The following is a 72,089-nucleotide window of genomic DNA, read 5'->3' as shown; positions in this document are numbered from 1 at the left end:
AGTATAAAAGATTCAAAACCTCTACGTCGTCTCACGACTATCAATAGTCAGTAAGATTGTTCATACCCAATACCTGGGGATGTGAAAATTCTATAAATCCTCGTGAGTGAAAATCAAAAAGAAGAGTTTATGTTGGCAACCTTGATGGACTACATATCTGCTGACAAAGATCATAATAAAAACTAAAGTGCTCCATCTTCGATGATACATTTAAATATTTAAAATAATGATAAATAATTATTAAGAACACTAATATCTTGCAATATTATCAGTATATACTTTAGTCTAAATGTATGCTCTAGACAATTTTCACATCCTTACCTATTACAAGCCTACTGAACTAGCTGTTAGTGGTCCTAATCTAGATCTCTAGAGTTTTGTTATTATTAAACATCAGGAAGAGAAACAGAGCTAAATAACATGAATTACCCGTCGCACCTACAAAAGGTGGCTGGAGGGGCTGTAGCCCTACTCAAATTAAGGAATTTTCGCTTTTTATTAGAAAATTTAATATTTTAATTTTTGTTGAGAAAAGCTGTCGATTTTTGAAAAAAATTCCAAAAAAATTTAAAACTTTAGAACTTAATTTTTGAAATTTTTTTCGAAGAAATTAAATATTTCGAATTTAATTTTCGATATATTTTTAGAAAAATTTAATATTATAATTTTTTTCCCCAACAATTAAATTTTTCTGTGAATAGCTTTTTTGATTTTTGATGATTTTTGAAATAAAATTTCATAAATGAAATTTAATTTTTAAAACTTTTTTCCAAAAAAATGAATATTTAAAATTTAATTTTCGATATTTTCCACAAAAATCTAATATTAGAATTTTTTTCCCAACAATTAAATTTTTCTGGTAATAGCTGTTGTTTTTGAATTTTTTTGAAATAAATTTCATATATATATTTTATATATGAATTCAATTTGTGAATTTTTTTTCCCAAAAGAATTAATTTCACAATATTTTTGCCAAAAAGTTTAAATTTTTAAATTTGTTTCCAAAAAAATATTAATTTTTAAATTTCTTTGCAAAAAAGTTAAATTTTTGGATTTAAAAAAAATCAAAAAAACAATCTCCCCCCCCCTAAAAAAACAACGTAATCCTGCGGATGCCCTAACAACCTGGTCAGGGAAAATTTGTGCACAAGGTATATTTTCAAAAGAAAAGGAAGTAGTAATGACCTTTTTTTTCTAAAAAAACAAAAAACAAGGTCATTTATAAGAAAGGTTTACTCTCATAAAAATAATGTAAATATTATTTCTCCTAAAAAAAGGTCATTTTAAAAAAGAATGTCCTCTTAAAAGTATAAATGGGCCCTACATTTGAAAAAAAAATGTTTATTCCAAAGTATTTTCCTACAAAAACATTTTAACCCGTACATATATCTTGCCCAAAACGGAACAGGTGACATACTGTTCTACATCCATTCTACAATGGTACTTGTCTACCAGGCCATTGGTTTAAAATTGTGTATTAGCTTTGTCCTTTTTTATCAGTTATGAACCTCTCATCAACTAAGTTATATTTTTTAATACATACTGCCAAGTCTGGTCCATAGAGAGACATGAAACTCTACAAAGAGGCCAACAAGTACTTTGGAAGTGCGGCCATTTGAGGGGAAGGACATTGTACAAAGTTATAAGTCTGGATTAAATATATTGAAATATAATTTCAATCCCAGCAGAGAAGCGAAAAAGGACTCTTATAATTATGAGAGGGGATTTTTGTCTGAGAGAAAGAAGAGAAAGTAGAATAGTTAGAGTTGCATAAAATATGACGTAAACGCTTTTGATTTTTTTTATTAGTTTGTAATCTGAAGATTTGTTTTATATTTTCTAAAACTTTTATGATTATTCCTAAGCTCTTGAAGAGAGAACATCTGAATATTAAGTAATCGCTAGTGCTTGTGATCATGCAATACAGGGATCAACACTGATGATTTGTTAGGGAGTTATTAACGTAAGTATTTGTTGGACTCAGAGTGGAATTGAGAATCATTATTGAAATAAGTCCAGGGGCGTCTGCATGATTATATTGGAGGGGGAGGGGCCATGGTTTTTGGAATAAATAAAAAATCCTGAAATTACAATTTCTTTAGAAATAAAATTTGAATTTCCCTGAAAAAAAATGATAAATTTAATTTTTTGGAAACAAATTTCAAAAATTTAGAGCTATTCACAAAAAATTTAATTTTTTGGATAAAAAATTCAAAAATACATAGCTATTCCCAAAAAAAAGAATTTATTGGGGAAAAAATTTTAAAATTAAATTTTGAATTTTTGAAAAATTCATAGCTGTTCATAAAAAATTACATTTTTTGGAGATAAATTTCATAAATCTAGAGCTGGTCGTTCTTTTTGGGTTTCTTTTATTTTTACATACCGGCTGGTCATTTTTTATACAACTCTAACAAAAATACTATATTATATATAAGGCCCTCAGATAAATTATATTTGTCAGTAAGGGGTTCTGTTTTGGACTGTTTTTTTTAATTTATTGAATCCATTTTTTGTACTGATTTCTATGTGCTTTGGGTCCGTTGATTGACACAAATGTATTCATCTAAGAGAAAGGACATAGGGCAAGATGTACAGATACGTTTGTCCCATCGATAAATTATATTTGACTCTAAAAGGACTCTGTTGTAGCCGTTTATTTTTATATTTTTTTGGTTGCCAGTATATTTGAAATCAATTTCTGAGTGCTTTGGACCGGGTCAAAAACACAAATGTATATAATTTAATAGAAGAAACATAGTACAGAATGTCTTGTTTATGTTGGGCTCTAAGATAAATTATATTAATAAGAAAAGGACTTCTGTTGTCGCCTGTTTTTTTTTGTGGTTGCTTACATATTTGGAATCAATTTCTGTACGTTTTAAGCTTAGGGTAAGGCACAAAGTTATTTTGTCTTAGGTAAAAGACAAACTACAATATGTACTGCTAGGGTTGAACCCTACAATAAATTATATTTGTCAGTAAGGGCTCTCTGTTGGTGGGGCTGTGTATATTTTGTCGATTCCATTTTTTCTACCAATTTCTGTGTGTTTTGGGCCTTATGGAAGACAACAGTATATTTTGCTTAAAAGGAGGGACAGAGGTCAATATGTTTTGTATCCTTTGATATAAATCAATAAAGGGTACCCGTGGTGGGCTTATATGCATCAGGTTGAATCTATTTTTATATACATTTCCGTGCGTTAGGCTGGTTTGAAGATTTATTTTGTTAAAGGGAAGGGACAATATGGTCTGCAAGTATATTATTAGTGTCAGTATAGGGCCCCTATATTAGTAGTTGAGTCTATCTTTTGTATATATACGTTGTGTATTTTGCTTCCCTTCAGCGAAACGTGTTTGAACAACCATGAAGCCGCCCGTGAAGAAGGGAAGTTGTGATGGAATGAAGGAAGGAGCAGCTGTTCGCTAGAGTAGACTACCTAGATTGAAACTAGAAACAGAAAGTACAATGATAATAAGTCTTCTTTGGTTACTCCTCGTCCCCTGGATGGAGTGAGGATGGCTTCAGGGGCGTAAAAGAAGTCAGTCATCATGAATATATGTATGATATCTACAAAGACAAAGATCCTTTGTCTTGGTAGGGAACGAAAACAAAGAAAAATGGAGTAGAGGAAGCCTCCTTCTTGTCCTCCCATGAGTCACTCTCGGTACAACAACCCCCCAACCCCCCTTTTACTGGACATATCCGAGATATATAATTGATATGAGACAAGTACCATGTTGACCAACGTGAGGGAAAAGAATAAATGTGTGTTATTTATTTATTACATGAAGCCTTCATTAAAAAAGAAAGAAAAAAATTTATCTAAGGCTTGCCGAATTATTATTGTACATTTATTTTATCTTATATATTATTTGAAATGTGTGTTGCCCGCTCAGTCTTCTTCTTTTTTCCCTTTCTCCCCCCTCTCCTACTTCGACTACATAACTATTAATAATTTAAAAAGAGAGCCCTTTTTTGCAAAACAAAAATATATATATTTCGTGAAAGGGAAAAATGAGGGTTTCTCCAGGACTCTCTTTTTTGTCACGAATGCAAAATGAGATTGGCTCATGGAGGAGAGAGAGGGGAAGAAGCATTAATTCCAGCAGGACTCCTTAAGCTTCAACGAAATACATATACATTCTTTATTTCGTACAACTATAACCTAGTACATACACGCATACAATAATAATATTGTATAGTTAGTTATTAGTTCACAGAAGGATAACAACGCACAAAGGTTTTATATATATATATATATGTCTATCTTTATATTTATAGAAGAGAGAGAAGCGTTATTCAAGTTAGGAAGCGACCTTTTATGGAATAAAACGCGCACGCCTTCTTCTTCTTTATAACAGCAAAATAATAAGGGAAGCAGGGAGAGAGAATGTGGGGTAATGAGTGAGTGAGTTTGTGAGGAGTAGAAGAAGCACTCTCTTGGAATACCCGGGAATGTCAAACGACGATAGTCGATAACTCACTCACTCACCCGACTACTTTTTTAGGATGAGAAGAACGTCCTCTATTGAGGATGATGGTTATTCGAATCACCCCTTTCTTTATTTTCTTCCTTCCTTTTCTTTTTTCCCTTCTTCTTCTTCTCCCTTCCTTTTTTCAATTTGAAGAAAAAAAAAATATATAAAAGCGCGATAATTTGAATGGAAATGCAAAATAAACAAATGTACATAAAAAGGAAGAAAGATAGTAAAACAGGTTTAAATCTCATTTAATTTAAAATCTTACGCGCCAAAGTATAGGATTTGTATATCCCTCATTTATTAAATAAGATCATATTTAATAGACATGATACTACTGGATACGGAGTCATCCGTGATGGATCTATGCTCTTATATATAAATAATATATATAAAGGAAGAATGATAGTAAAACAGGTCTCTTTTAATTTAAAATCTTACCGCCAAAGTGTAGAATTTGTGTCTCCCTCATATGTATGAAATAAGATCATATTTAATGGACATGATCCTACTGGAAATGGAGTCATCCGTGATGGATCATATGCTTTTTTTATAAATATAAATACAATACCCTAAGCAATAGTTGCTGTAATATTAAGTGCTAAATATTGCTATGAATGTGTACTAATATATGTATATTGAGACCGGAGAGATAAGGCTCCAGCTACCTGTAGGTCTTTTTAAAAAGACGGTGATTTTTGTCCGTCAGAATAATATATAAATACATAATTCTCGTACAACTAATAGCAATAATAATAAAAAAAAGAACATCCTTTTTTTTCCCGCGAGTAAGCAAGATGAAGTATATAATATGTAACTATGTAAGGAAAAGCCGTCATAATGGATGAAAAAGGAGTATGGGGGGGGAGTTTACCCCCTATGTGAATAAAAATAAAATAAAAGAAGGGAAAAATCATGCATTTTGAATGGGTCATCATCACCATAATAATCATGCAGTCGTAAGGAGAGGAAAAGAAGAATAAATAAATAAAATATATATTTCCCTTTTAGCAGATAAAAAATAGAATAAAATCTATATTATTTTTTTTTCTATAAAAGTACAGAAATGAACGAAGTAGTAGTAGTACATAGTATAAAAAATGTATGTAAAAGAAGTGAAGCAGCAGCGTGGCCGGTCGTGGAATTTTCCCCGGCAAGCCCCCGCTCCCGCGGAATAAAGAAAGAAAGAAAGACAGTAATAGAATAAAAATTTTTTGACAAGGTATTGCCAACTCTGCGCTCGAGAAGGGAACGTCACGTTTATTTTTCCTTAGCTTTTTTAACGAGTTTTTATAACATTTAATAATAATACAATATAATATAAGACGAATTCGAATCTATTCGACTATATATAAGAACGCCGAGGGCTTTTAATATCTATAGAAGAAGTCTTTAAAGTGACAACAACATACACGAACAAACACTCAACTTTCCACCGGAACAACGAAAACAATTAACTCATCTCCAGATTCAACTTTACTCCTCGTCGACCTGTGAAGGAAACTTATTGAACTATTAATTCAAGGCCGAGGATATACGATTCCGATCCTTTTGGAATGTTGAGAGAAGCATGACTGAAGATACACAGGTGAGAAGTGCTTGATAGTTGATTCAATACTCAATACTCTTATAAATCTCCAATCCCCGACTCCCGAGTTTGTGGTTCTATGTTTATTTGTAATTAGACTTAGTTTATATACATTTAATTCACAAGTTCATTTGTCAAAACAAAAAAAATATATGTACATAATTAATTCATCAACTCAACTCTTTTAAGATGGAGATGTCATTGCAATTGTGACGCAATGTCTGCTGATGCACTCCCCCTTTTTGCACCCCCTCTTTTTTCTTCGATTGCATCACTTTCTTTCCCATTATTTTTTGCGTATTCCTCCCCCTCCTTTTTCCCGTATTAATATTTATATTATTTTTATATATATATTTCTTCCACTCTTCTTTTCCCGAATTTACTTACACAATAAAAATATATCTCTACCACAAAAGAGAAATAAAATAATTATTGGGGTAGTTATTATTTTGTAATGGTGACGTCAATAGACACGACATTTAAAAAATATTCCTCTGTATTTTCGCAAATTAATTTACAAAATAATATAATACTATATATAAATCCCCATCATCATCTAAAGGGGTAGCAATGACGTCAATGAACGTTCACTATTATCTTGTATGTTCAAATACGTTACAAAACATGTTGCTAATATACATACATTCATTTATGTAGGCAATAATGTATGCGAGTCCAAATATCATCCCTTTACATAATTTCCCGCGAATTTTTTGAATGATTATTATTACAATCATTTTCTTCTTCTTTCTTCCTTTTTTTTACAATTAATAATAAAAATGATAGGCGAATATTTATTATTTTATAAGAAGAATTGTCTTCAATGTTGTGAGCTCAATGGAAGGGAAGGCCGGCCTGCGCCTCGCACGCTCCCTTCATTTCTTTCCCCCTCCCTCCTTCCTAAGTTATACAAAGTACTAATATTTTACATGGATAATAACAACTAAATACGCGCGCGCGATCTTTCCCTAAGGTCGAAAAAGAAGAAGAAGAAGGGAATAATAAGGTAGCAGGAGTACTACAATAACAACTACTAATAGTACAGTGTTGGTGGTGTAGACCTTCTTCTTTATGTCAGGAAGGTTGAAATTCCCTGCCGCTCTTGGTGCATCGTCACTACTAATACTCCCTTCTATGGAAGGGAAAAATATAGGAGCAGGGATTTTCAACCTTCTCGACACTTTCCTCCTTCTTTGATAGACATACAAACATGCTCTATACACACACACACATTGTGTATGTATTTTTTATCAAGCTTTAAAATATATTATATGTATTTGTAGAAGAAGAAGAAGAAGAGATGATGTCGGCTCAATGCACACACACATTGAAATATTTCTTTTTTTCTTCTTATTTATTTTCATAATGAAGTTTGTTTGCCGGATTCTTTTTTCTAATTTTTTATTTGGGCATGTTTTAACATAATTTCTTGTTAGTCATCATAACTTTAGAGACAACAACAACTACTGCTCTAGTAGGAGCAGGCAATTGCGCTCGAATTATGACCCAATCAAATATTTTTCCGTCAATCACGTGGTAATTTATGCATAGACGTAGTAACTTACTTACTAATAGTAAGAGGGAGGGAAAATTCAAAATAGAAAAAAAGGGATGATGGAATCAAAATCCCCCTCTCTGTTGCAATCTTCTATGAAATCAAACTATGAATGAAACTATTTTACCATCGGTAAAAGGAGGTTTTGAAATACATGTATGTATATATATTGAAATATTCTCTATCCTCTTTTATATATATATATATATTTTGAAGACCTTGTACAAAGTGTTGTAGATATTTTTGTGAGGCATCTGGCGAGCGCGCCCGGCCCTTGATGAAAAATAGAAATAGGTTTTTTTATCTTCTTTCTTTTCACAGTTGAATAGAACTGTTGGTTAGAACTCCTAGAACGTACTTTTGTAGTAGGTTAAAGAGGGGAAAGAGGACTAAGGTGCGTTCGTTGAATTTAGAGCAAGAACATACTACAAATTAGAGTCCATCCCATGAAATAGATTTTGTTCGTTATGTATAGAAGTAAAAATGTATGTTTGGAGATAATATTTATATTTAATTATGCAATGATTACTAATTAATCTTGTTTTTTTTTCTCTTACCTATAGTGCGAAACCATGGGTCTTCAAGCCACAATGTTAACTAATCCGCTGGAGCGATACATTCCTCCTAGCCCAAGCCTCAAACGAAAAACAACCGAAGAGATTCTTCCTACTGGAGGAGTGGGCCTAGTAGTAGACCCTCCTAAGAAATTATGCCTCGAAGTCCTCAAAGATGCCTCCTCCCGTGTGGTGGAAGAAGCCCTTCAAACCATCCTTGATGAAGACAACAAAGAAAACCAAAGTCGGACAAAAGTCCATCTTTCCCCAATGATGGCGAGTAATGGGGGATCAGCCGCTTCAGATGTGCCCAAAGTCATTGTACAACACTCGCCTCTTCCCTCTATTTATGAACTGGAACAAATGGCAGCTCTCCCGGCAACGGCGGCGCATCATCCTAATCCCCTCGGCCCAACTCTCCTTCATAATTCCACGACCTCTTCATCTTGTTCTTCATCCTCCTCGTCTTCGTCTAATTCCGAAGAGGAAGAAGAAGAAACTATTCCTACTCCACCTCTATCGGATGACTCTGGAAGTGATGAATCCGAAGAAGACGACTTTACGTCCGCCACGGCTGCATCCCCAGCAGCCACACGGACTTATCCCCAAACATTAGAGCAGCGATACTGGGGAGCTGGAGGAGGCTCCGCGCTTAAAAGATCTCCTCCTGCCTCAGTCCCACTTCAAAGCCACCCCTCTCCACCCCCATCCCCCTTTGGATTCTTGGAACAAAATGATCAAAGGATAGAGTGCGCAGAAAACGGAAAGTCATACCTACAGCTCGGCACCGTGAATCACCATCATCATCATCACCACCACCATCACGGATCCTCCTCTCCGCACCATAACCACATCCCGGTCACACCTGTGATACAGCCCAAGTCACCCTACTATCATCAACATCACCATCACCAAAACCAAAACAACCATCACTCAAGTCCTGCACGCCGAGCCCAATTGAGACATCATCATCACCACATGCTCCCTCGCCCACTCTGCGATCATTCCAACTGTCTACAACGGAGATCCTCTCTCTGCTACAGAAATCATCGCAACAGGATGCTCAATGTCTCTCTTCACAAACTTCATCTCGCTCGACAAAACCATGAGGGCTCTCTACGAAGATCTGTCCTTATATGCAATATGCTCAGACACATAGAAGAAGAAGCAGAGAAGGAACAGATCGAGCAGGCTCATTTCAATAACAATCACCTGCCTCCAAGCAGTAGTGGGATCAGCAATGGTAGTGAAGAACTCTACTCTTGGAGTACTAGCGGTAGCAATGATGCCCCTTCATACAATGGTAACGGAGTTGGAGTTCCACCATCACCTTTACCACCTCAGGCAACTCAATTGCAAGTCCTTCAGCCCCAACCACAGCAGCCACAACAACAAACCCCCTTCCCTGGTCAGACCTCTCCACCCTACGACACCTACGAAATGACACTTAAAGACTTTAATTCCGCGTTCCGTTCCACACCCTACGGAAGCCCGGCTCATCATCTTGGTAGTATCGATGGAGATTCCATGTTGGAGGAAAGTGGTGTTGGAGAAACTGCTGCTATCAATTGGAGCTCAGTCCTTAATCTATCCAGTGGCTCAGCCCTGGATCCCCTGAACAATAACTCTTCCTTTGGAGCAACACAAGGCTCCATGGATGGAAGTAGTAATAATGGGAATGGGGGTCATTCGTGGGGCACAACTAATGGTAATCCAAACTCCAACCCCACGTCCCCTATCCCCACCAATAATAGCACACAGCCCAACCACAATAATAATAACATTGTCATTAGTAATAGTAAATGTAACATCACAGCAGATGAGGGATTCGAGGAACTTGGATGGAAACTCAGTGCGGAAGATGTACTCAAGGCATTTCCCAATGATGAACATATATTTGTGGGCCCTTGATGAGTCTTCTTTCATCCTCCTTCCTTCCTAAGCCCTTGTTGTTTTGTGTCATTATGTATACAAAACAATAATATGAAAAGACAAGGAACGAGAAGAACTACAAAGCGTTAAATCATCGTGCAATTTTCTTTGAATTTGTCAGACTCAAGCAAATATTATTTGTACCAAACTCTTACTCTGTTACTACTCTCTGCAGTTTTTATTTCGTTTTTTTTTCATCATCATCAGAAGTTGTCAGTCTCCATAATTTAATATGATTACGCTACACTTCTATATATACTATTTTTTTTTCTTCATTTTTGAAAGAAAACTAAATTATTCAGCTGTGATATTTTTCTAAAAAAAACAACTTATGATTTTCTCTCATTATTATTTTAAATTATTATTAATCGTAGACGTTGATATATTATATTTATGTTGACATGTACCTGGGATCAGACGAAATAATGTTTCTTGATATTCAAAAAAGTATATACATAATAATTATAGTATAATATAATATATTTTATTTTTTTTTGAAAAAGAAAATAATACTAAGAATTTGACAAAAGATATTTTCATTAATCTGGCTATAATTTTTTTTAAATGTTTTTTTGAGGGGGTGAGGGGCTTACACTTCACACTAAAATCCTAAATATACTACTACAGAGGGGCGAAGGCTACCAATATTTCCTAGTGGCAAAATCATTACTATCAAAAAATTAATAGTCTTACTTGCAGCTAAATCAATAACTATTCAAAATACTCTTTTAAAACGTCAAACTATCAATATACATGCTCAAAATAGTGTTTATTTTGGTTTTATATTTAAATACATATATTTAAACCATGGCCCACGGTCTCCCTCTTTTGCCACCCTTCCCTCTCGACTAAAAGGCTCAAAAGTTATATATTGTTTTTTGTATTAAAGGAAACTATAGACTTCATAGTGGGGAAAAAATTGCCCATTATAATTTCTTACTTATTTTGTTATGTTTTCTTCATATTAATTAATTAATTAATTATTAGACGGTGTAAATACTTTATAATAATAAGTCATAATTATCTATTATTTTATAAGAGAAAGAAATACTGTTTTTAATTTATCGTTGTGTATAGACAAATTTAAAAAAATCTACAAAAATCACTGAAAAAAAAATAAAATCGATCAAGCATTTACAAAAAACTATCTCTCCTTATTGGGGGTGGGGTTGACGGATCTGTCATGGAATGACCGAACGAATAAGCTATTCACTACTTTTTCTTCTACAACACAGAATGACAGACGTCATTCCTCTATTCTTCAATTGATCTTGACGTCATTCCTTTTTCATCATAAATATAATTTGTATTTATTTGATTATATAACGGGGGGATATCGCTTACATAAAAATGTACTATGTATACATTGTCAGCTGTCGATTATCCTCCTTCTTTCTTCTCGTTAGTTACTGCTTTGAGCATTGAATTAGTGTTAGATCGGTCTAAAAAGACTGCAATCCGATCTTAATAGGATTTGTGTGTGGTAGGACCGGACCGTATTGGTTTTTTATGGAAACGACAACAGCTAAAATTACGTTGTTTCACCTACATACGTCAATTGAGTCACTGAAGTTTCATCATAGTTCATAACCTCTTTCAAAGAGACAAGCTACCTGAAGTTAAAAGTAGAAGGTGACTGGTTAGAACGTATTATTAGCCTTTCGAGCCATCATTAATTGGCTTAAAGGACTTAAAAACCGATTAGGAACGTTGAATGCTAAAAATGATCGGACCGATAAAAAAAAAGACCGAAAAGAGAAAAAAAGAAGACTAATTAGGATATCAGTGCTTGTACGATTCCAACCCTGCATTGAACTTACATTTAGAGATCAACGGCTCGCTTTTTTAAATGAAAAAGGTGTAATGTATTTTCCTTTCATCTATTTTCATTAATTTTGATAAGTTTACTCTTGCTCTGAGTAATAAAAGTAGAAAACAATCTGATTATATTTGCATTCTTTCGAATAGCCTAATCCACATCCTGGAACACAACACGAAGTAGGCATTTATCTCACTTTGCTTCTACTCTAGCACTTAATCACTATTTAAAAATACCACCATTTTTAAGTAGAATTGTATGATGACGTCATTCTATCATGCACTTTCCTAATTATGAAATACCTCTTAGTGGTTCTAGTGACGTAGTTACTAAATATTTGGGAAATTCTTTGCCCTCCAGTTGTACATCATCTAAATAAGTAATAAAGCAGTCCTCCTCCTCTTTTATTAGTCATAGACTCTTGTATGATTTAAAGCAGCTGTATCTTCGTATTATGAACTCAAAAAGGGTATTACAAACGAATTGGATTTTTATATTCATTTATATATATCCAAGGCCTTCGTTTAGAATTCGTGTCATATCATACTCCGCCATTGATTAGATAATTAATTCAATCTATATAATTACAAAGAACTATTCTTTAAATAGTAATATTCAGTTAACTATTAAGGTCGCAGGATTATATTTTTTGGGAGGGGCTTGGCTTTTGATTTTTTTTAGAAAAAAAATCAAAAATTTCGGAAAGAAAGAAATAATTTTTTTTGAAAAAATTTCAAAAACCCACAGCTGTTCAAAAACAAATTAAGTTTTTTAGAAAAAAATTTATATTTCAAATATAAAATTTTTTGAAAAAAAATGTAAATTTTAAATTTTCTGGTAAAAAGCAAAAATTCTTATGGAATTCACGTAACTCATGAAGAATGCGCTTGGGAGATGTTATTAACATTGAACTTTATATTTGTACGTTCAATGCCCAGGTTTCCCCCCATGGTGGGTTGCCCCCCCCCCAATTTTTTTTATTACTAGAAAATTAAAAAAATGAAATTCATAGAAAAATACATCATGCACAAGGATTTTACACAAGATTCCTTTGTTAGATGGAGTCAATGTAATAATATAATGTTTACTTATACTTAATCAGTGCAACTCAATCTAATCAATTAAAGACACATTTTAAAAAAAATCCTTAATTTGCGGGGGGGGCTACAGCTCATCCAGCCCAACCCTGCGGACGCCCCTGCAATAAGAAAATACCCATGACTAGCTACCTAAGGTTTTTTCTTATTGACCTTCGAGGTTCAGAGTGGATAAAGAAGCTAGTCTTGAGATGGGACCAATGTATATTATCATATGTTATTAAAGGGGGGTTCCCCCACAATGGGTTGCCCCCAAAGTTTTGTTTATTACTGGAAAATTCAAAAAAATGAAATTTAAGTTAATTTTTCAAAAAAATTTAATCTTTTTAGAAAAAATTTGGTTTTCTGTTAATAGCTATGGATTTTTTGAAGTTTTTCTCCAAAAAATTTAATGTTTGAGTTTTTTTTCCAAAAATATTCTATATTTAAAATTCAATTCATTAAGTTTTTGTGAAAAGCTGTAGATTTTTTATTTTTTATTTTTTTCAAGAAAATTTTTTACCTCTGAAGAAATGTGGATTTTTGAATTTTTTTTTGGAGCAAATTTATGGATTTTTGAACAAAAAAAATCCAAAAAAATTAGTAATTTGTGAATAATTGTCAATTTTTTTTCCAAAAAAGTTAATGTTCAAATTTTTTTGTTAACAGTTGTGGATTTTATAAATTTTTCTCCAAAAAGTTTTATTCTTTGAGCATAGATTTGGATTTTGGGAATTTTGTTTACAAAAAATATAATATTTGAAATTTAAAAAAAAAATCAATTTTATTTCCTTAAAAATTCCAAAAACCAAGCCCCTCCCTAATAATCTAATCTTGCAGACACCCTTGCGTTAGAATGGTTGATGTCAGACATTTTGGGGGCATAAACCACCAAGTTTTGTAATAATAAAAGCTCTCTTTTTGATTAATTTTAATGGACATACGGAACTATTGAATATTGAATATATTAAAATAGTACCACCAAATAAAAGTTGTTAAACTTTACTCTCTATCTTTAATATATTCTGATATATCTGAGTCTAAATTGTATTACAGATGTATGTTATTAGATCGTTTTTCAATCTTACTTCCATATTGTAGACAATCAGTTATCTTTTACTATGGAAAGAATAAGATATTAATACTATTATAATTCCCCATCGATCAAAATAATATTTAATTCTACAAATTTAGCCATTTCATAGGGATTTTCAGTATATATAACTTTGATTATATTCAAATATCACCGTTTATTATTGGGATCAAGTAGTAGTCAACCTTTATTTTCTCAGAGCCATTTAACAAAGTTTAATCAAGATTCATTTGGATTCATTTGTTCATTTATCTAGTAAAAATATCAAATTTGGGATCCCAAAATGGCGTTTTTTTCAATTTTGATGCCATTTATGACTTTAGTCCCTCGGTTTGAATCCTTACAAGAGTAAATTTTAAAAAGAAGTAAAAGGGGATTTACCTTGATCGGCTTAAAAAAACTATTATATGAATATTAATTCCATACTTGATGGGAGTAATGGATAGGGCTGTGCAAAATGTATAGAAAAATAACAACTTTGAGAATAGAAAAGAAAAAAACGATTGGTGCGTGTGCTCTTTCTTTATTTTTGTTCATTTTTGACTAGATCGTCGCGGTGTTCACATCCACTCTGAATGATGGACTCCTGTCCGTCTATCCCACCCTCTGGAGACGTCCCTGTATAGTCATCGTTTGCTCCAACATTATTTTTTTAATACATAGAAGAAACACAAATAAAAAATTCCGCATAAAGTGAACTTTTTCTTCCCTTTTTTGATATCAACTTCATGAAGAATTCCCTTGAGGATGTTTCCTTTTTATAGGTACAAATCGTAAGCTGGCGCCAATATTTTTGTTCTGTGTGTTTTATATTCATTTTACATAGCTTGTCAATCAATACGCCACCATATTATAACTGCTCCCGAAAAACATTTGTGCTTAAGGATAATCTAAAAAATCATCGATGATCAGTCAAAAACAGGATCTAATCCAACAGTGGTTGCCTCGAAATGGGAGTTTCTAAATTGCTTCTTTACACAAGTATTCAAAAATGGTGGATATCAGAAAAATACGGATATAGGCAACTTTTTATCTGAGAAGTAGAAGTTTTCCTTTATTCGGATTTGACTCTATACGAGAGTGGTATGGCAACTTTCCAAACTAACAAAGGTACAAGACCTTTTTTCCAGAATTTTTATTTTATTTTTAAATATAGTCTTCTTGTAAATCTACAAATACATATCTCCCAGCAATGTTCCCATCCTGTAACCCGTTCAAATAGTATTCACGAGGCACTTTTTTTGCCTCAATTACTCCGAGTTGGATTGACTTTGAGTTCTCAAATTTTAACACATCTAGCCACATTACATGTCTGACTTATTTGGATCTTTTTAAAGATTACACTTAGACAGTTTATTATATAAATAAATGAACTGGGGATAACAAGTCTCCAGACTTCTTGTCCATAAAAATGTTTACCTTTTCGAAAAACATAAATAGAAGGAAGTTGTAGAGCTATTCATTGGAATCCAACCAAAGGCTCATGAGATTGTCAAGTAATATAATCAACTATTTTTACTATTTGAGGGTTGTAAAAATTAAATTAAAGCGTTGTCTTAAATGGATGTCATCAGGTTTTTTATTCTGGTATCTATTTGCTTATGCTCATTTTGAGAATAATGTTCCTGAGGAAGTCTCCAAAACAACAGTTTGTTTTTGGTACATAATGCAATTCTTACTTTACTTGTTTGAATATTATATTATTAGCAAAGATTAGGGATAATGATATCGACGTTATTTCTGATTTTCACACTATGCATACAAATTCATAAATTTCGAGGATGAAATGCATCAGAAAATTAATGTCTTTAAACAGTTCTTCAAATATTTTTTGAGCCTAAGATTGAGAATGACAATGATCATTTAAATTATACATATCTTTAAACAATTATTAATATAATTTTCCCATTTCAAAAATACAACTTATTGTTCAATCATATTTTATATTCCAGAAAATCATCCGCTCTCCATGTATATTATAAATATAAATCGAGTAGGTTGGCCCGTCCTTGCCCAGACATTAAGAAGTTATTTTTTTTTTTTGAACTCTTCTGTTTCATATAGGTAAAGAAAAAAATAGAGAATTCCACGTTATTATGTATCTTTGCACACATAAAGGTTTAGAGAATAAAACATATTCAAGTTGAACTGTCGTTTTCTCAATTTTAATATTATTGCCCAAAATCCTATGTCTTATTCTCTCTTCTTCTTTTTCTTCTCTAAACCTTATAATTTTCTTTAAAAAAAAGTGTGCAAATATACATACCAACATGCTGCGAAAGTAATTCTTAGAATTGAATGGTCAATATCTTTTTGTTTCATATGAAGTAATCGTTTGTTGGTCAAAGAAATCGTTTCTAAAATTGCTTAAAAAAACAAATTTTTACCAGAGCCATCTCTAGACCCTTAAGAAACTACATAAAAAAATTCATTGGTTTGGCTGTGATACTAGGACACACACACACAGACATTCACATTTAATATATAGATAGTGTTCGCTGAATGTGTGGATAAGAAACCCATTTCTTCCCCTTATATTTTTGTCGTTGGTGTTGATTTTTCGTTAGTTCGATCTTTCTTTTGAGTCCTTTAGATGTGACTAGCTTATATTTACGAGTGCTGTCATCTTCAGGTTGACGTAGGAAACTTTTCAGTCACCCTCGTATTTTTGTTTAAATGTATATAGGGTTGATCTTAGCTAGTGGTTATCTTCTATTTTTCAAGACTAAAATTTAACTGAGAGGTTTTGCGAGGACAATTATTTCTTAAAATTATCTGAAAACAGTGCTCGGCACAACTTTTATAACACATGTGAGTCTTCAGCATAATAATTATATGAATACAAGGCCTAAATCCCTTGTAGGCCTTGACTATGTAGTTTGACTCGAGCTTAGTCCACTTCTTCTAAATAGAAGCCTTTAGAGACTAGGCACTCATGTTCTGAGTAGCACACAACCTCTCCTTTAGACACGCTTAGATAGAGTAGTTCAAGAGGTTCGTGTCTGGAGACCACATGTAGAAAGTTGTCTCTCAGGAAGGCCTGGGTCTTAGCGGTGCGATGACATGGAGCTTAGTTTTGAGTTAAAACAATGTTGTCCCCGAACTTTTTTCTGGCCCAAGGTAGCACTTTCTTATCCAGAAGTTTGATTTAAGTGTCGGCATTGAGCTACTCCCTCCTCTCCTCAGAAATGTGAGAGCAGACTTTGCCTATGTTGTCCACAGCGTCCAAGAGTATCGTTCCATCTGGATTTTTGTTCTGAAGAGATGTCTGATCCGAACTCCTTGGATAAGGCCATGGGGGACATGTTGAGTGAGAGAAGCTTAAAAATTTCAATCCTTTGTCACTCCATTTTACTCGTCCTCGTTTGTTTCAATTTTTAATTGAGTCCAAACTTTACATATGGAATCTTGAGTAACAAAACCTCTCTTTGACCGAGTTTGAAGACAATTGACTAATAAATTTCCAATTTATTAAAATTTAAATTAAGTGTACAACTAGGTACAATCAACCTTCTACAACACTAAATTACCCCTACAACAGCTGAGATGAAATCAGGCAATAACAGCACTCTCAAGTAAAACTTTGTTAGTTGATATATTTTCTATTAGAGTTGTATGAGTCCTTAATGTATGGGACTTAAAACCAAGACTCCAAAGCTAGTATATTACCGTCTCAGGAAAAGCCTTAACACTATGGACCCTATATTAAAGTAATGGACTTGAAACGAGCTTGAATGATATCTGGTGACACGATGAAAATATTCAAGGACTTGGACATGACTTGAGATTAGATGTGGGCTTACAGTATACGGATATTTCCCTACTCAGATTAATGTTGTGTCGTAAGCTGCAGGAGTGAAACTGACACTTCAAAATCTTTGGAGGTTAGGGCTTAAGATATCTGTAGAAAGGATTAGACACCTACTACAATTCAAGGGTGAACTCATTACATTTTTGAAGACGACCTATGGGCTAACAACTCCTACCGTTTTACATGTCATGGCCTATTAAAACGAAACAAACTAAAAAGAGCTATGTAGTTCCATCAATTTTTGTACCCAAAACTCAGTCCTAGTTCTTGTAAGAGGTGAAATACGAATTGGACATCTTCTGAAGCAAGACAATAATTGAAATTATAAATGAATAAATAGACGCGTTTCACTTCTCCAATCAACTCAACAGTTTGTCAGACATCCAATTAAGGCTGTTTTTATCTTTATCAAAATCATAAGAAGCTTCCAGCCTTAAAGTTTGTGTAAATTGTGAATTCAAATAAAGTTAAGATTGTTGATGCAATTCATAACGTCATAGCTTATTTGAAAGCTATTCTTGGGTAGGAAGACTATAATATGGAACCAAAAAGATGATTACGAAAATATCTCGTATACCAATAAGTTAAAATTTGCGAATTTCGCTCTCTTCATCATCAATTTGGATAGAGGAAGACTAATCAATAAAATAGACCTTGTTTATAAGTGTTATATGTGTAGTAAAATTAAATGATGATTTTTAAATTGATTTAATTAATAGTTTAGAAATGTCTAATTTCATAGTTAAAAGCTATGGCCCCTCTGTTAATGAGCAAGAAAATAGGAAACGCAAGAGTGATCCTGGAGCAAATCGAAGAGTTAATAAACTGTCAAATGTATCTTGAATTCATTGTCCAAGAAATATTGTATCTAATATTATAATAGTATTTTATAATATTGTAGAAAGTAAATGTGCATTTCATTTCTGTATTCAGCCTGAAATTATATTAATACTGCACTAATTTTTTTTTCTATGCGAACATTTAAAAAAATCAATTGCATATTTTTATTTAAACTGGAGTCTTGAATGTATTATTATTGGTTTTCATTGGTTTATATAATGCTAATAAATTATTTTCCATATTATTGATGTTGTTTTATTCAAGTCCCATACTTGTTCTAAGAACATAATCTCCATGTATATCAAGATACTTCACTTTTTTCCTTGGCTTGTCTCCAAATCATGGCAAATTTCAAAAATTTATTTTTTTGAAGGTTTCCCCTCAGCAAAAACGAGGTTGTGTGATTTCAATCTCCCTGTTTCATCCCTTTTCATAACATCCCAGTCTAATAAAACGTCATTATAGCTCAGCGTTTCTCCTCCGAGACATTTTTCAAATTGGTAGGGTAGCCATGTTTATTTTCGGGGTTTCTTTCCAACATGCCCAAAATACACACAATTTTCATTACTAGTAAAGTACGTCAGTTTATAATTTGAATTATTTTTTGCAAAACTTCAAATTTCTTTCATATACGAATATAGTTTGTCATTAGTATTAATTAGTATCAAAGAAAGTGTTTATTATTTATATACAATTGGTTGAAGAGCGATTGCTGATGACGTCACTGGCGGATATTGATGGTGATATATTTTTAAAAATATGAAAAGTCCGTTATGACTTTTAGTGGAATTAACTAATTTGGTCCTTTATAAAAGTTAGCTTTGGTCTCAAAGATAAATTTGTCCTGTATCTGTCTATTAAAAAATCGGTCTGATCTAAAATTCGGTCTAAACAGAATCTATAGATGAATTGATTCTGACATTAGTTGTGCTACCTACAATGACGTCCTATGAAATTAAATGACTTGTATATATAGTGCAGTAAGTCTTGTTTATTTCTTAGCTCGCCTGTTTTTTGGAATTGGTAATCTGAAGAATGAATTTCCTTTTTCTTAGCTTCGTACCATACAATTATATTCAAAGCTTGATTGAACATTCATGTGTGCTTATAACAGAAAGGGAGTAACCTTGAGTATGAGGGACGTGGAGTTTTCGAGAATGATTTTTTTTTATGTCTTCTTGGAAAAAGACAGTATAAAAAAACTCTACTTTAATGACATTTTATGAAACGCCGCCATTTTTTCCCCCAACAATGGATACTACTTAAACTATCTAGGGATTTTATTTACGGACCCGTGATTAAAAAGCTCTTAAATGACGACACTTGATATATTTTAAATAAAAAAATAATAATTTAGCCAACTGTCCGTAATATTAAATTTAGTTGTATCGTTCCATATACCTAACTCTATACAGGTGTGATGAGAAGGAAGAGCTTAGAGAGAGAGAGAGAATTGAGTCCACGAATATATCTTGTAAAGGGTTAATTGACTACAATTGTATGTTTAGGTAGAATGTTTTGTTCAAAACAATTCGTTTCAAAAATAGCATGTGTCTGTGTTACTGTACCTATTTCTCTACAGTCTGTAGGCTATTAAGAACCTTATCCATGAAGAGTTAAAATGGGATATGTAGGCTCATAATATGTACTCATTAGTATTGAGATTCGGTCCAAGAAGGAATTTCTTTCGGTTTGGTTTTAAGGAATTTTTTACTAGAGATATGTTTTGGTCCAAACTGCAACTTAAGACTGAAATTTAATCGTTTTCAAATCGTAGACTGATATTTTTGCCCTCAATAATTTATAAAACGATTTTTTTCGGCCACAATCTACAGGCCCCCCCCCCCTATTCGCCTAATTTATGAGTTGTATATATTGATGAAAATCTTATGTATTATGTGCATGTTAAAAAAAAATAAACCGAAAATCAAGATGGCAACCCTGATAATTTGAAGAAATTTTTGAAGGAGAGAAATAATAATGCTCATGACGTTTCATTAGATCAGATACAATCAGCTGTGACAAGGAAGGAGAAGGAAATTCACTAAGACATTGGCAAGAAATACTCCGATGTCATTTTCTCTCTGAGTTCAACTTGCAACAAATCTACAAGGTTACTACTCTCCGTCTCTTATGATCCCACACTAATGCTCAGTATAGTTTTGAATAAAGTTGAATGGAGTAGGAAATAAATTTCACTACGCAGTAGGTAAATAACAAAGACAATAGCTGAGGAAAAGAAAATTCACTCCTCAGATTATGATTTAAAAAAAAAGGCCAGCTAAAAAATACAAACGATTTACATCATTATATATGTAAGTCATTTAATGTCTCATTGGTGATGGATGTTCAAAATTTTGTAGCACAACTGAAGTTGTAAACAATTCATCTGTAGAATCCATCTAGACTGAAGTTTAGATGAGACAAATACAGACGATTTTTGTTCAAGAAAGATAGAAGCTTAATTTCTTTTTGATTGTAGGATAATGTGGACAATTTTGTAGCACAGATGATGTCATAAACAATTCATCTATAGAATTTTATATGAGATCGATCCATATCTACTTTTGTAAAAGACAAATCCAGGCCGGATTTGTCTTAAAGGACATAATGACGTTAGTCCTCTGAAAATTATAACGATCATAGACGGGTTTTTGAGAACGAACCCCCACACAAGTGCTTATATATATATATAAAAACACACAAAAGGCCCGAAATCATTTGTTAGTTTACTTAATGAGTAAATCATACAAACTGCTATTTCTCTCGTAAGTACCCCCAGACTAACATTGTCATAATATTATTTCTCCGCAATTTTTATAATAAATGACATAGATATATGTTATCTGTATATATTAATAATAGAGCTTGTATCTGTGTTCTTTATAGGTGCCCACACTGTTGAACCTAGAGGGTGAAAATTAGTCCAACAAGGACTAAGAGTCCAAACTTCCTAAGAAATCCTCAGGGTTATTCTCTGTCTTTTATGAACTCAGGGAAATGTTTCATCCAGTTTCGTATATATCAATGATATGTTGTAAATATATATAAAATTTTATTATTATTATTTTTTTTTGGGGGGGGGGGGCTTGGTTTTGGAGCTTTAAAAAAACAACTCTGTTTCTCTTCACAAAAAATTTCAATAATTCAATTTGAAAAATGAAATTTCAAATATTTACATTCATCGAAAATAAATTCTAAAATCCTAGCTATTCACAAAAAATATATAATTTTTTGCTCTGTTGAATAATTTCCCTAAATTACCTTTTAAGAAAAGAAAAGAAATCTTTAAAAAAAAAATTTTACTCCTATATTTCCGTAAATTTTCTTCATCCTGACCAAAAAAATTTCAAGTAAAAAGCAAAAATTCTTTAATTTGAGTGAGGGGATTTCAGTGGTATATTAGAAAAGGAAGCTCATTCCACAGGAATTAAACAATAATGAAAGTGGATCAGGGAAAATATTTTCACTCTTTAGTTTGCCAACTAAAAAACAAAACAAAATTGCTCCAAATAAAAAACGCACCCGATTTTTATGACTAGAAACATACATATTATATCTTTATTGACTTAAAGTTATTTCTTAGGTCAAAGGATTTAAGTGTAGTACTAAAATGTCTACATATGTCCAAGATACTGAGAGACAAGGCCATGTGATTAAAATCATTTGATCTGCCGGTATGCTTAAATATAAAGAAACCGAAAAAAAACAAAAACGTAGTCACCCTGACAATTTGAAGAATGTTTGGGAGAAAAGCAGCATACTTTCTCTTTCTATCTCGAAATTGGAGACAGCGACAGCAGATAGTTCAAATTCCATTCCCGCAACCTTTTAATAATAAGGATACAGCTTTGGAAAGATAAGTATGTGTTATTGAATTAGAAGGAGATGAATCTCGATTTTTCCGATATTTTCAGAAAATTAGCACTTTGAAAGATCATGAAAGTAGTAAATGAAAGGTCTGATTATGTGTAGGAGGTTGTTAGTCTCTTATGAAGCATTCTGAGAGTGGGGGGGGGGACTTTGAGTCGATCCTTAGATTGAGGAGATCACATTCATTAAGGTAAAACAACACTATGACTTTTTCTTGTATCAACCATGAAGCCTTACAGTGCAATTACAAGAAGAATTTAATAGGTACTTCTATGTGATCCAATCCATGAACTCTTTAATTATCCAAACCTTTGCGAATAATATATTTTTGGATTATGAGGAGAGGTATCTCAACTTTTTTCGAGATATTATGACAAATGGCACTTTGGATGATCATGAAAATTGATGGAAGGTATCATTATGTAACTCATAAAGGATTCGAAGTCGCTTTGTGGAATGGGGACGGATGGGATCACATCTAATTAAGTACACACTCCAAATGATTCTCTAACCCTGTGTGGAAACTTAATCAAGCAATCGTGATCGATTAAGACGAGATTACTCCAATGATATATTTCGATATATAGAGAAAAATTGACGTGTGGGCAAACTTATACAGTATACCCAATTAAATTTATGACGGCATTTTAAATCACTCAACCTTTTAATTTTGAAAGTGAGGAATTTTGAGGTTTAAAGATGATATTATACAAAGTTCTTAGAAATGAATTGTCTATATGCCTATACACGCACGATAGATGTGATTTAACCTACCTTTACTTAATTAAAGAAATAATACATATATTATGATTAATCCAGACTCAATTCTGAGGGAAACCATTTTATCCTGATTTTGTGTGGACGGACAACATTTATCGAATAGTTAATTATCCGATTTCTATGTACTTTACATTGAGATTATTGTGAGAATACCTTTGTATGTAATCGAAAAAATAGTCAGTCTAGACATAATTAACTGAAGCAGGGCTGCAGAGGCGCCCACAGGTTGTTTTTTTTTGGGGGGGCTTGGTTTTTTTTTTTTCCAAAAAATTGAAAAATTAAACTTCAAACAGTAAATTTTTGTTAATTTTTTCAAAAAAAATATTCAAATATTAAATTTTGTAGCAAAAAAATTCACCAATGGACACCTATTCTCAAAAAATTCAAAACACACCCGCTCACAAAAAATTTCAAAAATTAAATTTTATAGTAGAAATCAAACTTAATTGGGAAGGGGGCTACAGCCCATCCCATGCGAACGCCCCTGGGCTGTTACTAACTATTGAACAAAATGCACAACGATGAATATTGTTAATTTCAAATCCTGAGAAAAATGTTTTATTATTCTGGAGGGCTCTTACCCTCCTTCATACCCACTCACCCACCCAACGCGTAGACCTGGGATTTAATAAAGGCCCTTTATCTGTAGAAAAACCACATAATATTTATGACCCATCAACACAAAATCATCCTTGAACATAATTATATATTAGTAATATATATAATAATACATATTATTATCAATTATAGAGCTGATTATTCAAAATACTGGAAGAGTGGAGAACCCCAAGAGTGTTAGCAATGGGTTAAAACTATTTTTTTTTGGTTGACAATAGCCCCGATATGGCGCCTTTCATAACTGGTCAATCAATTTCTCATTCCTTGTATTGTGACAATCAATTTTCGCTACTTTAAACCCAAAGAGTTAATAAGAAAATTTGTTGATAGAAATTAACGATAATTTCCAAAATAATAAAATTGTTCTCCACACTCAATTTTGAGAAAAATCCTTCTAGCTTACATTTGTCATGACAAGCCAAAAATGTCCAATATAATGTATATTTTTTACAACATACATATATTCATAGACCTTACTGGCTCAAGTGATAATACCGAAGAATTTTAGCTATTATTTAAAACATTTATTTGGCATGATAGACTAATATTTGCCCCGATAAAATATATAACCCATCAATTTCTCATTCCTTTATTGTGGTGATGACTTAATCAGAAGAATTTGTTGATAGAAATACAAATGTAAGTAATCCTCACTCCATTTTCATAAAAATCCTTCTAACTTGTTTTTGTATTGACGGGCCACATTTGTAAGAGAGGTAAAGAAGAATAAGAGAAATAAATAATAGTTGTACATGGGAAGGACGGAGAAGAAGCAAATGTTATATTCTATGTAGTACACTTTACAAGTATAGCTTCTTCTCGTTCAACTCTCTCTTTTCTTAGAGAGAAGGAAGGAAGGTTGGTTGGTTGGTTTTAAAGGAGGAAGAAGAAGACTCGTTCACCATCTAATACCTTTGCCAGATCGTCATCCATTCTTCTCCAGAACACTTTTTTTGTATGATGAAGAAGATAAGAATTCTACGATTCCTATAAAATAACAAATAAGAAGTTTTTTATACGTCAGGTTGAAGTAGACCGTAAGACCTATATTATGTATGATTGAAACCATATTATTTGAGTAACATTATACATATCCTATGTGTTTGTAAAAACCAAGAATCACCTCTCCGATGTGGAAGGGGGATTTATTCCCCATTTTACTATCAGAGGGTATTAAAAATAAAAGAAAAAAAAATAAAGGTCAAAGATTCTGCTGCCATTTATGTATTTCTACGAGGAGAAGGAAAGACGTAGAGAAAAAAGGCTGGGGAAAGCATCCCTTGAGGACTTTATTACACTAAATATTCTTTATTCCAATCTAATAGTGACTGAGGGTTCATATTGATGGTCATCCTCCATATGATTTTTATTTGGAGGGGGTTGAAATCTTTTAAATTGTATGTTGAATTTATTTTTAGAAGGACGTTTCTTAATATAAGGTATATTAATGAATGACCTTTTTGGTCGTCATAGCCCCTCGTAGTAATGGGTCTGCTCACTCACATTTCTATGGTTTTATTTGAGCATTCCTTATTCCAATCTGAGACAGAGGGGACAGATTGAGGCTTTTAAATTATTTGTTGATTTTTTTTATGAACTTTTTTATAAGGGACATAATTATCTTTTTATTATTTAAAGACATTTTTCTTTTAACGAACTTGTTTATAAAAGACATGTTTCTTAAGGTGACCTTTTTTTTATTATAGGCCTATTTATGAATGACCTTTTTGGTTATCACAACCACTCGTAGGAATGGGTATTCTAATATTCTCACTAACATTAATATGATTTTATTTGGACTTTACTTATTTCAAACTAATTTTACACAGATTTAGGGCATCCCTTTATATTTTTAATTGAATGGGGGTTAAAAGCTTTTAGAATGACCTTTTTATTTTATAAAAATCAAAATGTTCATGTTTTTAAATTAAAATAAATGTTTCTTTTAATGAGCTTTTTTTTTTATAAAAGACTCGTTTTTTTGGATGACCTTATTTATAAAAGGCCTATTTTTGGCTGTCAAATCCCCTTGCAGCAACAGGTCTTATATCTCACATTGGTATGATTATATTTGATTATTCTTTATTCCAATCTAAGACTGAGGGCTTCCATTCAGGGCCGTCCCTAGGATTTTCATTTGGATGGTGATCCAAATGACTTTTGACCTTATGAATGACCTTTTTTTGTAAAAAATAAATAAATTAATTTACATTTTTGAGTGTCAAAGCTCCTCGTAGCAACGGATCTGGTCTCTTACATTGCTATGATTTTATTTGACTATTTTTATTCCAATCGAAGACTGAGGGGTGCTAATATGTATTAGTCAGGGCTGGTTTTAGAAGGGTGCTTGCCCGGCCCCAACCTTGATTATAAAAAATAGGCACCCTGCACAAGGTAGAAAATTTAAATAAAAGAAGACATCTTCCTTTGTTTTATAAAATACCCTTTCTTAAAATGAAACATCCTCATGCTCTTAAAAAAATATTATTTTCTAAGAAACAAAATAAAATAAAGGTCATATGAAAATGTTAGTAAAAAACAAATAAAATCCAATTTAAAAAAAGAAAGAAAATGGCCACGCACATATATCTTGGAACATGGGGGGCGGGCTCACGGTAAAATTGGCCTCCTAACTGTTTATAATCAAGACTGGGCTGTTTCAAAAAGCTGATGACTCTTTAAAGTGTGGAAATTTATCTACATATGAATCAATTTTTTTAACAGGAAACATACATAATATTCATGTTTGACCTGCTCGATTGAAATAGTTTAGTATAGCATTACCTATGGATGGATAAGGGAATTAATGTAGCTTTATTTTGTATCAAAACATATTGGACTCTAAAGTGCCCGTCCTTGGATATATACCTGATTTAAGTATCATTATTGTAGGAGTATGTTGTCAAAACTGGGCTTCTCTAAAATGCCAGTGACTCTTAATGTCTCCAAACCCTCATTAAACCATTGGATATGGGAAAATTCATATTCATATGAACTGTGTTTTTAGTTAAAAGTATTCATGTGTGACCTCCTCGATTGATCCAATGGAGGAGAAGAAGTGGATTCATAAGAGACTGGACTTCTCCAAAAAAACAACTATAAATTTCAAACATAGCCTGTAGAGAGGGGGGTCTTGTGTGCGAAATTAACATGGTTACACTCACAATTTGAAGAATGTTTGGGTAGAGACAACTTATTTCTCATGATTTCATCTCGAAACGCAAGCCCCACTCCGTATCTAGCAATGATATATGCAGGAATTACTCCGATATCCATCCTCAATTCTCACTGCGAATCCAACAATGACTTACAATTATAACTCCGTAAGAAATCCTCGATGTTACTTTTCGTTTTTCACGTATAGGTGATTAATTTATACTTTTATGTTCTCTCTTCAAGAATAAAATAAACTACAAAAAGCCGGACTTCTTCAATTATAATTATTTTCATCTATGTTTGTTAGTAAGAAGTATTCATCATGGATACTACGTCGATCCTACAGAGTGAAGGATGATTTAATTTATAAAAGACTGACATCTTCCATCTTTTTGATATGCCACAATTGAAATATCATTTTTCAATTGAAGAGATATGTAAAAGTCATTCTGAAAGAATGGTGCCTTGGTACTCAATCATAAATTGCTCAAGAATTCGGGTCGAAAACAGCCGATAAGTTGGATAACTCTTTCTTATATCTCTATCCATGATTACATAGGCTGTTTTTTTCAACCTGTGTTCCGCCGCGATACACAGCTGTGTAATGGAAAATATGAGAAAATAAAATACTAAAAGGAAATGAACAATCCGATTCCAATTTCTCATGTTCAAAAGAATGATCCTTGGATAAGAAAATGATCCACCCGTCCAAAAAGATTGAAAATTATATGATTACAAGGAGTACTCCGATGTCGAATCTCAAATATACTCGGTTTTTTTATTAGATCAGCTGAAAGCAGCTGTGAGAGCAATAACGTATACAGAAATCCCACTCCCTATATAGTAAAGAGATCTTATTTCTTTTCTTTTGCAACAAGTTTTATTGAAACAGCTTGAAAAAAGAATTCACAAAAACAAAATGGGTAAATCATTGCCACTCTCCTTGAAGCTCAAAAGTTATCCATGGTCCAGTGGTCACTGATTATACCGTAAAAAAGAGGATGAAGGATAACCAGTCCTTCTCCAGGGGATGGCAGACAACGCTAAAGGGAGGAAGTCTTCATGAAGAAGGTCAAGGAAAGGATCAACATTGACCCATTGATTTCCCCCCAGAGGAGACACTCAATTGAGATGGCCGTGGTCAGTTACAAAATACAGGAGAAAAATCAAACAGGTTGGGATTTGGTCACATGCAAGACCAAAAATGCAAGCATTCAATGAGATACCAGTAATTGATTTTATTTTTTTTTCTTTAAATGACGCAAAAAAGTTTAGCTATCATGACAATTTATTAGATCAGCTGCAAGCAGCCATGAGATGAAAGAAATAAGCATTTTTTTCATCTCACTTTCAAACACCTTGCCATTTATGGGGGGGAAGGATTTACTGCCGACTGAAAGACAATGTTTGGATGATTTCTTATTTTCAGGGTTTGAATAAAAACCCCATAACTCGTCCACGGTGACCAAACTCTCCAAAAAGGCTTTTCCCTGGTAAAAATACCGTTTCTACGAGTTTCTTGCCATTTTCAGATGATTGACTTTGTGCTCTCCTGTATGAGGATGAGTAACACAACCTGCTTACCTTTTGATATTGAAAATAAGACCATAGGAAAGGTCAAGAGCAAAGCAATTTCCCCTAATTTTAACAAGAATTTCAAAGGTGATAAAGTTGCCCACAAGGTCAATATTCTTCTGATTCCTTTTGGAAGGTTTAGCAGATTTTATTCAATCCTCTTCAATGCTTCCCGGCCGTTTCTGAACTCTATGTGAAGTTTCAAACCCTGAATCGACTGATACTAATCTCTCCATAAGTCTCCAACAGTAATTTGTAGGTTTCAACCCCAGACTTGCCTACAAGGCCAAATTGATCAGACATTCAAAGTAAAAATATTGTTTCGGGGTATTCCCGATTAATCAATTTTGATCTGTTATTGTTGATATAAAAAAACAACTAAAATAAAATTTGGTAGGAGTAATGGGGAAAAACCTTTAAACTAATGGACCTTCTAAAAATGGATTAATAGTGAAATTATGAAGGTAGTCCTACCTACAATTAATTATTCATCGTATTTTGACTGCTGCATGCACTAACCTACGAGGCAATCCAGATTGGGAGGCAATGTGAAGCATGTACAAGTTAAAATATATCATGTAATCAAAGAGTATATTAAGCACATGGGGAGAACTGATTGTATTGATAAAAATAAAAATGCTGACTGAATTGGAATAAGAGGTAAAAAATGAAGTTGGCCACTTTTTAGTTGAGGGCTTGATGTAGCAGTCCAAATACAGTTCAAAATTTAGGTAATTTGTCTTTTAGAAAATAAATTATGATGCTTTATCTCCTAAAATATCAATGGTGTTCAAAATTTATTGGAAGGAGCTGTTACCAAAGGTGGAAAAAGGAGCAGTTCTCGTGACACTTGTAACTCACGTTCACGATCACATTGTTGAAAAGGTCTATTAGGACTATGCATAGAGATGAGATTTGTGTAAGGGTGAGAGGAAAAGGTGGGAGCGATACATATAGTATTACTGAATGAAGACAATTGTTAATATCAGGTGCCTGTTGTAGGATTTTGGAGGAGAAAATGAATTACTGTTATAAAGAGGAGAATCTTCTGCATTTAAAATAGTATTGTTTTTATGTTTCAATTAATATATATTTGTTTTATTATACATTTTTAAAACAGTTTACACCAAAGATAGGGAAGTATGCATACTTCAAAGCGAGAAGTTAACACCTTACGGCCTATTAAATAATGAACAAAAAAGAAGAAGGAGCACACGCAACATCACTTTTTCCTTTTCTAATCGCTAAACTTAGTTTTTTTCTTTACATAGATCCCTTCTTTAGTTATGCATTCAGTTTTTTAAAAAAACCAACCTCCTGCACTCGAAATGTAATGTTTTCATATGATAAATATAATTTCAAAAATAGTCAATAAATAATTCCGTTTTATAATATAACAAAATCCTATAGATACACTTAAATCTATAGACTTGATTATGAATGCTTAGAAATATATAAAAACTAATTGTTATTTTACTAATATTCTCTTAGCCTGTGTCCTCTGAATTATAGATGTTACATTATTTATAATTTAAAAAAATATACTACCTACCTATCCTATTAAAAAAAAACCTTCAATTTATTATACATTTATTGTGACAATCAATTTTGTGTACTTTGATTAAATCAGTTTGAACTAATAAGAATAATTTGTCTATAGAAATAGAGAATAATTTGTCTATAGAAATAGAGAATAATTTGTCGAAAAACAATACAACCCCAATTTTGAGAAAAATCTTGCTAGCTTTTTTTATTGATGAGCAACAAATGTCAAAATATATTTTTACGATACAGCCAAATATTTCATAGACATATTTGAATCAATTATAGGCTGATTTCAAAAATATATTGTGGGATATAATGTAGAACAATTGTATAATAAAAGAGACTTATATTGGCCCCTACATGGCTCCGGGGTCAAATCAACGAGAGCATGTCACCCGACACTCTCAGATTTCGATTATTTTTGGCACACAAGCTCAAATTTATAAGTAAACTAAGTTTGCCAAATATAAGCAAATAATTCTGAGTCGTTTTTGAGATATAGATACTCGTCTCAGACCAAAATTTTGAACGCCACTTTAATGCCTTTTTACCGGACGCTACTTTTTAGTGTATATTTTTTTTATCCGAAAGAGCTAACCTCTTGAAATTTGGTATTTAACTATTTTGAAGTCTAAGGATTCTAAAAATGAAGTCGAAATTGGAATATTTAAATTTGTTATTACCTCAATTTGATTTAGAAAAAAAAAATCTGAAATACACTTGCAAGTACTTTATCAACAATAAACTAAAAAAAAAAAAAAAAATGCGCAACTCTTATGAGTATGAAACTTTGGCAACATGTTTAACATAAATAGGGATTTGACTGTGTCAAAAATCGTACTGGCTTTTGTTTCATAGCTCCCAGGGTGGGATCTCAAATTTAGGTTACTTTTCTCCGGAAATTTGGTCAATTTTACTTACGTTTTTATATCTTAAACTTATTTTAGGATTTATATAGACTGAAAAAATAAAACTGAACTAGAGTCATTCATGATATTGGATTAGAAGTTGACAATTTTTTAAAGATATATGAGAATTTTATAGTATATCACTTATTTATTAAGTTGGATGGTTTGCTCGTTCTTTTTTTAGACCAGGACCTGCCGACCTTTCGCTCTTACTACTGCTGTAATCACAATGGCGTCGATAGTCCCTTTTTAGGGGTTTAAACCGACTCAGAATTATGAACTACAATTTGGCCCACTTAATCTAATCATAAATTTAAGATTGTGTACTAAAAACCGTCCAAATCTGAGAGGGTCGTGTGACATTTTTTATTTATTTTCAATGATTTGAATATGTAATGACACTTCTTTCAAATAAAACGACGATCAATTTTGTCTACATTCATTAGTGCAATTTGAAGTAGGTTAAATAATAATAATTTGTCGATTGAATTTGAAGATAATTCGTCAAAGATTACAAATGTAATCCACAACCAATTTTAAAAAACACCTTTTGTGTTGACGGGACACAAATTTTGAATAATTTTTTTTTACAACAACATACATTACAGTTTATACAGTCAAATATTGATAGACATATTTGAGTAAATTAGAGGCTTTGTCTTCAAATTTGTGGGACAACTGGAGAGAATCAAGAACGGTAGCTATGGTTTAAAATCTTTATTTGACATAAGAAACATTTGCCCCTTTATTTGTGACCAAAGGGTTAATTGAATAATCCTTATTGATGAAAGATAATTCGTAGATGAAGAATACAATTGTAAGGTGCTCTACATTTGAGAGAAAATCCTTCTAGTTTGCTTTTGTGTTGACGGGCTATGCATGTAATATAAAATACAATTATATATAATATTCATGACGTCTATGAGACCTGTTCCGTGGATCCTAAGTATAGAAGGAGGGAGGGAGAAAGAAGGCAGATATATACTGAATGTAGCTATTTTAGGGTGAAAATAGAGGAAAGAGAAATATCGGAAAAGGTTCTCTTTTGAAAAATATACATACTTTAATATTGTACAATATTATATATATAACAGCCATACGTTATATACAACACAACGTCTCCCAAACTCCCTGCTTCTCTCCTCCTGCTCCTTCCCCTTTCATACACACACAGCAGCTAGATCCTTTCCTTTCCATACTCTCCTCCTTTGCATTCATAAATATCGATTCAAAGACCCTTGATACGCTCTACCATTAAGACAGGATCTCTCTTCTCCTCATCTGTCATGTTGGGAGAGTAAAGCCAACATACATTCTGTCAAAAAAGTACCGAGAATTGTTAATTTAAATTGCCCGTGCTGAAGGGATTATAATAATAATAATAATAATTCTAGGTCGGCAGCACCTTGTTTCATTGTGATGCCAAGTTTGAGCACGATTTGTTGACCAGTTTACTTGTAACAGCTGGATAAGTGAGTCTACTTGACTAGTGCCCCACGATGTTTATAATGAATTTTTTTCTCTCCGAATTCGCACGATCAACCGTGTCCAAAGAGACTTGTTCACTGTACTATTTTTGCGGAAAATTCAGGTTTTTTGGAACAAGCCGTGCAGCCACGTGTCTCATACATAAATTTTCTGTCGAAATGGTAAGAACTCACGAGAGATGTTAAGGCAATGTGATAACTCCATTAAGCTGGTATGAAGATTTTATTGTTCAATGATTTCGTTCCTTGTAAAAGTCGTGGAGCACGTAGACTGACTTATCCGGCTGTTGCAAACAGACTAGTCTCTGGATAGCGCTCAAACATGACATAATAATGAAAAACAGTGCTGCCAACCTAAAAAAAAAAGTGTTGTTAGATCCCTATAGCTCGGGTAATTTAAATTAACAATTCCCGGTGTGTTTTGACAGAGTATGTATGTACGTACGTTGATATTCGTGTTTAGGGTTGGCGTCTGAAAATCCTAGTGCGGTTTTATACCCGGTGTTTGTTTTTTTTTAGTGAATTGAACTCATTCGGTCCTGTAAGGAAGTTCGTTCTTATTCAAAATTCGGTCTAAACCGATTCTATACACGGGTTTAGACATATGAAAAAAGAAAAAAAAAGGAAGTACTTTATATAAATCTAATGGTAGTACAAAACATCGCCCAGACTAATTAGGCGTCTGCCAAAATGTAAATTTTCTCTCCATAATAATAGGTTATCTGATCGTTTTTCCCCATTATTTTGACAATAAAATTAACACAATTAGGATTATCTGATTTAGATGGTCCCAAACCGTTTTCTGGCTAATCTTTAGTTCCTGGGAAATGGATTAAGTGCTCACCTGCCTGTCCAAATCGACGATTTCCATTATTTTATCGACATTTTCGACGTCACATTTACGAAAACGGAATCGTTGGAAACACTGATTTGCTGTTGGATTCGATACTATTTGTGTCCATAAATAGCACAAATTTATTAGGCTGTTCCGCCTTCTCACCTTGGTCGTCGTGATACTGAAGAATGTATCCAATTTTCTCTTTCGTTTTGGCATACAGTGTATTAATCGTGAGATATAGCTCACTAAAGACATCTAGCGAACCACTCTCATAACTTTTTACTTAATCTAATATATAGAAAATAACTACTTCAGATATTATCATTCTTAGTCTCCATTTTTCATGAGCACACTCCCACGTAACTACTCAATATTTATATCAATTCATATGACGTGCTCTGTCCTCAAGAGTGAAAGATAATAGCACAGGGTAACACCAAGTTTCCACCTATGAAATTAAGCCAAGAATATAATTTATCTTTGAGTGCAAAATCCAAAACTGATCTGAGTTTTTCTCTGGGTTGTCAGGCTTCAGAAATATTTAAGATTATAGTAATTCGAGACTATTATGGTTCAAAGACATTTTGTATCATTAAGACAATCACTAAATTAAAGTACGATGAATAAAACTGATGTAAAAAGGTCTTTTATGATTATAAAAGTGTGTGTTTTTTAAATATTCTCTATCCTCTTCTGAACATATTTCCATTTTTAGGCTAAAAAAAAGGATGAATCACGACACTCTTCTTGAGACCATTATAACTTATTCATCATTCATAGTGATAACTCATATTATTAAAAAATATTCCATCTTTTATTTAAAAAAAAGGATTTATTTAAAAATATGCATCACCAAGGACTTTAGTTCGATTTTGTATTTTTTGCGTGATCCCATTTCTAAGGGGGGTAAACTAGCAAATACACTACATTACTTAATTTTGTTTACAATTTCAATGTCCTCATAATGACATCATGCCCCCGTAATAATTAATATCACAATCATATCATTTCGCTCAAATTTAAATAAAATAATTATTGATTAGATGTTTTTTTTAAATATTAAAAATCTCGAGTAATCATGAATGGATCTCTTCATTGTTTCTATCCTGGAATCCCGGAATATGTATCCCTTTCAAAATTATAGTTTGTGTCGTTATTAGTGTATCTGAGATATCCTTGTCTTCATATTCTATGTTTTTCTTACATATTAACTCAAAATAAAAAGTAGATTAAAAAATGACAAAAGTTACATTTGTTCGTAAGTGATAAAATATATATGCTCAATAGGTTAATGCCAAGTTATACATCCTCTTCCAGGTACTACAATTATAATTGAATAAAATAAAAGACTGGATGTGACATATATAAATGTAAATATTAGGTATTATCAGAACTTAAAATATTATTCTCAACCTACAATTATAAAATCACTCAAAAAATACCAAATCGAACTAAATTACTTTAATCTCAAATATTTATGAAAGCTGACGACCCAGAGAAAAACTGAGATCAGTTTGGGGTTTTGCACTTAAAGATGAACTATATTCTTGGCTTAGTTTGATTGGTGGAAATTTTGATGTTAGTCTTTAGAGCGCTCACTAATAAAAATAAACAAAATTCATTTTAACATACCAACATTTAAATTTAATTCAAATCGTAACATCTACTGAAGATGCGATTGTATATTTCATTACTAGAAATACATAAAATAAAAGATATTTATATTATTTACATCAGGTAGTACAGTGTAGCCTGTATACAAGTTCGATGCTACATGCACACGCCTGCAATATTTCAATAATACGACTACATTATTATTTCTAAGATCAAACTACGTGTGAGTATGCTCATGAAAAATTGAGCGTAATACTAAGGATTTGGTGAGTAGATATCTTCCGATATTTGTCAACGCCTCACAGGGGCTTCCCCAGGATTATATTTATGGGAGGGTGGGGGGACTTAGTTTTTTTTTTGAAAAAAATTACAAAAATTAAATTTTTTATGCAAAATATTAAATTTTTTGTAAAAAAATTCAATAACTCACAGCTATTCAAACAAATTTTTTGAGAAACTATTTCAAAAGAATAAATTATTAGAAAAAAAATTCAAAAATTAAGTTTCAAATATTATTTTTTTTGGAAAAAAACTAAAAAAATTATAGTATTTGAAAAATTGTTTTAAAATATTTAAAAAAAAGATCAAAATCGATGGCTATTCTCAAAAAAATAAAATTATTGGAAAAAAAAAATCATTAAAATAATTAAATTAAATTTCTTGAATAAAAAATTTCAATATTAAATTCTCTTGTAAAAAACAAAAATCCATATTGGGGGGGTGGGGGTACTGCCCTCCAGCCCACCCCCTGTGGACCCCACTGTCTTATAACTCCTGGCAATGCCAGGTACTATCCCTAGTTGAATAATAATTTTATACTTGGGAAGAATTATACCCCAATTATTTTACAACCTACGCATTTGGGACCTTTTTCCCAGTTTCTTTTCGTCTGAAATGCGGCTGGATAAAATAAAGGTAACGACGTTTATACGAAAGTGGAATTATGAGTGTTCTACCTGAACATTATGATGGCAGCACTCGTAAATAAAAGCTAGTCATATCTATTGACAGTTACTCACCAAAGTTTAAGTCATTTTGGACGTGCATTTGTAATGTAACAGTCGTTTGAGTGAGTTGATGACACAGTCTTTTTGTGGGAATGAACAAAATCAAGTATCGAGCTCTCATTTCATATTTGTTTTTGAAAATGTAAACTTTAAATAGATTCAAATAATTGCAGACATATAAAGACTTGTTCTGTTAAAATTTGATGCGTCTAAGTCAATCCAACTAGGAGTAATAGAGGCATACACAAAAAGTGTCTACTGAACAATTATTTTGCATAGAAAAACCCCGAGTACTATTTGGATGGTTTACAGAGATGGGAGCATTGCTGGGAGAAGTGACTAGAGTTACAAGGAGACCCATGTTGATGAATAAAATAAAAATCAGAACGAATGTCTTGTACCTTTGTTAAGTCGGAAACTTTTCATACCACTCTCGTAGATCATCGACAACCATAGATTGATCAAGAGTGCTGTTGTTACGTATATCAAGATAAGTACTTGCTCGTAGGATATAAACACTGGTTAATTACAGAAATAGCCACTGGGACGTGCTTTATCCAATTATAACGTGACAGGATCTCAAATTGTAAACCCTAAGAGGAAGTCATAATTTTTGTAGAAAAATGAAAATATCCATGTCGATTCATTTTCTTTTGATTTAACCTTTGCTTTCAAAACTGGATTATTCACATTTCATAATCATTTTAGTAATAATTATTGGTTAAAATCATATGAGACTTTCCCGCGATACTGGAGCCTTGCATTAGCTAAGAAGACGTGCCAAACGTTAAACATCCCCTTTACACTACTATACATTTAATACAACATCACCTTGCAAACACAAAAATATGCAATGTACTTTGTTGTCAGCTGTGAATATTTCTGCTTCTTTTCGCCTAATCAATTTTCTGAACGATGATTGGTTGATTGAATTAAAATTATGTCTCGTTAAGCTGTGGATAGCTATCAACTATTTTTTTCTATTCCTTTTTAAAGGAAGGGTTGAGTGATTCAATAAAAATAAGGACGGTTCAATCTTGCAAGTTTATACCTTTCTTTTTATTTTCTCTAAAATTTTAATTCGTTCTAATAAAACTTAACATAAGACATTCTACCTGTGACAGATGACTGTAAAATACATTTATTTTTTCTCCTTTTCTTGTTGATGACGTCAGTTTTGTTTCAAAATTATGCACATCGACCCACAATTGTGTTTTGTTGAACCTTATTCAGTACTCAAGACTCCAATCCCGCCTAGTTTAGTATTACTTCGGTCCAGTTAACTCAATCCGAAGGACAGACGGTCTTGCTTCACTGGACTCGACCGAATAAATACAGACTGACACAACACTACCTCAAATAACGTTATATGAAGTTAAGTTGTCAATTAGTATGAAAATAAATAATGCAAAATTTCATTTTTCTACGATGTCATCTTTAGGTAGTATATCTTATTCAATACTTGAAAGGACACAAGAGTTATGAATTTCTACAGTATCAATCATTATTTTGCATTAATTAATTAGGGTAGACATGACTCTAACCTATAAACCTAAAAAAACTGTTTTTTCTAAAGTTATCCTATGGAGCAAAAAGATATAATAACATAAAGTTTTTTGATATTTCCTTTCGGAAAATTAAAAAAACAAAAAAAAGAAGGGATTTGCGCTATACGCGAATCATCAAATCATTGTAACTTCTTCCTTTCTTTTTTCATCCATACGACAATTTTAGAGATAAAGTTTTAAACACTTTTTATAATTAAAAAAATGTCTATCAAAATTTGTTTAATGCAAACATTTTGTACTAGTCGTCATCGAAATTCGAAAAAAGTTGAAAATATAACTGGTCTATTGAACAAATCATAAATCAGGCGGGGAGAGGAAATTATTATACAATTTAAAAACGATTTAATTTCAGCAAAGAGTCAGAAATCCAGGTCTGGACCTAAATACCAGTTCAAATCGGTATTGATCAATTTTGTTAAGAACAAACGGAAGGGTTATATATATACTTATATTGGGGGAGGCTTGGTTTTTGGATTTTTTTTCAAAAAATCCACAGCTATTCATAAAAAAAATTTTTTTTTGGGAAAAAAATTCAAAAATTTACAGTTAGGAAAAAAAAAAAATCAATTATATAATTTTTTCCTCAGCTGCACAATTTGCCCGAATGACGAAATTATTTTTTAGTGACAAACAACCTAATTTGGGAGAGGGCTACAGTCCCTCCAGCCCATCCCTTGCGGACGCCCCTGAGTACAAAGGAATCATTGTACATATTAGGATGGCTACAAGCGAGATATCAATGGGAAATCAGAATTAGGAGATACATTAATTTGAGGAGCGGATGGAGTGAGCGATTAGGGGCTTCTTGGATTAACCAAATAATCTAGAACGTATTCCTTGAGATAGCTTTCTCTGATAAATATTATAATAGAAAGTAGTCGCAGGAATCCACGGGGTCTATGGACTCCCTAGCGATGAATATATTTTCTAGTGGTAAAATTTAAAGGGCAAAAATTCAGAAAAACATTAAGAAACTCACAAAATTTAATTAAAAATGTCTTTTTAGAAAAAAATGCAATTTCCTCCTTTAAAAAAAAGCCATATATACACTCATTAGGATTGACATTTAAAAAAAAAAAAAAAAGTAATTCAATGAATGGATTTTATTAAAAAATGCCATTTACTAAATTTACATTTTTTACCCCAGACCCCTGTTACAGTAAAAACCACCCATGGTTTAGTGGAGTCAAAAAATATTTCGAAGGTAGATGCCAAATCGAAAGAAGGACCGAAATCTACCTGTTTTCTAAAAAAAAATACAAGATCTGAAATTCTCCTACCAATGCGAATTTACATATTTTACAAAGTGCCCTCTCCTGTGAAAAACTTTCCACTGATTGGAAAGTAAGTTAGGGTTACAAATCGAGTGTATTTTGAGTAGGTAAAAAAAAAATCATCATAGTAACCCTTTCAGTATGAAGAATGTTTTGGAGAAGCTGTTTCAATAGATCAGCTACAATCAGCTGTGACAAGGGAAGTAGGTGAGAACTAAATAAACAAGGACATTGGCAAGCATACCTCCGATGTCGATCTGCAATTCTACTCTCAGTTCAACATGGACATATAACTATAACTCTGCTTTAAAGCTTCTAGGTTACTCTCCGTCTTTTATGAGCACCAACGAATGTTCAATTAGGGTTTGAATATAATTCAAGGAAGTAAGAAAGGAAGTTTACTATTTTCATCACTAAACATAATATTTAGGGATACATTAGGCCATAAACAACTAAAAAATACATATTATCCACAAGATGGTGTGACAGTCTGTAGCTTCGGTACATCACTTAAATTTTTCATAGCGCCCTCTATGTGAGTAATACTCACCTATATTTTATAATAAATAATATTATCATTCAGGGGTTGTATTATTTTGCTGCAAAACAAAGCGACTCTCTATCGCTTTCTATTCAAACTAAAAGAAGTAAACAATGCTCATGCCCAATTGGAAAGTCCAATTTAAAAAAGAAGAAGGTAAATCATTTGTGAAGCGGATGGAGTGGAGTTTGCGGTAGGGTCATCCCCCCTCAATATTTATTAAATGACTATGTAATTTACCGCAGTAAGAGGGCACTATGAGTGTTTTCAAGGTGCGAGGCAAACTATATAATTATGGTGCCATCAGAGGCGTCCGCAGGATTTTTTTTTTTGGAGTAGGGACTGAGCTGTGATAAAAATATTTTTTTGAAGGATGTGGTTTTGGCCTTTTTTGACAATTTTCATTAAATACTTTTTTGTTTATTTTATAGTCAAATAACTTAAAATTTTGTATACGATACATTTTTTCCCTGGGAGGGGGATGGCCCCTATCTGGTTCCGGCGCCACTGACTCTAGGACAGGGATATCCAACCTTTTAATATAATGGGCCGCAGAATCTATTAAGTTAAACTTTATGAAAAAAGGCTACATAAAACAAAACTATCAAATTCAATTTTATTTCCATCTTAGGGAAAATATAAATTAGGCCCAAATTTAATTTTCCAGGCCAAACTGTTTAAAAAACCAATCTGGCAACCATTTTAAAGTCTCAGAAAATATAAGATGAGCGTTCTAATCGTTTTCATGATCTTGCTACAATTTTTCTAAAAAATTCTACTTGAAGTGAGAATGAGTAGTGAACCACACCTAAACATTAGTCGGGCTGCAATGCAAACTGCGATCTACAGATTGCTCTAGGTTAAATTTTAAACTCTGCCTAATATTAGGGTCTCCTTCCATCAACAAAATCATCCAAACTATATTATTAAGGAGAATATAAGTCTGCATTAAGCCATTAAAGAAAGGAAAGTGGCTTCTAAACCATATAAATCCCTCACTTTTTTAGACTAAGTATGATAGTTACATAATAAATGACTATATATAATGAGAGACTATGACGCAACACTGATATAATTTGCCCCCTCCATTTGCATATACATTCCGGCCCCTCTGCACCAGGACATCCCCTCTAAAAACCCCTAAATAAATTGTTAGAACCTGAAAGGCTCTATGTATAACAACATTCAAAGCAGAATTAATACAAATTATTTTCTGGGAGAGAAAGTCTTCATTCAGAAGGAGAGGAGAAAAATATATATAATATGTAATGCACTTACTATGTACAACAACTACTACTCAGACTCTCAAGATTCATCTTTTTCTTCTTATTAGTTTAAAGAAAAGAAAGAATACCCTTTAGTTGTAGTAATAGTAGTATACGACGTCGTAGGCCTAGTATCAGAAATAATAACAATAATAATGACACGTGTTTCCCTGCGTGGCGGAGAACCGTACTGTTGTTGTTACCAGGAGGACATACGAGGCTCCCCCCATATACATACATTTCTTATCTTCATTCTAGCTTATAACTAAAGGGATATATTAATATTTATTCCGCTAATATTAGCTCTCTAAATAATCCGACACTCACCCAACCTTACTTCTTCTCTCTGCTACAAATCCTCTATTTTTTATTTAAACTAACTATATATATACATACTATCTTGATTTGCAATAACGTCATTACGCAACATTATTCGGGGTTGATCTATTCTAGTGGTACACATTTGATTATTGTCAACCCGAAATAACATAGCTGCAATATCCCGGAGGAGGACAAATGGACATCTTATCTCTGAACAGAGCAAGTTGAGATAGTGGGAAAGAGGGACAACTCTGTTTTCACTCAATAAGGAGCTCCATTAATCGCACAGCTAAGACCCAGGCCTTCCTGACAGACAACTTTCCAGTCTTTTTGTTGTGACCGGTCTATCCCTACCGATTTATACTCTTTATGTTAAATTATATTCTTTGTAGCTTTATTAGTTGCATGTTAATAAAGACCCTGGATACACCTACCCACTCACTCTTGAATCTAGTAGTCGATCCTGGTGACGAGTCTGGATATCTATGTAATTACGAATTGTATTAATAGCTATCTATACATAACACTTTTGGGACCTCCATATGTGGCTGTCCTCCTCTCCAGACGCGAATCCCTTAGACTACTCTACCTGGGAACGTTTGGAGTAGAGGGTGTGTGATATGTCTCATAGGAGTATCCAGTCTCTAGAGTGATACATCAAGAATTAGTGGACCAAGCCCGAGTCTGACTACGCAGTCAAGCTATGCAAGGGATTTAGGCTTCGTCTTAAGGCAATTATTAGAGCTGAGGGCTCACATATTGTGTATAAAAGCCGAACCGATTACTATTTTCAGATGAGTTTGTGAAATAAATGTCCTTCTTTAACCACTTTGTTTAAATTTGAAAATTGAAAAAAAAAAAAAAAAATGTGTACCACTAGATTAGATCAACCCTGTACATAACTAAAAAATATATATTATTTAACAATATTTTTATATATTTAGCTAAAAGAAGGGAGAGCATCGTAGCAGCAGCCGAGGAAACGGTGCTCAAAAACCATTTTAGGGGTAAATATATGCTATATATATATGTAACATTTAGCATAATGCATAAAAATAAAAGTTGCTGCTACTTGGTAGTAGAGGAAACATGGGAAAGGAGAGGAATTATATATTAAGCTTGGCTTCAGACATTTAATATATATATATATATACGAGTATACATATATATGAAATTGCTCTCAAAATTATATATTCTTGGCGCTTGAATTTTTATTTAAAAGAGTGACATCTAACGTGGAAACAAAGGATTTGAGCAACTCTTCTTCTAATTTGTTTGCACGGGTATGTACATAGAGGGAGTACATGATTCAAGTAAGTAAAGTATCCGGTAGGAATGAGATGTGAGCAAACTAATACAAAAATTATACCGCTAGATGACGCGTCATACTTGGCCTTGTTTATATAATTGAAAGAAAGAAAAACTAGGGTGAATTGCATTTACATAGGCTGTAATTACTAACGCTGCTCAACAGCAAAAATGTCACAAAATTGAAATAGTAGAGTTTGATCCCCTGATTCCAAATATGGTCTTAGTTTTTCTCTATCATTATCAGGGCTTTCAGAAAAAGGTATATTTTTAAGATTCAAAGCTTTTTTCACCACTTGTTGTTGAAAATATGGATAAATGATATTAATACATTTCAAAGAATAATGCTAAACAATTCAAAAAAAAAAAAAAAAAAAAATGCATTTAAAAACGGTTGTTTTTTTTCAGAGGCTCATAGCTCCAAAAAGAATAAATCCAGAATGTGTAAATTTAATTGCTGAAAGTCTGAACTATAATTTAACAAAGCCTCCATTCAGAAAACCTTCTATATCTTTGTAAGGATTCAGCACATTTTTTAATCTATATAATCATTTTAAATTATTTAATTATTAAAGGGCCATATAAGAAGAAAAGAAGAGAAGAAAAGGCTATGAAAAAGAGGGGGGGACTCAAACAATTTGTCGGTATCAGTTTAAATAACTAATTAATAATAATAGATTACATAATGTCAACTTGTTGTAATATTTCAAATTATGGATAACTTCTGTTTTATTTCTAATACTGATACCTATTTAAGTGATTACTATTTACTTCTCCTCTAAGTTGATTAGTAGCGTTGCTCATTTATGGCGTGTTTTTCACAACAGTTGAAATTGAATATTGGCTAGATAAGAAAACTTGATGTATTGTTCCTAAAATACACTACAAATACTACCGGAGAGCAAGAGACCAGAGAAAGAGTTTTTGATAATGATTACTTCATTGGGGGTACAGGCATACACTATCTATATATTTTTCTGTGGGACTTAAAAGGTAAAATCGATGCGTACTCATAAAATAATAAAAGATCAATAGAATTATTGGTAAAAGGTACATTAATGATTCAAAAGATTCTCTACGTCAACTTAATAAAAGGAAATCAACACAAGTGATATATAACACTTCATACGTGATTATTGAAAAGACATATAGCAAATTTTAGTTAAATTTAAATATTAAAAGGTTCATTTGTTCCACAAAAACAACTAAATTTTACTATAGATTGTCACTTGGATCGAAATAAAGAATTATTCAGTGCATTTTATCGTTAAGGATATTATTGATAGATCTATTTTCTGAATCATAAAATTATTTTAACTATGTTTCTTAACTAAAAACTTATTTTTAGAGGTTCAAATTTTCGAAATATCTGCTTAATGGACAAGATATTCATAATCAGTGTTTGAATTCTTAAGCTTAAAATTCATATTATTAAGAAGAATATCAATATTTATGAATGTTCATGCTTCTAGAACTATACAAATATTTTTTCTATGATACTGAAACGTTGCAGAGCATGGTTTTTATACCTAGGAACAACTTTTAAAAAATAACATCTATTAACAAATTAAATATATTATAATTCTACTATATAGCAATGATTAATTAAATAGTATTTACATTTGCTTGATGAATATATTATATTTATGATATATGTATTCAGTATTCTAGGGCCCTAGTATGACGCGCCATCTCTTGAATTATTTTGAATCACGTTGTTAACATCACACACACCCCATTTAAAAAAATAATTCGACAGAATCCTAGTATAATATATCAATATTATTACTAGGATGTACCCGTATATAGATTATATTTCGAATTATTTTATTAATACATACAAAGACAAACTTGCTAATCCTCTTCCTAATTCCGTTTTTTAATACGCATTCAATGTATACGTTCTCCCTTTTTCCGTTAGTACAATAATTTGTTTTTTTGGGATTTTAATTTTTTTTTGTGCATTTTCGATTCTTTAACCCATACCTTTAAAAAAACTTTGAGCCACGGGGAATCGATATTGTTTTGTAAAAAAAAATCAACTTGCCCTCCAGACACCAAGAGTTCTGAACAACGTATATAGTAACAATGCAAGTACTTTAGTAGTAGTTAGTACTCACGAGGAATGACGATCTGATGTTGTAATAAAATAATACTATAGTCCTATTATTGACGTTGAAGAGGAGTAGGCCTCGATGGAGCGCTCGCCCCTACATTCACCATTCATATAATATAGATATTTCTTTATCTAAAGGCTCTAACAAATATTTAAAGTTTAAACAAGTACTTGGATATTCATAGGTAAATAATCCAATAAGAGACTCAACCTCTTTCTATATTCAAATCTTATTTATTTAAATAACACACTTTGAAAGAAAGTGCGCCACCTACATGGGTTTCAATGAACTTTAACATATATTTACTCTACAAAATCCTCGAACTTAAATTTATTTGCAGGGATGTAAGGACTCCCTCATGAAGTGTTCATTTCGACCCTCTCTTCTTTCTTTCGAAGAATCCGTCCTTTTAATAATATGTTGTATATAATTATATATTTATTAAATTCCGAAGAGCTGATGTCAGCACTCCCAAGTTCCTCCTCCGACAACCACATTGCTATATATGTATAAACGAAGATATTGCCCTATGGAAAGAATGTTCTGCTCATGAATATAATAATAATATGTCTAATATCAAGGTTAAAATTTCATGTTTCTTAAGGTAGAACCTTGAGATGGGATTCATTATATCTTCAGTATGACTACTATTTCCACAGCAGCGACCTACCACTACAGCAGCTATGTACATAACATAATCATATATTAAATATATATCATACACACTCACACAAGCGTGAATTCTGAATCATAGTCGAAGTACATAACATAACATATTCTATGTTTTTAATGCTAGAGAGAGGAGCAAGAGAGATCGAGAGAGTACGTGTGTGTGAGCCTGTGATAAAAATTCATTCTATATTATTTTAAAAAACATGGAACTTATTCCTCAAAACATGACGCGCAACCTCTCATCCTTGTTTCAGCATAAAAATATTATTAATATTCCAACAAATCATGTCGGCGCTTCGTTACTCAATGACTACAATTATTCCAAGGATTTTACCAATTGGAACTCGGACATTAAATGTCGGATACACGGCCCAACCCTCCTTACCACATCATTACTTTATTATGCGCCATAAATCCACTAAAAAGTCTTCTAAAGATGATAAAAACAAGAAAATGTCATTTAGCGAAATGCTTGATGATTTGGACGATGACGATGATGAGGAAGAGTATCGAATAGAGGAGCAAAAGCAGTCTGTTTATTTGGGTTCTGACGTTGCAAAGTTTATTCATAATTATCATACTTCCCCGAAGAAATCTATTTCCAAGTCCAAAGGTATTATTACAATTGATATTTGAATAAATTATGTTCATTATACCTTAATTTAGGAAATAGAGGCAAACATCCTTCAGCACATAAAGGACTCGCTGATTACTACGATGTGAATACGATGATCAAAGTGGAGGAATACTGGTCTGAATTGGATACAATTTACCAAAATCTCATCCAATATTTCTCACAACATCTCACAATTAGGTTTTTTTGTAGAAATATATTTATTATGTACAAAATCCACAAATCCCACTTTCCAGATCTCCCAATGCCCTTGATAATCTTGAAATCCAGTTCGAAGGAGACACCTACCCCTTGCACGAAATTGCAACCATTTCTAAAAAAGACCCCAAACGCCTTATAATAGATTGTTCATCCTTTCCAACTGTGTCGTCCATCGTTGTGGACTCAGTGACTAAATCCAACATGAACCTAAGTCCGCAACAAGATGGGACGACGGTGTATGTTCCAATTCCGAAAATTACACGAGAATATCGAGAAAATCTGGTTAAAGGAGCGAAAAAACACTTTTCAAAGATACGTGAGGATTTTCGTCACGTGCAAAATAATTACTTATCCATATGTCAAAATCAGTTTCTTAATCCTCAGTGTAAATTACCAAAGGACAAGCATCACGTAGTGGAAGAAATTATTCGCTCCATCTCCAATGAATTCCTTCATAGGTCCGAAGAACTTCTTAAAATTAAACAAAATGAAATCATGGGAAAATAAACTTACTACGTAATTAACATTTAATTAAATATACATACTGATCGAACAAAACTATCGAGCTTCAAAGCAGGGATTTTAATAATTATTGTTTACTTGTATATAGGAAATAAGTAATTAATATACTCTAATTTATAATATGATTCTTAATCTTCATAAAGTGCTGAATGGATTTGTTATTAACGTACAAATTATCAAATTGATAGATAAAGCCATATAAAAATGTGATATACCGAGGTTTTTTCATAATGAGCACAAAAAGAAGGCTAAAATTTTGAAAAATGAGCACTCAAAATATTAAAATTAAGTCATTTCTATTTACAGAAAAATACAACATTATTAGGATAATTTAAAGTAACCAGTGTTGTTCTATGGTACGTTTATCATAATTTATTCATAAATTTACTATCCTATATCAACAAATCAAAGATTTTAGAATGATTTTCTTCTGTTTATTTTTGCCTTCAATCTGTATTGGATGTTTTTAACATACTAAAAGACTGTTTATAACTTCCACATTAGTAGTTGGAGCAAATTTGAAGTTGGGGGATTATCAAGAGTCTTGTTAAATGGAGGCATCTCATTATCACATCCACTGACTATACGTCCAACCTTTTGCACAAATGGAAGATCAGGATTTCGCAATTTGGCGCTACAGTTTTCTCCTTTATTGCAAGATTCAAGGGGGATTATTCGGCAGTCAATTTTGCTCCAATTTACCCTTCCTCTAATTGGCTGTTGTCAGAGTCTGGCTTCCTCACTTATACAATCATGTGATCACAAACCAGATTTCCTTATATACCTGCAAAAAGATATCTAATGAAGGAAAGCTTTTAGCAGGTGGAATTTTATCGAAAAATAGCTTCAAAAAATCATCTAAAGCTGTTGTGTAATCAATCTAAACACAAATTTTCTTTATTTATTTCATACCAATATATAAAAATGAGCAATTTTTAGACAAAAAACGGCAAGATAAGATGTTTTGAGTGATTGAGCGATCGCTTACAAATCCTAAGTCTAGTAATGATCATTCTTTTCAATTAGTTTGTACATGATTGGCTCATTTATTTTTTGTTCAAAATTCAATTTCAGAGAATCAATTGGTAAAATGTGCACTTATAGTGATTTTTTATTTATAGAAAAGTGGTTGTTTTCTTTCATATGTTATAAAAAACATATCATTTTTTTGAAATGAGAGTCCTTGGTCAATTCCAAGCTGAAAAATGTTTCTTTTTATGATTACCAGTTCAAATCGAAGATTTTTTATTGTATCAAACTCAAGATTTGAGTTTTTTGTTTTGAAATGGATAATTTATAATTATTTAAAGTAATTGACTGACTGTTCTTGCTAATGTTTATTTTAAAAAAATAGTCTTTTTCCGTAAAACATATCTAAAATTAGATGTGTACTTTTTTTGAAAAATACGTGGTTTTTGATGAGGCTAAGCGTTTGCAACAATGGAAGGTCATGAATGAGATATTCATTTTTTTTCCTGTTTAATGATCCATTGATTCTAAATGTTTTGTACAAGTTGCAACCACAAAATGGGAAGAATATCTTTAAATGAAAGATTTAGAGTAATTGACATAACGATAATCCAATAATTAAATATTTCATGGATGATCGATATATCGATAATGGTGTCATTTTCGCCAATTTAAATACAAAATTTAGTAACATAAGTATTCTGTGGCGCATTATAAATTTAAAATGCCCATAGTTATATTACTCAATAATACATAATAACTAGTGTTGGGTTCGTCCTTATTTAGAACGGAAGATTGCAGTCCCTTCCGGTTCAGTCCTGTATATTAGTCCTAAAAACGTATAAAGTTCGGTCCTTGATGACGTCACTCAACTATATTTCTTATTTTTTAATATGTTATAGTACTGACAGTCCGAAGGACCCATAGAATCAGTCTAAAGACTGGACTGAACTTGATCGAATAAATAAGGACCAAAAGTTTTGCCCAGTTCAGGTTTAGTGGTTCTATCGGTCCCAGTCTCGTTTTTTTCTTCATTTGAACGGTCTTGGTTCTTTTTTTGTACATGCTCAGTTTGGTAACAGGCACTTAAAACAAGGGGCATTGCTAGAAAAATTTGGGCCCAGGAAATGACATTAGATACAATCAGGGGCTTGCAGCTACCTTATACGCAGAGTGTGTAGTGTACCAAGTTCCAACAAGGAGAGCCAAAAACTAATGTTGCTTAAGAAACGGTTTTCAAAGTGGGGGCTGTGAGGAGAGGCTCATGTGGCATAGGAAGATGGAGAATTAAAGACTTCTTTAATTCTACACAAAGTTTCGAATAAAGAAGGCCTCAGCTAAAAATGTATTAGTGTAGGGGGACCTTAGCATAGTAAAGTTTTGGGAAACTCTTACATAAGAAATATTATAGTTATCATATTATAGGGCCCCAACAAGCTTAGTAGCGGACCTGGATCCATAATCTACCCCGCCCTTCCCTCTTTTATTTACACCATCTGGTGCCAAAACCACATATCCTGATCCACAAGAAGGCCTTACCTATTGGAAGTAAAATATAACTATATCACCCTGCTGACGTAAAAAAATCATTGGAAAACGTTGTATTTGTCACAGAAAAATAACTCAGACAATGGACTTATTGATTAAAGCTAATTTATTTTTTATAATATATACTGTATTTTCTTTATATATAGGAACAAAAGCACAAGAAAGCAGCAATATATTGCAGTCTCAGTTCGAATTTGTCGGCTCCAGTTCTAGGAATTCAAGCACCGCTAGACCAATAAGGCACAACCTTAATAAGGACCGACACACAATTAACAAAACCATTTAATTTAAATAGATCAAAATGAAATGATAGTATCAATTAACTTTATGGGTAATAAGGCATGAGCAAACTAAAATATATATATTACCCGCAATGTGGCGTGACTTTCTTTAGCCTGGGCTAATATAAATTTATTAAGAGCGCTGATGTCTCATCTATGTGATAATTATAATTATCATTAAGGGAGTTGTATTATTTTGTCACAATACGCGCCACTCTCTGTCGCCTTATTTACAAACTAATATTACGGCGTTGCCTTTATTGTATCATACAACCTTTCCTTTAAAAAGAAACCAAACCCAAAATCATCCGGTAGTTGGCAAAATAAGTCAATCAAACCTACTACTAGTTATATTTAAAAGTACTCTCCGACTATCATTGTAAATTATCCACAATTTTTAAAATGAATTATACAGTATATTATTCGACACTGTATTATAATATCGATTAGTAATATTTTATTAAAAGCATAGCCATACATTTTTATTTTTATTGTCCACTGATAGATATATTTATAATATATTCTTTTTTTATAAATAAACGAAGTAAATTAATAATAAAATACTTACGTCATTGCTATTTTATAATTTATTCTTTTAAAAAATATTATACGAAGTAATAAGTTGTTTTATAATTCTTATACTCCGTTTCCAAAAGGACAGGACTACAATTTCTTGTTGATCCTTCTATATATATTGGTCATTTTATTATTTCTATAAAGAAATTTTGGCCTATTAATTATCATATACAAATGTATCTCTGCGCTTTTAATTAAATATTAGTTAGCAATATTTTAATACAGTTTCGAATAAAATACTATGTAGGATGTTAGTCTGATATTACTTAAAATATAAATAACAGTTGGCATGATTGACTTATTTGGCTAAATACCAGATGATTTAGGAGCAAAGGTTGCGTGATACAATATGGGTAATGACTTGATGCCTATGGTTTGTTAATATAATCTTGATTAAAAATCCCTGATCAACAATATACTTAATTTTTCCTTCAAGTTTTCAAATATATCAAAGATGCAGACGCCATTTTAATGCCGGTGTAACATTATTTATCCTACAAAAATAGCACAAGAAAAACCTATACCAGTTATGTATGGCTTTACATCCTTCATATTATATTCTACCTACCATTGAGTAACCTTGATGAAATTGTTTTTTTCATTTTTGCAAAAGGAAAAATATATAGTTACACAGTAAAGTTGATCTATAAATTTAGGGATGTGAAAATTGTGGGAATCCTCGTGAACATACATTTAAAAGAAATAAAAGAGTATATAAGAGTTGTTAACCTGCAAGATATTAGTGCTTTTATTCATTTTTTATCCCTACTTTCAAAACTCAAACGTATTAGCAGGTAAGGACCACTATAGTCTTGTGTATTTTCGGCATGTTAAAAACAAAACAAAAGATCAATATGGTAACCCTGACAATATGAAGAATGTTTTGGAGGAGAGCAGTTTGTCTTTCATGACGTTCCACACGTAGTTACCTTCATGGTTTCACACATACGAAAAGAAACAGAAAAAAAGGCCCAAAATCATTTGGTAGTTAAATAATACTTCCCAACTTTAATAATTATTGGGAGTTGTTCGCAGCTAACAAAAGGTTGATTATAATTCAACCAATTAACGTTCAGAACACCGAATAGGAGAAAAGGAGCTGAAAAATTGGGAACTAACAATAAAATACCCCGTATACCTATTTGTGTGTTTGTGAAGTAATGCCGTGCTTATAAGATCAGCTACAATCAGGTGTGATAAGGGAGGGAGGAGGGGGAGAAGGAATAAACAAAGGGATATAAAAATAGGAAAGAATTACTCAAATGTTGATCCTTCATTATACTCTGAAGTCAACAATTTGAACTCTGTAACAAATCCTCAAGGGTACTCTCCATCTTTTATGAACACATACGAAGGTTCAATGATGTTTTGAATATAATTGAACTTATTTAGGAAAGGAAGTTAAATAATAATGACAACTGCTAAGGCAAAGAAAATTTATTCTTCAGATTACCAATTCCAAAAGAAAGGGCGAGCTAAAAAAACACACTCAATTTGCATCCCTAGTTCGGAAGGTAGATGGCTGAGGAAGTGAAATACTAAGGTGTGGAAGGTTGGGGGTTTATGTCTTGTTTCTGCAGCAGACATGGGCTCACTTTTTTATGGACTGTGTCATGACTGGAATTAAACTTCATTTTTTAAAGAATTGACTTGTACTTGAGATTTTAATACTCAAATACTTTTTTATATTCTTGCCAATGTCCTTGTTTATTTTTTACTAACCCTCCTCCATTGTTATGGCTGATTGTAGCTGATCTAATGAAATGTCATGAGCATTATTCTTTCTCCATGTTACCATGTTGATTTTTGGTTTATTTTTTTTGGTTTCCACACTGGATTTTCATCACTTCTCCGAATCCTTTATCTCCCTCCCTCCATCCTTCTTTTTATCTATATTTTTGAGAAGATCAGTTAGTGAATAATAGAGGGCCAAAGTAAAAAATGCATGTTATTGGACTGTACAACTTTCAAATTAGAAGGGGACAATAATTATGAGTTCTATAAGTCATCAAAGTTTTAATACTAAAATAAAAACATTTTTCTTTTCAAATAAATACTAAACCTGATTGTTTCTCCATAGACATAACATATAACCTTCAATAAATATTATAACAAAAATTCGCAAAACATTCAGTTTTAGTAGGGTTTTTTTATACGAAGAATTCAGGGATTGATTTTTGAAGGAGTATGTGCATGATGTTATCTAAGAAATTATTTTTAGAATACTCCTTTAATACGGTGAAATAGAGTCATGAATATCAAATCCCAGATGAAGTAATAAATCATCATTATTAATAATAAAGTTGAAATAAATGGCGGTGATAAGTGATGACGTCAAGAGATGTCCGTTACATCACTAGTACCTACGTCATTAAGTTTAATTAATAATTAATTTTGTATGGTTGTTAAAAGATTGAATGTTAAGGTCGTATGGTAGCTATTTATGATAATAGGGAGTGAAATGCTAGAGGGTAGATGGCTTAAGGAATGAAATACTTGTGGGTAAAAGGACAGGCATGTTATTTGCTTGGTGGTAAAATGCCAGGGGAGTAGTCGTCCAAGTGGGGTAAGGGCAGAATCTGTCTACTAGATACGATTAAAAAATTGGATCCAAGTCTTGAGGAAATAAATCCAAATTTTTTTATAAAGGAATACCAGTTCTGGATTAATTATACATTTTGTAGTAGGACTTGAGAGGATCAAGGTTTCTTTGGAGCTCTCTTCAGTAAACGTTTATCTAGGCCATAGAAAGCAATTGAAGTTGCTTATTGCTGTGAAGTGCCGTAATTATCAGAAGAGAGAAAATTTTCTCTTTCTTTATTTAAAAAAAAGAAGTCATTTTTCCCAGAATGGATGTGTTGCTATCCTCTCTAGAATATACGTAGGTCTCTGCATTGACCTTAATAGAAAATCGATCGCCAAGACTCAAGGATTCAAGTCCCTTCACATATTTTGCCTGGCCTCTCTAACGAAAGGGGTCGCTCAGACCCAGAGTCAAATGATTTTGCCTCTACAAAAAAATATTTCTTGCTCATTTTTGCGTACTCTAATTTGTAAATACTTTTTTGATTCGAGCCTAAATGTATCATTGCCAGCAACGAACCCTACCAACCATTACATTCCTTTACGACTTCGGCCCTCTATTGCTTACGAGCTGTACTTCTCGATAATAATGATAAAAAAGGATGGGGTGTAAAGGGTTCGGGGAGTGAAATGCTGGGGAGTAAAATGTTAGCGTAGTCGTTTGGGGGAAGTGGTGTCCTATTCCCGTGCGTAAAGAGTATTAAACCGATCCTTTGTGGCATCATTGATGGTGTTTTCCTTTTTTAATTATTCTATTATACAATAGAATAAATTATATAACTAAGTAAAAAAAGAATATGTTCGTATTATATTGCATTATAATGAAAACGGATATTTTTTTGCAAGATATGTGCAATGCCCTAAATACATGTCAGATATACATTATTTGGCTTATTTTCCTTGTACTAATGCTATTTTAAATGTAGAACAGTAATTCATCCCCCCCCCCAATTACATAGCACGTAGTTGATATTAACAATGGTCTTAACTCAGTAATATCAGATGTCTCACTCCCGCCTTCTGCTCGCGCTCTTACACAAATCCTATCTATAAGTTATAATTCGTGTTGTAAATCCTTTTAATTTTTTTAGCTAGCCGTTTTTTTGGAATTGGAAATCTTAAGAATGAATTTTCTTTTTCTAAGCAGTTGTCATTAGTTATTTAATTCCTGATTAGTGAATATTCTTTTCTAAATAGATTCCATAATATTCAAAGCCTGATGGAACATTATTGTGTGTTCATAAAAGACGGAGTCTAACCATGAGGATTTGTTGCAGAGTTATACATGTGTGCGCGTCTAAAACTGAACACTCTGAAATTTTTAAAAATAGTTAAATAATTCTGTAATTTTTCAAGTGGTCGACGAATTAATTTATTTAACATGAAAGATGAGCGCCTTAGACACATGTCTATTCAATATGCCCCCCCCCCATGTTGTTCACTACCAACTCAGGTTGGCTCAGGAATTCTTGAGTTCAGCTGATCCTTGGACTTGTATTGTACTCCCGACAGCATCCCCTTTAAACGCCCAAACACTGCGAAGTCAAGCGGTAAATAATTAAGCGAGTGAGGCGGCCAAGAATTCCGATCGAAGAAGGCTGGAGTCTCGATCTGAAGGAACTCTTGGGTAAAGTTGCTAGTGTGGCAGCTGGCACCGTCCTGCTGCCGCCACCTGTCCCTGTAAGTAGCCCTGGCCCAAGGGAACACTTTGTCCTTTAAGTATTGGCAGTACGTCTCGGAGTTAAGCCTCTCGTGGTCCTCCAAGAAGATGACATCACATTTCTGACCATCGGACGCAACAACAGCAGGACCTGTAGGTTTGGCAAATTGTCTTTCCTTACCCACATGCATACGTCATCATCCCTGGCACCGAAAGACTCCGCCAGATAAACTCCTGTATTGTTGGCCACTATCTCGCCTAGGCTGAAGGGCGTCTCATCACTGAACAAAACGACGACATCGTCTGGCTTTTTCTTAAGCTTGTTGAGAAGAATCGTCGACCTTGCAAAGGGTTTTTCCTTGTCTACAGGCTTGAGGGCTTCACGAGGGGTTCCCTTGTATACCTTAAGGCCGAGATCTTTCTTAATTAGCCGGTCCATGGTCCTTCTGGTGACGTTGAACTTCGTGGAGAGGCCGCTGACGGTGACCTTGCCTCTCTTGTCCTGGACATACTTTTTCACGGCAGCAATCATTTCGTCCGACCTTCGAGGCCTTGACTTAGATCTTGTGGTCGCCTCAGGAGTCCCATTTGCTACAGCACTGTAAACGGTGGTGCGGCTGCAGTTCAGAACCTTGGCAATTTCAGTGGGAGTTTTTCCCCACGCGGAAAGTTCCGAAATTGCAACTCAACGTTTCTCCATATTATCGGCTGTTGTTTCACTGTTGCTATTTAGATTTTGCTGGAGTTTTGTTTATAACTAGTCAAGACCCTTGCCTTGAAGTATAAACCGGTTTCAACTCAATAAAATCACGAACATGTGCATGGCGTAAAATTTAAAGGAGTGTTCAGTTTTAAAGGCGCACACCTGTACTAGTAATCCTTGTAGGACTCAGAGTAGAATTGGGGATCGACATCGGAGATATTCTTGCCAATATCCTTGTTTATTTCCTTCTCCTCCTCATCCCTTTCCATAGCCGATTGTAGCTGATCTAATTCAAAAATATTCTTCAAATTGTCAGGGTTACCATGATGAATTTTCCGTTTCTTTTTTAACATGGCCATTATACTCAAGGCTTTTTTTGATGAAAATATATTTATATCCCCCCCCCCCACTCTTTTCTTTTTTGTGTAATAAGGCTGTGTGATACAATAAAGGTGTTGTGTATTATGACTAAGTCCGTTCTCCCCCCTCTCAATCTCCTTTGTAATCTTAAGCCGTTTTAATATATATATAAATATACTCATTTACCTATGAATGTCCTGGTAGGCTAGTTACTGCCAGGTAGTATGACCATGTATATAAAACATATATACATACACTCAAGTCTCTTCCACGCCGTTCATTCTCTTTACTCTGTCGGCCGCGTCACACCAAAAGGTAACTATGTGCTCACAAACACAAAAAATATAACTGTTTTTGGACTCAGCTGTAAATGTTTTTGCTTCTTTCCACTCTACAACGTTTTAGAATTTGAATTACAATGATTTCTTGTTAAGCTCTGAACAATTCCCTATTTTTTTTGTAAATAAAAATAGGGAATTGGGGAAAGATTGGCTAACTATCAACTCATTTTAAGAAGCGTGTTTCTTATCCAGTATTGAAGGAAAGGTTGCAAAATACAATAAGTATAAAACTGTGATGAAGGGATAATATCCCTGAAGGTTCAATCCAAAACATGTTTATACTGAATATTTAAGGGGATAAGGCTTTAATAAATACGCAAATGTATCAAATGACGCACATACTTAGTTATAACAATCTACGTAGGGGGAGAGAGGTACATGCCCTTTTTATCATACGTAAAAAGCTACATTTACTAAATATACATTACAATTGTATGACATAAATGCAGAATAATTAAAAATTAATCCTTGTCTACTTGTCTTCTAGATATTGAATAAATATATTTTTAAGGGGTCAAAGTAATTTTTGAGAGGATCAATATTTCGGTAATAATACAGTCAGCTTTTCATTGTTTTTCTTATAAGGGTCATTCCACGTCAAGTGTACACACTTTTTTGCAATTTACGACATGATCTTCTCCATTTTTGATGATTTTTGGTGAGCTGGCTTTTCTATATAAAATATGAGAGTGTGTGAAATATTAGGGTTCTGTGATTCTCCTGGGCTGTTCTAGGCCCCCTCAAAGTTGGGCCTTATGCTGTGTTGTTTAGAAGGCCATAATTCCGCTCATAGTGACTCGATTTTAACACAAATTACGTCAAAAGATACACAAGAATACAAATTTTAGTATATGTTTTCAATGATATCCAAAATTCAGAGTGGGATGTTAATGGGATCACATTCAACAAGAGCATTATTTAGAGCTGATTTTATAACATATTGGTATTATTGTTCTATATTTAAACTCGTATTATATTAATATACATATTTTCTGTTGATTAATAAAATAGAATTGGATTCTTATTTAAGTATAATATAATTGAAAATTTATTTATTTTATAAAATAACAATATGATTGAGTCAATCATATTCATTTTAAACTTGAATTATATGCCAGACTCAACTTTTGACTCCTCTAATTCACTATACAAGGGAACTCTTGGTAATCCGTCTAATTCGGTAATAAATGAATGATGTTTTTGTGTACCATAAATGGTTTTTGCAAAACCAAACCTTTCTTTTCAAATAGTATTTTTTTTTCATAATCTTCTTCTGAGCAAAAATATATCTTCATATTGTTCCGTGCATATTCAAATAAATCATTCGGCTTTCTAATTTGATTTATATAAGGACGTCGGAGGCTCTCTTTCGTAGCTTCTCTTTTAATAGTGCCACCTACACCATCTGAAGGTCCCTTGCCGTAACTTGTGGCAAAGAAATACCCCTCAGCAAACAATTGAAAGTCATCTTGGTGGAACGTGAGGTTCAAGAAGGCTTTACAGTTTTTATATTGGCTCGCACACCCGTCGGAAAAGTAATATATTTTTTTGATATGACTCAATGATCTACAAGTCGTTTCAGGTATAAATGTACGGCTACAATATCGTGATAGTTGTATCGGATATCATAGTGCAAGAGTGGTGACATAGCTTACCATTATTCTTATAAAAGTAAACCCAAGGGTTTATTGTTGCCTGTGCTTTATTTCAATGAAATGCTTGAGCCGCATCATGGACAATATAACTGTATTTTTCTCAAAAGTCACCAATTACCACAACTTCTTCCTCCATAATTTCTTCTTTATTCTTTGTTAAGAAACTGCTTTGGGCCTTTACAATAAAGTCGTGTTTTGCTAGCTTGACTGCTTTTTCAAAGAAACGCTCAACAAAATCTTGTATTGGAAGTACTGTAAAAGTTAATTCACATCTATCAGTGGATACCCACTGTTGAAATTGTACCTCGTCGATATTTTTGTTTTCAAATTTGTTGAGTAATATATTTTCATGATCATCAGTACTTTTACAGGAATCACAAGTACAAAAGTAGTACGAAGGTAATGCAGGTTTGCATACAATAGATGCAATAACATGACAGTACCTTTGATAAGTTGTTATTTCGGGCATTCTCGATCCTAGGATCATAAGTTTAATGTTTTGATGAAAAGTGCAAACACATACAGAGTGTGTACCACTAGTACCAGCAAGAACACATTCTGCAGGTCGAAGGGAAGCGAATTTTGACAATCCAATGCTCAAATTTGGGCTTGTATCTTTAAATTTCTAATAAAGTTCTCTTAAATTGTTCAGAATTAATCGCTTTTGTATGTATTTCTTGCAGTAGGCTCTCGTATTACAACATAATCTTTTTTACCAGGTAACACTCTACTTGAATCATCAGAACGATAGAATTCGAACACTTTGTTTATTAAATCAGGTACCAGTGGCTTGCCCTCCTTTGGATTAGGAGATAACAACATGCCTCTTTCATCGAGTAATTTCTTTGCCTGAACTGCCATTCGTAGTGAGGAATTGAAATTCTGCATCATTAATCTGATGCTCATAGTCTTGGCGAAAATTGCTAAAATATGAATTTTCTCTTTTTAAACTTTATAGTTTTCTTTTAGGTCTTTAATCACTTCAGGCATGCAGAATTCATCACATAATGGAACATTCGATCTATTTTCTTCAGGAGAACCAATGACTAAGTCCAATTTTCTTTTTACGGATTCCTGTACTTTTATTCGCTTTTATAATACATAGATTTTTGATTTATCAGCTTTTCATTGGTCAAATGGACTTTCCCCTAAAAGAGTCAGTGACTGATTTAAAGTATCCATTTCAATATTTTAAGTAAATATGTTATCAATTTCTATTGCTATTGGAGAAACACTGATTTCTGTTGTTTCTGTTGGCGATATAGGAGAATCTGTTTTATGGAGGGTTTTCCTGGATCCAGTGCAAAGTCAATCACATGTCTTTAATAACGAAGGAAACTGCACTAAAAGGGGCTTTGAAACATTCCAAAGATCTATTCCGTAATATTTATTTTTGTGTCTTTTTATAGGATCTACACAATACTTACGAAAATCCTTTTTATTTGCAGATGCCATTTTATCAGCTGGTTATATCAATTTTAGAATGTGTCTGAATTAATAGTTTTCTTCAAAATGCACGCATCAATTAAAGTACAATAATACATTTGAATGTTTCAATTAATTAATGCGCAATAAAACTATGTGGGGATTTAAAGTACTTTGGGTAGGTAATTTCTTTGTTATGAATACTAACTTATTGACTTAATCAATATCATAGTGTTATTTGTATTGATATTTTACATATAATACGAATTTAAATATAGAACAATCATACCAATATGCTATAAAAGCGGCTCTATATACTCTAAATAATGTTCGTGTTGGAAGTGATCCTATTAAGATCCCACTCTGAATTTTGGATATGTTTGAAAACATATATTGATCCATATTCTACGAAAATTAATACAAAATCGGGTTTGCTACTTGGCAGGGACGTCATTTTGAAGGCCGCACCAGAGGCCCAAACTTTTATTTTTGATTAAAATAAGATTATGATTGAAAATAAGTTAAATTTTGTGTTCTTGTGTATCTTTTGACGTAATTTGTGTTAAAATCGAGCCACTATGAGCGGAATGATGGCCTTCTAAACAACACAGATCAAACGCATCAAGCCCAACTTTGAGCGGGCCCAGGTGAGTCACAGAACCCTAATATTTCACACACTCTCTTATATCATATAGAAAAGCCAGCTTACCAAAATTCATCAAAATCTTTGATGGTCATACCGTGAGGGTGTGTACACTTGACGTGGAATGACCCATAAATGATATCATTTAATTATTGATTATTTTACCATGAGTTGATATAGTTTTATTAACATTCAAAAATAACAGATTCAGGATTTTTTTTTAAAATAAATATTATAAGATGAGTTAATGAAAAAACTATCCTTTAAAATTTGAAAAGGAAAAACAGTTAATACAGTTTTTTACGTGTGGTCTTTCTTCTTTTTTTAAGCGGTCGTCGTGGTGTCAACTTCTTCCTTTAAAGGAAGCATTCTCACCTATCTTTGATATAAATTGTTTTAAAAATGAAGAATACAATGAATATGTGTCTTTTACGAGCAGACAGATGGACATATAGCAGAAATGCAAGTTATGGGAATCTTTTCTCTTTTTGAACCATTAGAATCAAACGTTAGTAGAAAAACTATAAATATGTTATTTTGCATATTTATTTTGCTAAATGTATTGTATTATAAGGTTTGTTGTAAAACGAAGTTCTTAGATGATTTTCAGATCAAAATACTTCTTTTTTTTTTAAATTGTAAATTTTCAAATATTTTTCTTGACCATTTAAAATTTATAGAAGAATTTCGTCTAAAATAAAAAAATTACGACCCTCGCAGCTCAACATTTCTCAAATTTAAAAAAATTAACTCCACCTTAATATATATGTATATATAATTACAATATTTTCCCTGTAGTAATTATATTTCAAATATAGAAGGTTCTACTCTTTATAGGAGTAATTCATTTTCTCCCCCACAATCATATAAGAGACAGCTGATATCAACAAGGGTAATAAGTCAGTAATAGTATACATTTTGCTCTCGCCTTCTCCTTGAGCTCTTTTTTTTATTACAAACTACTCAACTCTAATTATAACTAGTATTGTGTCAGCCCTTACTTATTTGGTCCAGCCCAATCTAGTCTTAGGACCAGTCTTTCAAACTATGAATACTAAAACTGATTAAAAAAAGAAGAAGTAAAGTTAAGCTTAAGGACCGAACTTTATAAGTTTTTAGGACTGATATGCAGGACTGAGCTGGACCGGTCCGAGATTGAACTGGACTGAACTCCAGTCTTCAGTAAGGACCGAAACAACACTAATTATAACGCTCAGTACAAAGAGGTCCGTTGCAATCAGTCTTGCAAGTTTCATGGTATTGTTTAGTACTCTTAAAAGAAAGCATGTTTGACATTTGTTAGCCAGGGGACTACCCTGAAGACCATAGGTGGAATTTGAAATCTATATTAGGGAGGCCAAAAGTTTGAAGTGTATTCTATGTGAAGGGGAATTCGTATATATTTTCATATATATTATGACAATTAGGAGGGCTCCCCCCCCCCACTTCTCCCGAAAACACCGCCTATACTGTAAATATACAAATATTTGCGCGTAATATGCAGTACACTAAGAGTATATTTATTTATGAACTTGCGACAAATACTCATAGCGTGAGGCAAGCTAGAGCAATAACGTTGAAAGAGATACATCTAATATACAGTACTTTATTTAATAAAAATCATTTATTTCTCGATATTTTACAGATTTTCAAATCAAAACCCGTTTTTTTTTGCACGATTGAAGGTTATTTTCGTCTTTAGATGAAAAAAGTGCAAAACAATATCCTACAATAACAAATTCCAAACTTTTGTCATTTCAGTACATTGTAACTTGTTTTTTGTTTTTTTTTGCAAAAATAGTATTTTATTCACAATGATTTATATATTTATTATGAATTTGTGTAAATTCTTTACTTAAATATAAAAATGAGGTCAAATGCTATTGACTTCGTACATTATTCCATTTCTCTATAGAAAATCAAACTTTTATTAATAGAGTAAATATTTCCCAGGATTCTTCCGGGATCCCAGGATAATACTCCCTTTAATTTTCCCTAAATCCCGTAATAAATAATCGTCTATAAAGAAAATTCCTAATGGGTATGTTGTGTTATATTTTAGGGTGTCTAAGTCGAACCAAGTACGAGTAATTGAGCACAAAGCTATAAGTGTTATAATTGTCCCTACTATCTCTGTTATAATGTGTATAAAACATGTCCTAGAAAGTAGGAGCGACCTTTTTTAGTTGGTAATGCAAACAGGCTTTTTTAATTTCTGAAGCTGTTATCATTATAATTTAATTCTTGAGAAGGCAACATGTAAGTATAAAGTAATAACTAATGCATGTTCTCTTGAAAGACGGAGAATAACAGTGAGGGTTTCCTCCAGAGTTATAAGTAAATGTCCTTATTAGACTGGGAGTAGATTTGAGGATGGACATCTCAGTAATTCTAGCCTATATGCCCTTCCGGAGTGAGATTTGTGTTTATTTCCTTCCTTCCAGAGATGCTTGCAGCTGATCTAATACAACGTCATGACAGTTAAGCTGCTCTCCTTCCATGTCTGGATTACCATATTGATTATCGGTTTAGTAAATAATTTCCGTTAATAGTTTGTAACTATTCTTAATTTAAACCTAAATAAAGTCTAAATTTGGCTTATTAAATTGATGACGTCACAGGTGTATATATCTATAATAACTTCATTTATCAAAGATTGTTTGATGTTACGGACCGATACATCCCTAATTATGAGTGCTAAGTTGAGTTACCACTAGTGTTATGTTGTAAATTATTTATTCGGTCTGGTCTAGTCTTAGGACAAGTCCTATTGGCCCTTAGAACTATCAATCCTTGAGACCGGTCCTTAATTGTTGGTTCTTTGAATTTTTCCTAAGAATATCGAAGTAATTTTATACTTTTCGGTTTGTTTCAATGCTTTATAAGAAGTGTTACAATCATTTGATTTAAGCCAAGTATGCCCCATTCTGTTGGATAACTTGTTGTCAACGAGAGGAAGAAGGGATTTGTCAAAAAAGCCAAACTGGACGCAGAGGAGTTAAATAAAACAGTCAAGGTCAACTCTCTCAAGTCCATGAGGGTCCATACAAGAGATCCCAGGGTTGTATACCAGACTGTCCAGACAACTATAAAAAAGTGGGTGGAAAGAATCTTGTAAGGGTGGAGATGCCACTTTTGACATCAGCAATGAAAGAAACCTATGCCCTCCTTTGTAAGACTATTTTGAACTCTTTTTTACACTATTAGCATCCCTAGAGCCCTGATGCCTACACCCTCAACGACACTTTTTGGGTGCATATCGAAAGAAAGGTCTGCAGTGTCAGTCATAAAAAAAATGAGCCCCTCAGGGGCAATGCCAGCCAACATTGAGACGCAATGACAGAGGACTAAATCTGAAGCGAGTGCCAGCCCTTCCGCTCTGCCTGGAAGCCATCATTGCCACTAAGGACGGATACACTAATAATTAATTTTTTTTTATTAATTTTGTTGAAATTCTATTATTAATTAGTAAATCATGTCTTGTTGAATTTTAAAATTCAAATTGTTGAGATTTGAATGGACCCCTTGGTAGTATACGTCGATATCAGGTCGAAAAATAACAAATAAAATCTCCAAAATCAGTTAGAAGGAGTTAGCACCAATAATTTAGTGAGAACTGTTCACAACAACTTGAGAATTTAACTGATCCATTTTTAGAACCCGAATAAGGATCTATTTTTTTTTTTAGAAAAGGCATTTATACTACTATCTCTGTTCTCAGAGACAGTGGCACTGGAACCAGAGGGGCCAATGGACTATTGCCCCCCCCCCCAACACTTTTGCAGAATTTTGATATTGATTGAAATAAAAAAATTGTGTTTTGTTTATAAAAAATTAGGATGAAATTTTATGACATTTTTTTCTAATTATCACATTATTTGTTTATTTTACTTTTTTAAAGATCTTAATATATTCAGAAAATAAATACCAAACATACATAACATTTCATGAAATAATAAAAAAATATAAGTAACACGAAAATGTGTAACATTTCAGTTTGAAATTATCCCCCTCAATTATAGCATTTCTATTCCTTTAAAACATATAACGTTCGAAAAATGATTTTTACAGATGTTTGCTAAAAGTACGTAGATATAATTTTTTCATAGACCTTGAGTTAAGTCCTTTGTATTCATGTGGCTCATTGTGAGATTCAATATCTCACAATTTTCCTTTCAAAATATTAAGGAAAAAAGGCCTTCATTGTTATCAAACTTGGCTGTTTATGTCCCCAAAATAGACGAGATCAAAATTGTAACGTCACATGAAAACGCTCTATGCTCTATGTTGAGTCAGACATTATTGATTCGGTTCAATCCAGTCTTCGGACCGTCAGTACTAGAACTGATTAAAGAAAGATGAAATAATGTTGAATTACGTCATCAAGTACAGAACTTTATAATTTTTAGGACTGAACTGGACCGAGAGTGAATTGGACGGCAATGCAGTCTTCAGTCCTAAATTAGGACTGCATGGCTACGGCATTAATAAAATGTAACAGAGCAATATTATAATCAATAAAGTATCGAATGAAATAATATATAGGATTTTAATATTATGAAATATATATACTTATTAGGGCTGCTACGGTACAGGGTTTGTAACGTAGTTCAGTACGTTTTTGCCAATGGTGCCATACTTATAGGCTATAATATATAGTATAAGGCAGCAAAATATGGACTCGATAGATGGATTTAGAAATGCATCAATATTTTTTATATATTCAATAATAGACAAAAAAAAATCATATTAACAAAATATGTAGACAAGGTTTTTACAAAACATTTTTCACTCAATATGGCCTCCTTCATTATCCATCACAGCCGTTACACGTCATCTGAAGGCCATGCAGGAGTTGATGTCAAACTCATCTGACAAATTGTCCCATGCAGCCACTATGGATGACTTCAGTGAGTCCAATTTCGGCGTGAGGTCCTGTTGGTTTTCCTCTTCAAAGTGCCCCATATAAAAAAAATTCCAGTGGGATCAAATCTTGTGAGGGAGGTGGGCATATCTCTTTGCACCAGAATAGAGCGATGTTATCTCCTCAGAACTTTTGGCACTTGGCCAACGTGTGAGAGGGGGTACCGTCTTGAGTCCACACGTAGTTAGTCTCTGGGTAGTGGTCTTCAGCCATAGCAAGATAGTGTAGCTAAGCACCTTATAGAAGAGCTCCTGGCCGATTTTCTGTCCAGCCTTAAAAAAGAACAGAGGTATCTTCTTTCCATCAGAGGCCACAACGTTAAGAAACATTGTTTTTACCAGATATTTGGCGTGGTAAACCCCTTGGACCTTTTTTTTGTATCCTTAAGCCAGCGGTCGTTCCGGCGGTTGTGGAATTGATCAACTGTTAAATCTTCTTGTCCGATAAATTTTTTACAATTGCCCCACTTGCCTTGATCCATGTAAGGATTTTCTTGCACCTCTTGACTTTCATGCCCTATGTCAGAAGGTCCTTTTAAAAAGAAACTAATCCCAAGTTGTGCTTTTAGAAGTCGTTGGGGAGGGTATTCATGGACTTAGTGGGATCCACCTTTATATTCTTCCCCATACTTAACAAGAACTTCGTATTCGCCTTTAAATTATGGCCCGACTTCCTAATATCCTGGAGAGATCTTCTCCATTTTTTTTTTCATCTCGCTCAACTTATAAACTAGGCTTCTAGAACACTTAACAATGTCCGTAATCTTTTTCACATCAACTCCGGCATCTAGGAGATCATTTTTGTTTGTTGTTCGCTCATGATGATGAAATGAATAAATGATTAATATATCTTGAATATGGAAAAAGGGACGGCCGAAACAAAATATCAAAAAATGATCACTTAACCTTTTCATAGTAATGAGAAAATAAACATTAATTAACAGTCCACGTTTTGCTGCCCTAACCTGTACATATATAATCACATAATAAATATTTTGATATTATAAAATTTTCGTTTTTTTTTAATTACTATTATCCTTCTTGATTTGGCTTATATATTATACATAAGATATATATTTAAATAAACCGGAGCAATTGCGTTGGTTATTATATTTTACAAAGTCGAACACATATTTTGCGTCATAAATATATATTGCGCCTTAAATATTTAGGAAACCACTAGTAAAAAATATTTCGGTTCTTTGTTCTTTATTACTTAGTTGTAATCTACATTTTTTTAAAGGTTTCATTTAAGTATCATCGACCAACAAGTAGTTATGGATTACGAATTTGATATGGATTTATATATATACCTCCCTTTGGTACTTACAAGTATGCGGTTTGGGACCACATATGATCTTCTTATAAAGATGGCTAAACAACAGGAAGGGGGGGGAGCTATGGACAAAAATATTGTTCGACACGAATCCTTTATGCCAGTGGAAGTAAATCAACTCATTTAGGAAGACATTCTCCAAACACTTTTGTGTGGAAAAAGAGAGGTGAAAAGAACACAAGGCAATTGTCAATATCTGTCGCATTTAAACAACATCATGCTGATAATTCTCAAGGGCACAAAGAATATCAGCACAGATAGGGGATTTTATTTCTAAAGGAATGCAACCCTTTTCAGTGGTTGAAGAAGGATTTAGGGAATTAATTAAAAAACTAGAGCCATGATATAAAATATCGTCTTGAAGTAGTAACGTGATTCCTAAACTTTACGACAAAACCAAAGAAGCTCTTGCGGAAAAATTGTCCACTTCGAAATATATATCCTTGACAAGGGATAGATGGACCTCTAGAGCAAATGAGAGGCATTTAATTGTCACTGTACATTATATTACTTAAATTTGGCAGCTAAAGTGCCAAATTTTGCTCACAAGACATCTACATGAAAGTCATTCCATTGAAAATCTTTCTTCGGTTTTTAAAGAAGTCATAGAAAATTAGAAAATAGAGATACTAAATCTCACTATATCAGCGACAATGGATAATGCCAAAAATATGGCTAGCTTAGACACACAGATAAGCTGCATTGCGCATACAATAAATAGATAATAGTATTATAGGTATAACCTGAGTATATTTTATATGAACCTTTGTTTTTTTAGAGAAGTTATGTATATTTAAGAATAATTTATTTTTATAGAAAATAAATTATGTGTTCCACACATAGAAATGTCAGTTTTGTTAAAAAACACTTCTAAACTAGACATGAAGTGAAATATTGCAAAATGTGTGTTATAAAATATATTTTACTTAAATATCACCCGTAATATTTGTTTTCAATGACTAATGGTCGTATGAGACGTTGACACAAGGTTTGCCTATGTATATGCTGTATTTAAGGTACAGCAAATCAATGTTCATATTCATTTCAGACCCTACCTACCTAGAGCCTATCCAATACCGAATTATATATATTGAATAATAGTAGATTTCTACATTTACCTAAATATTTCCTGTAGTATAATATTACGAGAGTGATGCCTCAAGTTATACGACGAAGCAAAAAATAAAAGAAGTAACTTTCACTTCTTAGTAATCATTCTATATATTGTCTATATATATAAAAGGTTCCCATTTTCCGGGATACCGGAAAACACATTTTAAAATCCCCGGATTCCCGGAAAGATATACTCTCAAAGTTAACAATAAATAATGTGAAATTTAAGTTTTTCTTACCCATAGAGATAAGATTTGTGTAAGAGTGCAAGTCTAAGGCGGGAAGGAGATATTACTGAATTAATGCCTTGTTAATATCCGAATGGATTTGTTAATATGGTCTCGGTCATTCTTAGAAACTTACATCGAGCATTGATATTCCCGGTGCTCACTCTAAGTTTCGGATTCAGGGTGGAGCATGGCAAGGAGATGTGTTATCGCCATCCCTCTTTTTAATAGCAATGAATGGATTAAACGAGGTTATTAACTCCAACTTCAGCCTTGAAGGTCTGAAAATAAATGAAAAGTCAATGAAGAGTTTATTAAACGCGGATGGTCTTACTTTATTTCTAACGGGAAAACAAGAAAAGCTGGCAAATTCCATCTCCCACGCCATCAAAGCCATTCAGGATTAAAAAAAAGAAAGAATTCGAATCTCTATATCAGGTCCTATCCAACTGTGACGACTAACTTAAGATATCTTATATGAGAGGACTATATCCCCAGCAGAAGATATGGCACCCACTGGGGATATAGTCATCTCTCATGGCGTCCCAGTGCTGGCTGACAGTGGCTTTAAAGGCCTCTGTGTTTGGATGACAGACACTGCAGGCCTTCCCCTCAACATGCACCCAAAAGTTGTATTCGAGGGAGTTGGCATCAGGGATGTAGGAGAGCCTAAATTGTGAAAAAAGAGTATTGCAAGGGAAAAGATGGGTTTATTTTATTATTGGTGTCAAAAGTGGCCTCAACTGTATTGGGTGTTCCTTATATAAACTGTATTGTAATAAAAAAAAGTGCAAAATGTTGATGGGGAAAGTTTGGAATAAATAAAAATTTAAAACAGTTATTGAAAAAATTCATATGTAAAAACATTAAGAAATAGTTGAATCACTGTTATTTCGATCCTGATGTTTTTTATTTAAAAATAATCTAATATGTTCAATGATTAAAAACATTGTATAACAAATTGAGATAAAAGTAATGGGCAAAAAACCGAAATCTCCGAATCGAATCATATTGAACACTTGACATACACAAGGAAATCTGAATATTTAATAATCATTAACTACTTTCCATCCTTCTTTCATTATAAATGACTTACACAGGAGGGGGGCAATGTAATGTAAGTTAAATGAAATTCAATTTTAGCCCTTATATATATATAGAGTCCTTATATATCTTAGTGAATTATATATTAAAAATATAAATATATAAAAAATATTTTGGTGAGTTTCTCTCAGTTCTAGGAATTAAAGTTTTTAGCTGCAGTGCCGATGCTGAGAGAAGAAATGAGTTACAAATTTTATCTACTATACAAAAAGATGTCAGATTCTTCAGTAATACCCCACTCACCAGATATAAAAACTGAAGGCCTGGGAAATCAATATCCTCCCAAAAACGTTCCATCTGTTGAGATAAGTACCTTTTTCAAAGATGATATGTGAGAGCATATATAAATTAAGGGAAGATTTAGTATAGTGACATCAAAGAGCATACGTTTCAAGGTCGAGGGTTGATTCCTCAACAACTCGCTCGGGTCTTGGTTCTACTCACATAGAAGATATGTGGAATTCGCTGTATATCTCGTGGTTAAAACGACTTAGAAGTTCTGGTGAATTTGAGCAATTCAAATCAAACAAGAATTCTTACAAGGGATTAATTTTTAATTTGCTGAACAGATCTGTATGGTTCCATCTGAAATGTTTGGAGTGGTGAAAAGATTGGGCCATCATTGGAGGAAGATGTGCTCTTTATGGAGCTCTACCATTGGGAATGAGTCACTGAATTATAATCATCGACTGAACAGTAGGAGTGAGCTCCTTAGTAGTGCAGGAATTACTTCTGCAGGTCATTATATATCAGACGGGAGCCCCGTGTTGAATAACTTCTTTACATCTCAAAGAACATAGTGGATGTTCTCTGGACCAAGGTTAATAGAAATACATTTATATTAATCTTGATGATAAAACAAGCTTCGAGTGTTAGTCTTGCTCTTGAAGAGAAGAATCCTTCCTCTATTGCAAGGCGAATGTTTGAACGACTTATTATTAGCGTTGGCATGGAACATGCGGATCCAAACGTCATTTTGAAGAATCCATTCACTAATCACTAAGATCCTAAAGAGAGAAGTTGTTATTTTTGCCAAAGAGAGAGGTTGTTATTTTTGCCATAAGGAGTTGGAGACCTCGTTCCATTGATTCTACGAATGTGAAAAAATTACCCTGTTCCTTAGAATGTTGGAAGAAGAGATCTGAATGAACTTTGAGCCAAGACTATCCAAAGTACAATGCATAATGTACGCAGTGAAGCATAAGAGCTCCCTTCGTGACTCCATGATAACATATCCCAGGCAGTTATCATCCCCAACTCCCTCTCCATCGATGTCAATTAAATACTAATACAAAATATTTGTAATATTTACAAATAATTATTAGACAGAACTCGCTCAAAATCCACCTTTCTAGATATGATTTATTCATCAGATCACTGGATTTGCCGGTTTTACTTTTTTCTTTTTATACTAGTGTCGTCTAACTACTTTTAATTGTTTGATATTTCTCTGTGAGTTATTAACCCTATTAAATTATAATTAATTCTTCTAGACAGGGCTTCGGAGTGGCTACTTAAAATCCCCGACTCCAACTGCAGTATTTTGAATGTCGACGACTCCGACTACAATGCACAATTTTTTAACAATATATTTTATAACCTATATTATTACTATTGAGTCTAGAAACTATAATTATAGATTAATTTATAGCTATAGGTTGTTATTACTAATAATTTAACTCCGCCAGGTAAAAAAAAAATATATATATATTTGGAATATAAAATATTTAAGAAGATGAACAACAATCAAAAAATGAAATGGATCTCCATCTACCGATTGCTAATGCATTAATAAACTTCTGAACATAATTGATGTACTCGTAACCGAGGAACATCAATACAAACAACCTCTCATTGCAAAATTACTCTGATGACATTGACTAATCACAAGACTAAGTAATGAACTAGCATGACTAGTGGCTATGCTCTACCCTACATAACAATTTAGTATTTAGATATGTTCTGAAATTGTGATTGTATAGACTTTACCAATACTCAATGAAAGCCTTAGACTATAAATAAGTTTTGTTTCTATAGATTATAATAATTTTTGTAGCCGGAGTCGGAACAAATTTCCGGACTCCAACTCCGGCTACCTGTTTGTAGATATGATGAAATTTAAGATATTTTCAGGCTTGTGAACAAAATGCAAAATTGAACAGCGTTCCAAGGAACATGCGTTAAATGAACAGAATATATTTTTTTTTTTTGAACGTTGTATGCTAAAAATGAGATTTTAGCGTTCCGTTCCAATAGGTCATAGCAAGGTTAATAGAAATACGAGTTACACACAAAGTTGATAATATTGTAGAGAAAAACGGTTGAAAAGAGAAGGGGGGGGGGAGACATATGGTATCATTGTTTAAAATACTGATGTGATTATCAGCTGCCTCCTTTATTATGATTTTTGAGGATATAACGAAAGTATTTATTAGCAAAATGTTTAATGAAGATATACTACGTATAATTGACTTAGACGTTTTTTATCCGTTACAGTAGATTTTATAACGTCACACTCAATGAAATTGTAATTCATTAATAACCATATTCTCAGAATAATAGCTAATGAAACGACAAAGTAGAGTATTTCGAAATATAGTTAGAGTTCCAAATGGAAAAAGAAGGCTTAAATTTAATATAATCTACATACTAAAAAATAAAACATCATACATTTATTTAAATATACAAAATTAAACAATTGTAATCAAATAATTAATAATAACAATAAATTATAAATACAGAATATTGAAATAAAAGATTGATCCAAATAATATTTTCATGTTCTGAAATCGGAATCCAGTTAAATATGTCATAACTTTAGGTTGCAAAACACAAGCGAGACGTAGAGTTTAATCAAAAAGATAATCACCCCTCTTCTTCATGTGGAAGTTGCTATATACAATTGTGCAGAGGATAGATATATCTCTACCGATGAGATTTAACAAATTATTAATAATAAAGTAAATGTCAAAATCATAAAATTAGACAATAAATATACTAATAAAAAAAATGTTAGATTTAGAGCAAAAGCTAATTATGTAGTAATGTCCGGCGATATTACTCCTTATATAGAGCATCAAAAAAGATTTCCCCCCGTTATTTATGCTTATATAACAACATACTATTATCATGAAGGATATACACAATTTCTAATTATAATGCTACACCCAATGCAACTACCCCCGTTGTTGTGACCATTTAAGCAGTTGTTTTTGCCTTTTATGAGTTTTCTGAACACCATTTCTTGGAGCCTATCAACCATAGCTAAGCCTTAAGTGATAAAAAAGTAATATTTATTAACTATGTAATATTGGAAAACCTAATGATCATACCCAAGTCTTTAAGTGAAGAAACTACTTTCAGACAAACTAGTTGCGAGCCATCCAAAGCTACTACTCCCGTTGTTGTGACCATTTAATCAGTTGTTTTTACTATTTAATGAGTTGTGTATCATGATTCTTGATATGTTTAGCTAAAATAGAATCATATTTTATGGTTAGATTTAAAAAAAATTGAATACTTACTGTTAGATAGTACAAAATTCAGAGTTTCATTTCGAAATTAGTAAATATTTTATACTTTTTACTGATAACTTGATCGTCATTTGGTGTGGATGACTCAAAACATTTTTATATGTATTTCTATAAATGACATCAGTACCAACATCCTCAATTAATTTAATGATGGTTCCTCGGGAAGGGATAGGTTTACCTGTGTATTTCTCCATAAATTTTTTGAACGTAGATGATTAACAATGGAGAAGGGTATATAAATATATGCAATAAGCATCTTTGTTCATCATTAACTTGATTTTTTTAGATGAATATCCATGCTCTTGATATGAGATGAGGATAATGAGTGGCGTGCAATTCTAGACAGAGGACGAAAGGCACAATTATATCGACAAATCCGACAAACCATTTGTCTCTCATCCGGTAAGTATTTTCCAAATTCCTGGGCCTCCATTTTCATAAATCCAGACAGAAGGCTACGTTATTTTAGGCATTTTATTCAGTTCTCTATCGACTATGCCTATTTATTTATTTCTCCTCGCACGCTTTTCTATTC

At 32.8% G+C, this 72,089-nt stretch overlaps 2 protein-coding genes and 2 long non-coding RNA genes across 9 annotated transcripts; 2 read left to right on the top strand and 2 right to left on the bottom strand.

Moving 5' to 3' along the window:
- The first annotated feature begins 5,701 nt into the window (after positions 1-5,701).
- LOC121122484 (uncharacterized) lies at positions 5,702-10,642 on the top strand. 3 transcript variants are annotated; one of them, XM_040717492.2, is made up of 2 exons: positions 5,702-6,070; positions 8,189-10,642. In XM_040717492.2, exons 1-2 carry the CDS (start codon positions 6,053-6,055, stop codon positions 10,088-10,090), a joined length of 1,920 nt encoding a protein of 639 aa, XP_040573426.1. In that variant the 5' UTR covers positions 5,702-6,052; the 3' UTR covers positions 10,091-10,642. The 3 variants fall into 3 exon arrangements, with proteins under 3 accessions (XP_040573426.1, XP_040573428.1, XP_040573427.1); XM_040717494.2 differs by lacking the exon at positions 5,702-6,070 and adding an exon at positions 6,090-7,306; XM_040717493.2 differs by lacking the exon at positions 5,702-6,070 and adding an exon at positions 7,348-8,110.
- A 52-nt stretch (positions 10,643-10,694) lies between these two features.
- Positions 10,695-12,354, bottom strand: LOC139906097 (uncharacterized). Of its 2 annotated transcripts, XR_011781356.1 has the most exons (3): positions 11,932-12,348; positions 11,456-11,828; positions 10,695-11,394 (listed from the first exon to the last, which is right to left on the bottom strand). It is a non-coding gene; the product is annotated as an uncharacterized lncRNA (long non-coding RNA). The 2 variants fall into 2 exon arrangements; XR_011781355.1 differs by having other exon boundaries at positions 11,456-12,354.
- A 12,427-nt stretch (positions 12,355-24,781) lies between these two features.
- On the bottom strand, positions 24,782-69,350 carry LOC121123019 (uncharacterized). Of its 3 annotated transcripts, XR_005865890.2 has the most exons (6): positions 69,133-69,349; positions 68,409-69,028; positions 68,265-68,334; positions 67,252-67,586; positions 66,930-67,198; positions 46,932-47,358 (listed from the first exon to the last, which is right to left on the bottom strand). It is a non-coding gene; the product is annotated as an uncharacterized lncRNA (long non-coding RNA). The 3 variants fall into 3 exon arrangements; XR_005865891.2 differs by lacking the exon at positions 46,932-47,358 and adding an exon at positions 24,782-25,008 and having other exon boundaries at positions 68,265-69,028; positions 69,133-69,350; XR_005865889.2 differs by having other exon boundaries at positions 68,265-69,028; positions 69,133-69,350.
- Positions 45,156-46,699, top strand: mRRF1 (mitochondrial ribosome recycling factor 1). Its single transcript, XM_040718097.2, has 3 exons — positions 45,156-45,830; positions 45,884-46,031; positions 46,088-46,699. The coding sequence occupies exons 1-3, from the start codon at positions 45,503-45,505 to the stop codon at positions 46,557-46,559; spliced, it is 948 nt and encodes a 315-aa protein (XP_040574031.1). The 5' UTR covers positions 45,156-45,502; the 3' UTR covers positions 46,560-46,699.
- Positions 69,351-72,089: the final 2,739 nt, after the last annotated feature.

Source organism: Lepeophtheirus salmonis, chromosome 8 (genome assembly GCF_016086655.4).
Source record: "Lepeophtheirus salmonis chromosome 8, UVic_Lsal_1.4, whole genome shotgun sequence".
Lineage (NCBI taxonomy): Eukaryota > Metazoa > Arthropoda > Copepoda > Siphonostomatoida > Caligidae > Lepeophtheirus > Lepeophtheirus salmonis.
The sequence above is the reverse complement of the archived record's forward strand: the minus strand, read 5'-3'. Positions and strand labels throughout refer to the sequence as shown.

Excerpts from the sequence above, each read along its gene's own strand:
- mRRF1 (XM_040718097.2), top strand. The coding sequence starts at position 45,503 with ATGTCGGCGCTTCGTTACTCAATGACTACAATTATTCCAAGGATTTTA. Across the intron at positions 45,831-45,883 it reads ATCTATTTCCAAGTCCAAAG|GAAATAGAGGCAAACATCCT; the intron begins GTATTATTACAA and ends ACCTTAATTTAG. Across the intron at positions 46,032-46,087 it reads TCACAACATCTCACAATTAG|ATCTCCCAATGCCCTTGATA; the intron begins GTTTTTTTGTAG and ends CCCACTTTCCAG.